The sequence below is a fragment of the Sturnira hondurensis genome, unplaced genomic scaffold (genome assembly GCF_014824575.4).
Source record: "Sturnira hondurensis isolate 20B ecotype Veracruz unplaced genomic scaffold, ASM1482457v3 Scaffold0015596, whole genome shotgun sequence".
Classification (NCBI taxonomy): domain Eukaryota; kingdom Metazoa; phylum Chordata; class Mammalia; order Chiroptera; family Phyllostomidae; genus Sturnira; species Sturnira hondurensis.
Genome location: NW_028088227.1, coordinates 6,176,770 through 6,248,858, shown reverse-complemented (window position 1 = coordinate 6,248,858; position 72,089 = coordinate 6,176,770). Strand labels below are relative to the sequence as shown.

General features: G+C 34.1%; 1 long non-coding RNA gene across 1 annotated transcript; it reads right to left on the bottom strand.

Moving 5' to 3' along the window:
- Window positions 1–30,808: 30,808 nt before the first annotated feature.
- On the bottom strand, window positions 30,809–53,950 carry LOC119000290 (uncharacterized). Its single transcript, XR_005069280.1, has 4 exons — window positions 53,852–53,950; window positions 51,017–51,019; window positions 41,948–41,958; window positions 30,809–30,819 (listed from the first exon to the last, which is right to left on the bottom strand). It is a non-coding gene; the product is annotated as an uncharacterized LOC119000290 (long non-coding RNA).
- Between the last annotated feature and the right edge of the window lie 18,139 nt (window positions 53,951–72,089).

Here is a 72,089-nt window from a genome sequence, read left to right as displayed (position 1 = left end):
GTATTGTGGCTGAAGTCTAGATGATCTACAGCTGAATGAATTACACTAATTCTGTTGCTTGCATATTCATGCTATGGAAATAGTTCTTGTAACAGATTTCTTCATTGTCTGCAGGTGCCACAGTGTGGTGAGAAGTAGAGTTAATTGCACTCTAGGACATGTGGGAATTCACACGTTTGTAGAGTTGGCTTGTTTTCTGGAAGAGTATTCGTGATTTGTGTAAGGAAACCAAAATACCCATAATTAAATTATCACAACTGCAAACACTTAACTTTTGAAAAGACATTCAAAATAGAGGGATTTCTAACTCTTATGGTAATCTCAAGACTATCTCCATCTATGTTCCAATTAACATGTACACTTGCATCCCAAGTTTAATGTTCCTCAATAAAATGAAATTGTTGGTTATATCACTACATGCATAGCTGCTATACCTCCTAGCTAAATGACAGTACCTAGTTCGGTAGCTTAATTAGAAGAGATGTTTTCCCTTATGAGGCATATTAAAAGCAAAGTGTTTTATTTACTTTAGCAGAAGGTACATTAGGGAATCTGTGAAAGAAGAAGAAATTAATCATTAAAAATACACACAGTCTTCTTATTTTCTTATTGTGACCCAGTACACACAGCTGCGTTGCATGATTCAGCAAGAAAAATGTCTGTTCTCTGGATATTTGCATTTGTTAATAATTAGGAAATTACCAATGTTTCTGGTTTTTTTTAAATTTAAATTTTATTAGGAATAATTCTATATCCTAATAGCTCTATTTTCACCCAAGCCCCTTTTATTTCTTTGTACAGTTCTTTCTTGGCTTACAGAGCTAATTCTTTGGAAGATTCTGACTTTTACTCTTTTCTTCAATAACAGGAAATACTTTGATGACTCTATTGGTATATCAACATGTTAGATATCAGAAAACAAATGAATGAGATTTATTATGTTATTATAGAGTAAATGTAATAAAATGCATAAACATGTGTATAGGCATTTACAGAGAGAAAAGCATGATATCTGGGGAATTAAATCATATTTTCAGGAAAAGGTGACGTGAGACTGAATTTTGAAGGAAAAGAGGGCATTAATTATATAAATGAAGGCAATGTTATGTTTATTAGAGTGGTAGAATTTTAAAAATAAGGTTGTAAATTATGGAAATCTATAGGTTGTCGATATGGTGTGGTGAAGGTTGTAGCTAGGGTTAAAGCAGGAAATAATATGGGAGAAAGACCTGAATGACTATTAGGCCATAAATCTCATGCTAATGCATTTGAAAAAGATGCAAACAGGGACTTTGTAGAAATTTTAAAAGAGGAATTTCCAAATCTCTCAGATCTACAAATCTCTCTGACAACTGTGGAAAGGATGAATAAGGTAAAAAAGAGGTAGCTACATCAGTGTTAAAATTAGGTATATGTATGAAAAGAAACACAAGATTGAACATATTAAATATTTGGATTTACTTTAAGTATTAAAGTAAAAATTGGTAGAGTTACTGTTTTAATTTTTGATGACAATGCATTTCATAGATTGTGGTGCAATAATGAATTAATATAATTGATATAGTTATTGGTGTAACATATTAATATAAATAATCAATATCACTAATAACAGTTCTGTTTTTCCCTAAGTATTTTCAAGTGTGAAATAGATATCATAACTAAATTGTCATTAAACCACCTGAGTTATAAAAAGAGTTTTACTTTGTTTTCAAAGGCATATAATGTGTCATTGTATGAATAAAGAAATATCATTTGTAACATTTTACTATGAAGTGGAACTTCCTAGTACAATCAGAAGTCGGTTTTCCTACCACAGCCATAAATAGCTCTTTTCAGTTTGAAATTTCAATTTTAAATAATTTTTAGGTGAAGGAATTAATACATATGCATTGCAGAACATGAAAAAGGAATGTAATTTGATAGTAATTAAAATCACCTTAACTGGTGTCTTTTGTTCTAAGGTTCCGTATTTTGTTAAGACTGTGGGTTCTGGAAGGAGACACTTTCAGATACCTGCTGTTTACTGAGAAATGTTGCATGCTTAAAGAGCAGGTGATACAGGGGCACAACATAATCATGAAAAATGTAAATTACACAAATATATTAAAATATCAACATGTAATATAAATAAATGTATAGTGCATAATAATATATGTATTTATATTAATATATGTTAAATATATTTAAATGCAATACATTTTCAAACTGAAAATAAACCTGAAATGACCAAATTTTGTGTAACATAGAACTCATAATAACAAAGAATTTTTAAATTTTATTTTGAATATAAATTGCAAACATTTCTTTTGGGAAGTAATGTTAACCTCTGAGTGTAACTGGAGAAAACTCCTATAAACTAATGATATAGAGAGATTCTATCTACATGGTTCTTACCGAGCAAACAGTTTAAACTGTAGGAAATGCACAAGACACAGGTATTTTTTTAATACAGTTTTCTCCCATATTTTGACTGGAAGAAGCAATATCATGTAATACTAACTTTTTTCAACATAAAATCAAAGCAAAACATATGCAATATATTTACAGTGATATATTACTGAAACATAGATATCTTTCACTAATTTAGATAACAGAATGTTTGTTTTCAGTGGGGAACAGGAATGGGGGAGGATGAAGACAATAAAGAGTGTCAAAAATAGGGTGACAGAAGAAGACACACAGTAGAATATATAGATTTCATGTTATAAAGATACATATCGACACTTATACAGTGTTATTATTAACCAATGTCTCCCCAATACATTTAATTAAAAATACTTTGAAAACACTATCAAGGAATATATACTAAAACATTATCAGTGGCTCTGCTTGGGTAATGAGAGTAAAAGTGATTTTTGTTTTTCTCTGTTATTTTTGCATTTTGTAGATTTTTGACAAATCCTTTTACTAAAAATATTAAAAGTAAATAAATAAAGATTTAATTCATTTTCCCCTAAAATGTCATTTTTCCATTCACAACAGTACATTTGACTGCTGAATCTTCATTAAGTTATAAGCCTTCAAGAAACTGAGGCAATAAATAGAATATGTATTTTTTGGAACAATGTTATTTTAAATATCTTTATTTAGCACCAGTTAACTGACAGTTCTAAACAGGAATACCAACAAATGTAAAACATACTTGGATAAATCATTAAGCATTATTACAGAATTTAGAAGTGTATTTCATTTCAGATTTATTGTTCAAAATATTTATTTATTTTTCATTCTATGCTTTTTTATTAAGTACCACTACTATGTGCCAGGAATTGTTCTAGACATTTGGTATATGCATCAGTGAAAAAAATAACCAACAGACAAAAAACAGAAATGTCTGCTCTTTTTGAGAGTTGGATCTCAAATTGTATAGATCTCTTATTTTGAAGAAGAGATTTTGTGTCTGTCTACTGTCAGTAGTTTAAAGAGCATCTTAGAATTTTGTTATTCTTTTGGCTTTTTTAAGACTCTTTCTTTACAGCATTGTGATTCTAAAAAGGTCATAATGCCATTAAAATATCAATTTTATTTCATTAACTAAGAAGCCATGTATCTCCTTCGGACATTTTCTAATTTAATACAGGCATTTTAATTTTATTGCACTATTTTTGTAATTAACTTTTATTGAGTTTCCTTTCACCATATTACTTAAGATTGTTTAATTAAAATATTTGTATGACTCATTAAATTAGAGATAAGCAAGTAAAATGTTCATTTTATTCGCAACAAATGTACCATAATTAGTGACTTAGTTATGGGTTGATCAATCTGTTATTAGAGCCAGTACTACAGAGTGTGATATATTATTTATGTATTAGTCCCAAGTAAATATAAAAAACTCGTATTTACTGTTTAAACCTTTTTTATTTGAAAATATGTTTCTTATCTCCAAGATGAAGTTTATTTGGATTTACTATTTTATGCTCAATAATTCTACCTTTCTTCCAAAATCATTCTTTATATTTTTGTTGGCTTTATGTTTGATTAATAGTGGCTAAACATTTACATCAAATGGTACATTTAAAATATTAACAATTAACTAGTTTCAATAATTTTATAAATTTTAATTGCACCCAAAATACTTCTCCATTTTCTAATTTGTTTCAAATGTTAATTCATTCTATCACAGTTTTAAATGGGGTATGCAAATACATGAATGCAAGAGTGTGACATAGGTTTAATCTTAGTTTCTTAATGAAGAATTTTTCTATGGAATGGTAAAAGTATTGTGAATTTAGAAGATTCCTAATATACTCTTTCCCTTTGTCAACTTGAATGGTTACATATATGTCCCATATTCCTTGAAATATTCAATACCTTTTTCTTTAAAATATTCATCTTGCTTGGCTTCTGGAACACCACATTTTCCTGATTTTTTTAAAGTGGTCAATAATGGCATGCCCTGACAGGAAATCCAATAGTTTGCTGCAAAAAAGATCACAGAATTATAGAAATGTGTAACCGTGCAGCTCTTCTTGTTATGAGTTACATCCTTAGGCACCAAACATGAATGTTTCTTGTCTAATGTACAAGATCCAGAGTTCCTGGTTCCTTGGCTCCCCCAACCTGGGAAGTTCCTCATTCCCTGAAGACTGTGCCCTGTCAGTTTAAGAAGAGTGATACATGCACCATCACAAGACACTGAAGCTTCACTAGTGAGATTTTGCATCTACTGACTTACATTCTTGTTTTGTATTTTCTCTGTGCTCGGTGTGTGTTGGTGTAAGTGTAAACCAAAGTGAAAGCAATAAAAAAATCAACTCTTAGGCACCATTGTTCCCATACTCTATTCTGAAATGGCTCCTTTTGCTCTGGTCTGGTCTACAATACCGTCTTGGGTTATTTTTTAGAGAACTTTTGCATGTTCTCCTCCTCTCAATATCAGAGTTGTAGCAAAGCTTCTAAATAATTCCTGAATGATATCATCCAACCCATTGACTTCAAAGTCTAACCCCAACCTTGCTCTTAAATCTAGCATCCAATATCTTCTTGGTATCTCCAGTCGGATACTTATTAGATGATTCTAGCTTAGTATTTGTAAAGCTTTAGTTTGATTTCTTTCTTACTTTCACACTGCTCCTTCCTCAATGTTCCTGTAAGCCACAGTACTATTTACCTCCTGTTTCAGGGCAGGTTCTTTAGACTTTTCTCACATTTATGTTCTATTATCATACCCTAAACTCTAAATATCCACAAAATTGTTCTACCCAAATAACATACACATCTTAAATATAAACATTGTCACCAATATCACAACCACTCTTGAACAAGCTATTATCATGTGAAGTCTGGTCTACTCTAAAGTTTTCCTAAATGATTGCACTGTTTCCACCTTTAGACCCCTACCGTAAATGTTCCATACAGCAGCCAAGATAATTCTTGAAAAGTGTATAGTCATTACATTCCCTTGTATGAAACACTTCAAACATCCAAACACTTTCATTACACTTAAAATATAATCCAATCACTCTGATACATGCAAGCTGCACAAAAACTAATGCCTAGTGAATTTTTTCCTGACTTGCTCTCTTCTAATCACACTGAACTCTTTGCTGATCTTATAACTCATACCAAACACTGTTTTACCCAAGGATTTTTCACTTACTATCTCATCATGCTGGAGAAAGCTTCTTTTGTATATCTAGATATCTAACATATTCAATATTTCTTTATTCCAAAGACAATTCTTTAGTTACACATTTCCTAATTTTTGTGTCTAAAATGACACATTCCTGTGACTATCTATCCCTGTATTCTGCTTTATTTTTCTCCACGGTGCAATTCACTAAAATTACATATTAATCTTATCAACCTATTACTGCTGACACAAACTAAGACTGAACATAGTAGATATTGTCAAACAAAGGCAGTCGCTGTCAATTCAATGCCAAGAGGTATCCCCATTTTGGGATACGGTGTAAGGGAGGAATTTATTCAATTAAAACAACTCAATTATAAGGAAGAGATAAGGATAAGGAAGAGCTCAATGGTGAAATAGAAGGACTGTGAGCTCAGGTGAGTCATCTGGGTAAGGATGCCCAGATGAGGTGGCTGTGGGGTCACAGCTCAGTGTCACTGTTCAGCTCTAGTGACACAGCTCCATTTGGCAAGACAGCTCCCCTCCACTCTGGGGTCACTTCTCCAGATTTGGTGTTATGGCTCCGGCAGGGAAAATTCAACATTCAATGAAAACTAAAAGTGCACTCCACAAAAACAGGGGGGAGGTTCACTTGTACATAGAGAAGTTGCTGACCATGGTCCCCGATTTCTCTGCAAATGAAGACTACGCATGCTCCTAGTTTGGGGCAAATAGCATGATCCTGATTGGTTGGCATAAAGCCACTTTGATTAGTTGGTGAAGATGCAAATGAGAATATCATTTGCACAGTTCCTATTGTAATGCAGACTTTTCAGTCCTACACATCAAATTTCAAACCTAGGAGCTCTGTCGTACAGATAGATTCAAGCCTGCAAGAACACATGCAGGAGGCTTGGCAGCCCTGTCTGTGGCTTTTTCCTGAAATGCAGTGTACGTAGGAGGCCTTTGTAAACAATCACTGCTAGACCCTGGTTATGAATTTGGCCTTAATTAAGCACAAGAAATTCTTCTTGGCAGATATACTCTCAGAGTCAAAAATATCCAATAAAAATTATTTAATGCATATGGATACTATTTTTGTAATTATAGTGTGAATTATGGGATTCTTTATGGTTGCTCTAGAATTTGCAATAATCTGCTGGCCTTTCTAATATGTCACAACAAATCAAATTTATTACATGGTAACATCAAAGTTAATAAAAATGAAACTATATCATTAATAAGTCTATTTCTAGAAAACATTTTTGCAACTAGATTAAAAATGAGCAAAAGTCCTGAACAGACACCACACCAAATATATAGATGGGGAATAAACATCTGAGAAGATGTTCAACATCATGTGTCATTAGAAAAATGAAAATCAAGATGCCACTACACTTCTATGAGAAAAATAAAAATCCACAACACTGACAATACCAAATTCTGATGAGGTTGAAGCAACAGGAAATCCCTTTAATTGCTGGTGTAAGTGCACAATGGTATTGCTACTCTGGAAAATAGTTTGGCAGTGTCTTACAAAACTAAATGTACTCGTACCATATGATCCATTAATCACACTCCTTAATGTTTACTCAAATGAGTTGACATTTATGTGTATATAAAGATTTACATATGGCTGTTCATAGCAGCTTTACCCATAATTTCCAAAACTTGAAGCAACAAAAATATCCTTCAGTAGGTAAATATATAAATAAACACAATGTAATATTATTCAATGCTAAAAATGAACTATCAAAACATGAGAAGAAATAGAGGAATATTAAATGCATATTAGTAAGTAAAAAAAGCCAATCTGAGAAGGACACATACTGTATGATTCCAACTATATGACATTCTGGAGATGAAAAAACTACAGAGACAATAAAAAGATTAGGATCAGTTGGGGTGAGGGAGGTATAAATAAGCAGAGCACAGAAGGTTTTTAGTAAGAAAAATAATTCTATCTTACTCTATAATGGTGGACACATTGTTAAAAATGCAAAGAATACACACCAAGAATGAATACTAGGTTAACTATGAACTTTGGATAATAGTGATGTGTTTATATAGGCCAAGTGATTTTAAAAATATAACACTATCAAATATGATTTGGAGGAACTGCATATTTGATGGATGGATGTATGTGAGAAGTCTTTATTTTCCACCAATTTTGCTGCACACTGAAAATTTATCTAAAATATAAAGTCTACTAAAATAACTTGAAATTGATAAAGCACGGTAGTAAAATATCTAGTAACTACTTTTGTAAATAGATTAATGCTAAACAAATGATGCATTTTTAAATAAGCAAATTATTTAAGCAAGTGCTATTTACTTATATCTTTCACCTTGTAATAACATTACAGAGGCAAGCTTTCCCACATGTAGTAGGGTCTTGGCTAAATCTCTCCATGCATTCAGAAGGCTAAGCAGAATGCATAGCAGAAATTTTTAGACTTTTTGAAATAACGTAAATTTTGTACAAAAACACATAGAAGCAAGATTGTGAGATAAGTGGAAACTTCTAAAACTCTATGAAATGTGATCCTCATACTGGCCCTTTAATTAGAAAATGAGTACAGAAGAGGTAATTATAAAGAATAACTCTATGTTTTATCCAGAAAAGCTGCTGGATACATATGGCTAGTCAGGTACAATCAGCGGTGCTGTGTGGTCCAGGTGACAACGTATAATCCATAGTTGAGTGATTTTCTTCCAGTTTTGTTTTAGAACACAGCATGGATCAGTTAGTTGAAGTGGGGACTAAATAAAAACATGCAGCATTTGGCACATCAAAAATTTTGCATCTGTGAACTCTCAGACAAATCCCTCTTAGTAGGCAACAGCTCTCTAACAACACAGAGAATCAGTAAACTAGCACTGAAGAGACCATGGAGCTTGAAAAAAAATTGCATGGTCTTTATAGAACTACTTAGCAGGAATATGCCCAGGGAAATATAGTAGAGAGACATGGAAGGAGACTTTCTGTAAATATAGAGAGAGTCTCAGAAATATTGTTCATGGTTGTAAAGGGAAAATGGAAAATCTGAGTATGCATGTGGAAGAAATGAACTAAAGCATGTTGGCTTTATTATTCACAATAGTAATGTGCACATACATACTCATGGACCTGAAGAATTCCAAGTTACTTAAGTATTTACTCATACATTTGTTGTACTGCAAGGAAATAAAAATCGAATCAAGATAATTTCCTAAAGAAAAACTTCCCAGAAGAAAGAAAAGTTTCTTCATTTAAACAGATAATGAGAACAAAGGTATCTATGGCTTTGTCTGTTTGCTTGTTTATTTGTCTAGATTTAGAAACATAACATTTGGATAACTCCTCAGCATGTTACTTATGCAATGCCAATAACTAAGAATGAAAGGAGAAATGTTTCATTACTATTTCAGAAAGAGATTTCTTAAGGTGAATTTGAAGAGGTACTAATTCATTCTACTGTGTGGTTTTCCCCAACAGAAGTCAGCAGACATGTAATGGTTGAACAAAATAAGAAAAGAGGAAATATAAGGAGGAGAAGAGGAGGAGATACAGGAATAAGAGGAGGAAGTGAAAAAGGAGACTCCAAGATTGTGCTCAGCATTTCACTGAATTGTTCTGTCTAATCCTTACAAATGTATTAAGTTGATGTTTTTATTATTTCCATTTTTATTACAGATAAAAAAGCATAGGAAGATCAAATAAATTAACAAAGTTTTCAGTTAATAAGTGCCCAAGTCTGACTTGAACCCTGGACTGTTTAATGTGATGTTACCACAGTCAGGGAGCATTGGGGAGTCTCCCCCATTGGCCAAGATGGCGCAGGTGGAGGTTTTTATACTAAGTGTGAACTTGTCAAAAGCTAAAGAGAGGAATAGATGGGGCCCAAGCAGCTAAAGCTAGCAAGATAATTGGATAGAGAAAAAAAAAGCCCTCCCCTCCCTAACCTAATAAGTAGCCCTGGGATTGAATGGAAGCAGGGATGATCTTTGAGACAGGCATTCATCATTCTCCCAGGTGACATGCATCTGAATTTCCTTTTCCACCAGCACTTGTCTCATGAATTTGGCTTTCATTATTGCAGGCAGCAAAACCTGCGTTTCAGTTGCATTAAGAGCCAGAATTATAACCAATAAGTATTATTGCATTCTATAAAATCAATAATGTGAATTGTGCATTTGGAGAAAAAGTGTTCTTGGCCTTATAGTAGTTAGTTTGAGTGATTTATAATACAGTTGAAACTATAGACAAGAAAGAAGTTTGTATAGGTTACATAAAGTCAAGCTAAGGGGTTCTGTGTTTTAACTTAAACTCCATTCAGAATTGCTGGAGACTTCAGGGTTAAAATAAGGTAACAGGAGTAAACAGAAACTTCAGAACATTTAGTCAGAAAAAGAAAAGAAAGTAGAGAAGCAAATAATTAGAGTTCTGTGTTACTGTAGGAATTTGTCCATAATGACTGCCTCAAAAAAAATCAATGAATGTTAAGCACAAGATGGTATTCAAATGGCCAAAAGGGACAATTTTTTTGCCTAACTTGAAAACTAAAATTTTATGCATATCAATTTACCTGACAAATTAATCATCTTCTCCATTTTCCCTCATGTTGATCTACACACACCCCAATTTTCCAGACTCAAGATGGGTAGACTTAAGAATACAAAGGTAAATGCAATTGATTAAAGAAAACATAAATATATTATTAATATACATTTTAAGCAAATCTATCATTTATGTAACTTATTTAAGTGCCAAAAGAATATTGGTTTAAACATATTTTTCCTGATTATATTATTCAGGTAAAATTATGTGTATTGTTAAATCTACATGTGTATGTGTGTATACATATATGCACACTTTAGAATATTTGTCATAACTCCTAATATTTATTTACATATGTGTGTAGACATATATGCATGCTTTGGAATGTTTGTGATAATGCATAATATTCATCATGGATTAGTTTTAAAAATAATAGAATTTATTTTGAAAGTAAAAACATTGCATCAATCTGAGACATCTGTATCTCAAACATCATATATGAAAACGAAGATCTTCTCTATATTTGGGCTTTGCATTACTGAGTTTCATGAATTTGCCAGCAGCATTGACTTTCTGAGAAGTATTCCCCACCTCCATTGACACCCATCTGAATGGTCCAGAGTGAACTACGCTATTTTGTGTCATCTTGCACCTTGTCCCATTTGTTTGGTTCAGAAGTGTGCATTTGATCTAGCCAGGGCTAATCAAATCCCAGGAGTGTTGAGAGTTCTTGACAACAACAACATGAGAACTCCGAGGGAAATAAATCTGCTGTACACAGAGATGTTCTAACTAGGGACAAAGAGATCCTGGTGACATCCAATTTTCATCCTAGTCCTTTCTGGGCCCCACTACACATCTGCCCCTCATCTAGTTTAACTGGGGTCTCTTCTGAGGATTTTGCCAGTGAATGGAAGGTGCATTTTTCTATTACTAGTCAGATTTCTTTACCTGAAAAAAATCAATACCTACTTAGTAGATATTATAAATACCTACTTATTAATACCTGCTTAGTAGGTATTATAAATACCTACTCACTGTTGCACAGTGTACGAGTTAATCAAAGATTGTGTAATGGCAGTTTGGGGTGACATACTTTTAAAGAAATAAAGAATAAAATACATTTACCCTTTAAAATACATTCTGAGTAGGATGATTAAAAATTTGACTTTCATTCTACTTTAAAACACCTCAGGTTATAAAATACTAATGTTACAAAGTAAGTGGAGCTCATCCCTAATGAGCAGATATCAATAGATTAGCATTTTAAGTATGGGATGACAGCATGATTGCAACAAACATCTGTAAAATTATTGCTTTTCATCTACATTAATTTGCTAAATGACTGCCATGCAAATAGCCCCAAACCATAAATAAAAAAGGCATTCAAGAATCATTAGTAAATTAGACCTTGGTTACCTGATTTAAAAATCAAAAACAAAATTAAATGCATTGATGCATTCCCTACAATACTAGAATGTAATGAGGAGGTGTATGGTAGTGGAAACCAAGGCACTTTTGTGTCCAGAGAGAATTTCAGGCAACGACCACATGCTGCTTTTAGTGGTTATTGCTGACTGTTTATAATGAGATTGATGTGTATCACTGTGTTGTAAAAGAATGTTTCACATGCTGTGACACAGTCGTTACCTTCAACTTTTGCTTATGAATATGAATCTGTGTATTGAGATTGTTGCATTGCGCTAAGTTTCTATAGGCCCCTTAACTATTGCAACCATGTTGCTGAGAAGTTGATACCAAAACAAGAAAAAAAGAATAAAAATGTATAAGACTATGTAAATAAATTCTTATATGGCTCTATTTCTAGGCAACGCACATGCATGCCAATATTTATAAAAATAAAACATATTCAGGTTAAAAAGTCTGTGAACCTTGCTTCATGTCAAACCAGTAATTTTGTTCAAATGTAGCTGTATTCATATACTCTATTTAAAGTGAAATTCAGGTAAATTCTTTATTATTTGAAATAGCATTTAGTTTTTAATAGTTTACTAAATTTAAAATTCTTAAAATAAGTTTGAATATGTGAACAAAGTCAAAATATTAGGTAGAAAATTTTAGCTCCCCTTATTATCTCAAACTGAGTCCTTAGATGAACAAAATACATAGTGTATGAAAATATTAATAGTAATGACAACCACTAGTCAGAGTATAAACACTGTGCTAATCTCATTGAAACGATTATCTCATCTAAGCCTCCAAAAGTCATGTGAAGAAATCATTATGATGCTCCCATTTTGCAGAAAAGAAAACTACTTTTTGAGGATTTATGTAATTTTCTTTACATTACAAAGAAAGTGTGTTGCTTGGTACTAGCCTTTGAACTAATTCTAATGACCATACTCTCAATCACTCTACAGTCTTACCTAAAGCCAGACACCTATGTAACCAGGTTTCTGCTCCTTCCCAGCATCAGGTGCCCCGAGATCAACACACCTGTCTTTTGAATTCCCTGATTCTGCTGTATATCTCACATATGCATATTTTAATTAGTGCTCTTCCTCTTTTCTGAAATACACTTGCATTTATGATCTTAAGGATTAGTTTCATTCATCTTAAGAGGCTCAGCAGGCAATATTTTCACCTACATTTCCAAAAACAAACCAAAATCAATTAAACTAAATCTCTCTTGAGTAAGATGGTGATTTTCCCCATTACTGTCCTTTACAGGTCATATTGCTTTACATTGACTTATTTTTGAATCAGACTTCTTGTAAATAGTAAGGCCAGGAATGTAAAGAGATAAGAGCTTCCCATCCAGTATCCCAGTATTTGCATGGGATAATGGTTTGGTAAATGAATTCTCAATAATGGTTTGGTAAATGAATGAATGGATTATGTGCTTGATTTATCTACTGTAATTGATGATCATCAGAAAATATCGTCATCACATTGCTGAAAATTATTCCATGGTACTTAATCTTTTCTTGTATTGTAGTGCAAGTTCATATCAATGTACTATTAGCTGTGTATCACACACATATGGCCATGTAAGTCATGCAATCTACTTCACTTGAGTCCTCAGGCAGTTTTCTAATACTTGTATTTTATTTTATAGCTGTCAAGATTATATCTCTCATAACACTATAAAATTTACTTTCACATAATCACATGCTAAATTGAGTAATATTTTTGATGTCTATTTTTTCCAAAATTCTATGTATTTGTTGATTTGGTAAAATTTTGCCCCTAGAAACTACCATAAATTATGACTAAGATGTAGAAATCAGCATAAATGAATAAATAAGTTATTTTCCACATTTTGAGTGTGGAGAAGTCAATACAAAGAATCATTTGATACAAAGTCTGGAAAAATGCTGTGCATAGCGTGGATCCTCTTAATGTCAAACTGAGATTAATAATTATGTTCTAAAAGTGCTCCTTAACTATTGAGCTTCACTGGACCCAGATAAAATAGACTTATTTATAAGTAATATAAATAAAAAAGATAAAAATTTTGTCATTTCCATGATAAAAATTTTGTATTGAAATTACAGTATAATTAATAAATCATACAATTTAATTTTAAGGAATAGGCTTTCAACATACCAAATTTTTCATAGTTCTGGACATCTGAAAGAAGTTTCCTAAGGTTGAAATGATGGTAGAAAGACAAATATTGAGTTTGGGAGTATTACAATGTTAAATACCATATAAGTATTGAAAAGAATACAATGTACCAAAAGAGTGCTAGAACATGTTGATGAAAAGGATATTATTGGTCAGCATAAGGTAATTTAAAGGGACTGAACTGAATAGTGCTTTTCTTACTAGTTTAAAAACTAATAAAGAAGACCTAGTACCACAGTTACAATTACAGCTTCCCCAAAACAAATAAAAATATACTTCTTCTAAAAGAAGTTAATTGAATTATAAAACTAGAGGTGTGATTATGCTCTAGAATAGCTTCATGGTATGAGTTCTTTAGTTCCAGTTACTACTTAACAAAGAATATTTTTCTATTCATAGCAATCTAAGTTGATGAAATAAATAGAAAACAACATGACAATTTAAATTTATGAAAATTCTATTATCGGTATATATATACACATATGCATTTATATTCATATATATGTATTTAAACAGTCTGTTCAGAAAGTAGACAGCCATGTACTATGAACAATAAAGACACTGACTGAAGAAGATACAAGATACAAGAAACACTGTACATAGGACAACAACATCTCTGTCCCCTTCAAAGTAGGTACCTTGGAAATTCACACACTTCTCCCAATTGCTATCAGTTGCCCCATCATATTTACCTAAATATTTTCAACAGTCTGAAATCTCTTCCCTTTCAAAAGTGATTTTAGTTTCGGGAAAAGCCAAGAGTCACAGGGCACGAAATATGGGCTTTAGCGGGGCTGAATCACCTTGGTGATTTGATGTTTCACCAAAACACTCTGCACAAGACATGTTGTATGAATCAGTACATTGACAGATGAAGCTACTGATCATCAGTTGTCCATAGCTGTAGCCTTCTGAGTCATCTAAATAGTTTCCATGGTGGAATATTTAAGCTTAACACAAAATTTGATGCAGATCCTGTTGCTCTACTCACTCAGTCATTTTGAATGTGATAATCCCACGGTATGTGTGCTCACCCAGTGGAACCTACCACCCCTGACTAGTGCAGTGAAGATACCATTGTTCATGAATGTGCATTCCAGTCCACTCTCCTTGGCTGCCAGGTTACATCAATGTCATGCAAACCATTCTCATTTTATTAACAAAGGCTGGACATTTTCCAGACAGACCTTTATATATATACATATGGCCATGCAAGGCCATGGGCTTCATATATATATATATATATAATGAAGATATGTTCGAAGATATGAAGATATATATATGTGTGTATATATATATATATGAAGATATGTTTTTACAGAAAGAGGGGAGGAGAAAGGGGATAGATAAACGTCAGTGTGAGAGAGAAACAACGATATTAGAGAAAAACATCACTTGTTGCTTCCCATACTTGCCCCAACTGAGGATCAAACTGCAATCTAAGTATGTGCCCTGACTAGAAATCTAACCTGCAACCTGTTTGTGTATAGGATTACACTCCAACCAAGTCACCTGAAGAGGTAATATATATTTTTATGAAAAAGATTCAAAGCACCAGTAAAAAATATTCATAGATAGGTAGTAAACTTTTCCTTTGAAATTATAAAATTACTAATTAAATCTATATCCTCATGTAAAATAGTATGTAGAAACATTTATATATAATTATATACACAGAAATGAACATGAGGTGTTAAGAATGTCTTTACCTAGGCAAAACCAACATGATAAAAACTGAAAAGATCATACACACACACACACACACACACACATATATATATGCATATATATATAAATTTGGCAGATGAAGCTGGAGACTATAGGTGAAGCTGCTAACAGGTGTATATTTTTCTTTGTTTATGGGATAATTTTATATTATTATCCAGATCTTTCACCTGAAAGAAACCTTTTATTACAGAATATTATTTGATCTGGAGTTATTTATAGTGATTCAATTTGCTGTAGAATCCCTCTGAGAATAATGCTAAAAAGTCTCTCTTAAGAAAATAATAGAATAAAACTCTCAAAGTCTGAGCTGAGGAAGTGTCAAAGGAGATAGAGTGTTAAGAGCTTTTCCGCTGGGCATTTCCCTTTTCTGTCTCTCAGTCCCCCTATTCAGATTCCAAGCCCTGTAGGCTGGTCCAGGGCAGCAGGCTAGAGTTGGTTGGCCTGGGAGACCCATGGCAGCACTGCCACAGGAGGCCACTGCTCAGTGCCTTCTTAGGGGAAGCAAAAGTCCTGGAGTCTTCACATTCTATGTATGTATGTATGTATGTATTTGTGTATTTATTATAAAGTAAGCTCAGTTTACCGCTAAACTAAAAAGGCAAGAGATATACACATACATACATAGGTACATAATAGGAATATATAAGAAGATATGTATATATGCATATATATTTATGAAAAAGCAAAGTATGATAAACATTTATTCTCAGAAAATAACTAAATATGTTTGGAATTTTTAAATTAATTAATTAATTAATTTTTTAAAGTATATTTTATTGATTATACCATTACAGTTGTTCTATTCCCCTCTTCATTCCCCTCCACCCGCACACTCCCTCCCCCACCATTCTCCCCCCCTTAGTTTATAACCACGTCTCTCAAGTTCTTTGGATTCTATATTTCCCCCACTATTCTCACCCTCCCCCCTATCTATTTTCTACCTACCATCTATGCTATTTTCTGTGCCTTCTCCCCCTCCCACCCCCCTGTTTCTAACCCTCCATGTGTTCTTCATTTCTATGGTTCCACTCCTGATCTAGCTGTCCTCTTGGTTTGCTTTTGTTTTAGGTGTGGTTGTTAATAACTGTGTGTTTGCTGTCCTTTCACTGTTAACCTTTTTCATCTTCTTTTTCTTGTATAAGTCCCTTTAGCATTTCATATAATAAGGGCTTGGTGATGATGAACTCCTTGAACTTGACCTTATCTGAGAAGCACTTTATCTGTCCTTCCATTCTAAATGAAAGTTTTGCTGGATAAAGCAATCTTGGCTGTAGGTCTTTGGATTTCATGACTTGGAATACTTCTTTCCAGCCCCTTCTTGCCTGTAAGGTCTCTTTTGAGAAATCCGCTGACAGTCTGATGGGTACTCCTTTGTAGGTGACTGTCCCCTTATCCCTTGCTGCTTCTAGGATTCTCTCCTTCATTTTGGTCTTGGCTAATGTAATTATGATGTGCCTTGGTGTGTTCCTTCTTGGGTCCAACTTCTTTGGCACTCTCTGAGCTTCCTGGATTTCCTGGAAGTCTATTTCCTTTGCCAGACTGGGGAAGTTCTCCTTTATTATTTGTTCAAATATGTTTTCCACTCATGGCTGTTTCTTTCCCCCTTCTGGTACCCCTATAATCCGGATGTTGGAACGTTTAAAGATGTCCTGGAGGTTCCTAAGCCTCTCCTCATTTTTTTGAATTCTCATTTCTTCATTCCTTTCTGGTCGGATGTTTTGTTCTCCCTTCTGGTCCATTCCATTGATTTGAGTCCCAGTTTCCTTTCCATCGCTATTGGTTTCCTGGACATCTCCCTTCATTTCAATTAGTTTAGCCTTCATATGTTCCTCTAATTTGTGACTATAATCTACCAGTTCTGTGAGCATCCTGATAAATAGTGTCTTGAATTGTGCTTCTGAGAGGCTGGCAATTTCTCGGTCGCTTGGATTTATTGGCTCTGGGACTTTGAGTTCTTCTTGCGCCACCTTTTAGGCTGTTTGTGCCTGTTCCAAAGCAGGATCAGAGCCCTAAAGTGTTCACTAGAGCAGGGCAACTAAGTCGCTGGGTTGTGAGTTGTATGTGGGGGCGGGGTCAAAGAGGGAAATGGCTTCCCTGCCACCTCGGCCCCCACCAGCACTGCAGCCACCACCGTCACCAGGCCCACGTGCTTTGTTCCACTGCACATGAGTGTGCCACCGCCATCAGGTGCCCTCCACCACTGGGTTCGCCCCCTGGGGCCTGTGTGGTCCGTCTCATTGTGCGAGAACGTGCAACCACGGTGAGTCTGCCCCACACCCTGACTGGTTCTGGGCTGCCTGCGGGCCTAGGTCCGAGGATCAGTCCTGCCCAACCCAGCTCCGCTGCTGGCTCCGCCTCTCTTACCGTAGTTGTCCGACTTCCGTATAATTCCGTTTTCTGGTCTTCGGGTGTGTCCTAGTTCTCCAAACCTTTGTTGTATTCAAACTTGGTTGTGGGAGAAGGCACAGTGTTTCCACCTATGCCTCCATCTTGGCGGAAGTCAAGTTTGGAAATTTTTTGCAGCATATTACATCTAGTTGTTCATATATAGTCAAAACCATATAGCTGATCTATAACTATTGGAATTCTATATATTTAACATTATTATTAGTATAATAAAATGTTATGAGTAAATGACTTTACAATATCTACAAGAATATTTATTACATCTAATTAGGTGATTAATATCAAAGACTCTTATGGCGATGAATTACATTTTATATTGGAACAAACAAATAATTTTAAGATCAAATTAACATCAAAATAAAATTAAGATTAAAAAATGATATTCATGAATCATTATTTTTATGTGGGTCATCTTTTCCAGTCCTGTGTCACACAAGCATGTGATCATAGCTACCATCACTTCATCTGAAGAACATTTCAATCTTTTCACAATATTTGGTTTCCAATACTGTTATTTCATAAATAAAAGAATCCTTGATAAGCTCTCAACACTAAGTCCTTCTGGGCATAGACAAATCCAAACGAATTGCAATGTTCATCAGTGCCAGAGAACAAAGCATTTTACAATGTGCAGGTGGTACTTAAATAAAAATCAAACCATTTTAAATTAATACTTAGACTTCTTTAGCCACACGGGGAAAAATGTGAACACTCTAATGAGAAAAATAATTATAACTAATTATAATAAATTAAGTGTGGTCAAATTATGTGTCCTTAATCTTAATGGAAAAAGAAGTTATTGGCAAGTGTGAAAACATGTACAAAAAGATATCTGGAATATGGAAAGGAATGAATTTTACAGATGGTTGGTATTTATATTAAATTTTCACCTGATTTTTAACATAAGAGCATTCTATAAATACTTCTCTTAAGTATGGGTTGGATTATACTACACAGATTTGCAGTGCACATGGCTGGTGGTCGGGAATGGATAAAATATCGCGGGGAGCTGTAATCGTGACAGGACAGTAAAAAGCTAGGAAAACCAATGGACAGGTGGAATGGGAAACTGAGACAAGAAAATTAAACAAAGCAAAACAGTTTGAGCAACTTAACAACCAACTAGTACATCGCAAGACCTTATCTCCCCTAACCAAGGACACCTGGAGCAAATAGTTCACACATCTCCTCCATAACCAGAGAATAAGTAGCCTATAGGGGCATCCAACCCAAGGCCCACAGCCACATGTGGCCCAGGATGGCTATGGATGTGGCCCAACGCAAAATCGTAAAGCTCCTTAAAACATTATGAGACATTTTTGTTTTTCTTAGTGTTTTTGTATTTAAAATGTGGTCCCAAACAACTCTTCTTCTTCCAGGGCATCCCAGAGACAGCAAAAGTTTGGACACCCTTCACTCTGGTCTGGGAAATAGAAAACAGGAGACCTAGTTAATGCCATTTATGCCAGCTAAACCCAAGGACAGTAGTCAAGGGAACAAATAACAAAAGCCATATTAAAAGCTAGAAAGACCCTAGATTAAACTAAAACAGTATAGCAGACCAAAGAATAATCCCAACCCCACCCCATATGCTCATTTTGATGTATCAGCGTATTAAAAATACACCCAAAAATCTGATGCATTTTTAGCTGAAACCCTCCTCTAAGATCTTTGCCCACAGGATAAAAGATAAAAAGCCCTCAGGACAAAGACTCAGGGATAGCTCAGCTCACTCTAGAGCGTGCCCATACCTCTTCCCTCTTTCCCTCTTTCTCTCTTTCCAGGCACGAACTTTTTACTTCCTCCAAGCAGTGGAAGCTTGACCCTGGCTTACCCTCTGATCCTGTCTCTGAAGCCCCCTTTTGCTCTGACTTCCAAGGAAGATAAAAGCTGCTCCATCTTGGCTCACTTCTGTCTCTGTGACCTTCACTTCTCAATGAGCTAACAGCAAGCAGTTCCTCCGTGGCTCACTCCTCTCCTATCACGTTTCTAGGGAGCCAAGGCAGAGAACCACCTAGGCCCTCTCCTATTACTTCTTTTGCCCTAGGTCCTTCCATTGTTTCATTCTCCCCAGCTTTAATAAATGTACTCTCAAAATTACCTGGACCCCTACTGTGAAATCTTTCCTACAAGAAGTCAAAAACCCACATACTACAGGCCAGCATGAGTCATATCTGCTCCAGGCCTCTCCCTAATAGTCTGAAAATATCAGGAATAAAAATTACTAGTGATTACAGTATACATCATGTAGAAAACCGCTCTAACAGTACATCATAAAAAAATGGGTTGACTAAATGCCCAAAGAGAAATGCTGAAAGTATAGGCTCAATGTATCTAATTATAAAAGAAAAAAGTCTAAATTGTATTGCTTACTATAAAGGATAACTCAAAAAGAACATCAAAGTCTCCATTAACATTTCCAGATGAGGTAAAAAATGTAATAACAGTTGTACTGAAGACAATGTTACAACGAAGAAGTGATATTTGAATAACCCAATGTGTGGGTATTCGGAAAATAATTTTTATGGAAAAGAAATTGGTTTAAAAAATCATGTTTCCACTTTCAGCCAAATGTGGCTAACTATACCAACAATTATTCTGATGAAAATAATTCAAAATAGTTTTAAAATAACTAAATATGTGTCCATATATATATTATCTGTCTATCTTCTATCTATCTATCTATCTATCTATCTATCTATCTATCATCTTTCTATCTCCCAATACACTTCATATCTTATCAAAATAAGAGATGAATAGAATGGTAGAATATGTAGATGCCAAAATTTGCTTGTAATATCATACGTGACAGATAGGGCAGAAGTCAGAGCAGATGGAAGTGGCAATAAGGATAAAAGGAGGTCAATCAGAGAGCAAAACCCAAACCAGCAGTCTTCATAGAAAGGCCAAAACAACAATAACAACAAAACTGAAAATGCTTTAAAAGAGGTATATATATACCATGAGTTACAAATATTATATCTCATATTTGCCACAAAAGGAACTTAAGTAGGCTGTTGGAGTGAAATTACCTAACAGACATGGAGCGGGGCTCACAGAGATGTTCACAGATTTCAGGAAGCAGTCTGTCTCTGTAGCAGTTAGAAATAGACTATTTGAACTTGAAAACCCATCTTTACTGGTAACACATTGTGCTCTCTATAGAGGAAACTTAAAAAAATCCTTCAGTTGTTTTCCTGATCAGAGCCTTCTTAGATTATGTATTGTTCATTTTTTTTATACTCCTGTAATGTTGTCTTTGGTCTATATCTCTCCATTCTCCATTTATTATTGAACATCCAAATAATTTATCACTTTCTCTTCTCAGTCTTCCATGACTATTCAAAACCTCACTGACTTCTCTCAGTATTATCTGTTATACAATATCATTGAATTTTGCCCTAAATCACATGTTTTCTTAAGGTACTAATTGTCTAGTTCTGACACTGCAACAGAATGTAGACCACCCAACACTAATGCATGAACTCTGTTTTTACTTGGAGAAACATAAACGCTCTAATATTATGGAGAACGGTATTTGTTATAGGAAGTGGCCTTACACAAATGTTGGAAAAGCCCCAGAAGGGACAACCTGGAAGGGTTAGAGGACAGTTAAGGAATCAAACAAGTCATCAACCAGTCTCTATGAAGAACTGGCAGGAGTGAAAAGGTAGGGCCATGCTGGAAGCCAAAAACATACAGTCAAAATCAGACTACAAATGGGGAGCTTGTGCAGTGGTTTATGGGAATCTGTTGCTCTGTGTATTCCACTGGTTGGGAGTGTGGATGAGGTACCGTGGAGACAATCAGGCAGAAAGAAGAGCTGGATATGGAGCAAAAAAGCCAGCAAAAGTTTGCGTCAGAACCCAGCTTTCTATCTCTCATCAGCATCTGGCCACAACAGAGACTTATGGGCACTGTATTATTTTACCTTCTGAATCAAATGAAAATTATTGTTTGGCCATCTTTACTCCAGTACCAAATAGAAAAAGGGATTTTTTGATTTACTAAATTGACAATAGAATTTATCGCAAGTGAGTAAAAATTTACATCTGAGTCTCAACTACGCTTAAAACAATACACATAGCTGGTTATTTCTTTGCGTTTATTACTTACTGATTGCCAACATATTTATTTGTACTATCAAATGGAAATAATCAATATATAGAAAAACATGTTGTGCAACCTGTAATGTATGTACACTGAAAAAACAAATCAGTCATTATACATACAATCAGCCTCACACATATACAGTTTTGNAAATTGACAATAGAATTTATCGCAAGTGAGTAAAAATTTACATCTGAGTCTCAACTACGCTTAAAACAATACACACAGCTGGTTATTTCTTTGCGTTTATTACTTACTGATTGCCAACATATTTATTTGTACTATCAAATGGAAATAATCAATATATAGAAAAACATGTTGTGCAACCCGTAATGTATGTACACTGAAAAAACAAATCAGTCATTGTACATACAATCAGCCTCACACATATACAGTTTTGCACTGCATATTTTATGTCAAATATTTATAGAAAATTAATTATCTATCAATAGTCTGCATTTATTAGGAGCAATGTTTTATTTATTGTTCTTTTTTTAAAATTAGGCTTGGAGAATAATATAGTCATTTATACCTGTGACGGAAATATAGATGTGTCTCTCAGTAACCAATTTGTCCCAAACAAACTGTTTATACAGCGAATAATTCTATTGTATTGAATCATCTCTCAATATTATGTTGTTGTCAAAAAGTGATGAGAAGTATAAGCAATCAAACATGGTAAATTTGTTTTCATTAGAAAGATTTTCAGTTGTAATTTTGTTTTGCTTCCTAATCTTCTTATATGTAATCTCTAGGACCTGCTGGAAGATGAGAGATTGCCTGTCTGCTTCTTACCTCCTCCCCGGAGACTTTTCCACTGCTTCCAGCAAGCTTAAAATAATCTTTACATAAACAAATATACTCTTTTGTCTTTCTTAGCCTTATCTGTCAAGTCCATTTCAAGAGTCTGAATATAAACGAAATAATAATATGGACTGAGAGATTCGCTAAGACTTATACCAGACTTGAATATTAATGTGGTAAGTGCTTTGCTTTTATACAGGCAAATCATAGGAGAGGATCATATTGACATTTCTTACAGTGATACTAGGTCTCATACTGGTGTCAGTAAAATAAATAAGTAAATGAGACAAAATAGGCCTTTACATAAAGGCTTTTACATAAAGTGTAATAGATTTACTAGTGTTACAAAGTGCCTGAAAGCATTTTTCTATGCTATCTATGATGTTAGAAAGTTTAGCAATATAGATTTCACACCCAGACTTGTACTGGGACAAAAGTAAGCAAGACAGGCAGAAATAATTTAACAATATACTCGCCATATCATCAGATTATATAAGGCCTTGAGACCTGAGTTGGGCAATTTCCAGAGTATAGATTAACTGAATAATCTTGCAGGTATAATTAGCATTCTTTTAAGTTTATATATATATATTAACTTATATGTATTATACATAAATATATACACACACACATACACATACACACAAGCTTAAAGGAATATATATATATATATATATATATATGTATAAATAAAATATCACACTTATGGGCGTATACAACATATCTACTCCCACACATGTATCATTAAAATAGAGGGAAAATTGTGACAAAAATTAATATACTGTATATATAGATGTTTACAAGATAAATTCCTAAAGATGGCATACCTATATTTTTATTATAACTTAGGTGATATTTACATTCAGAGACAAATGTTTATATATTTAATACATACAGATCCATACATTCCTATTTTGCCTTTTTTCCTTTAGATTTTATACTTTGCTATAGTACTTTAAGAACAAATTCTAAACAAGACTCCAAATATGTTATAATAGTAATGTAGATATATTTATAATTATTAATATAAACAAGTAGTAAATTTTTAGTAAAATTTTATTAGTAACAAATAATCCAAGTTGTTACTTGAATTTCTTTAAAACCAAAGAATAATATATAGAGAAATTTTGAGTTCATGAATGAATTAACAAACAAGAGTTGAACATAAGAGTTCTATGTAAGAAACATAATCCCAAGTTCCATGTTAAAAGAAGAAAACAAAAATTAAAAAATGCAAAAAATCTTATGTTCACTCTTTTTAAATATTTATTTTTATCAACAAAATTAGCAGATATTTATTTCTGATTATGTTTCTTTCAATAGTATAGAGCAAAAGAATTTATGTAAAAAACACCATTTGGTTGAGATAAATAAGTATTCTATTAATACTATATGAATAACACACACATGACTTCTTTTGCTTAGTGTTTTAGTACCCTGAGTCTTTGTGATCACCTTCTCTTTCCCTCTTTAAATAAAGAATAGACATACTGGTAGGTATATGTCATTTTTCAAAAACCCATATCACGCTACCTTGCTTTTTTGAAAGACCTATGTTAGTACCTGTCTTCCCAATCATAAGAAAATCCAAAGAGGATTTTTGCTTTTACAAAAAAAAAAAAGCGTGTAAACAGCATTCCGAGTTTGTTCTGCAGTGAGCCATTACTGAGGGAGGCAGTATGCACCCCATGCAGTGAGACAGCACTGCCAAGCTCCTTCCCTGGAAACTACACTCAGCATCTTAGCATCAAGCTGCCATAGCCTTGAACTGCATTTGTGAGAAGCTGTGCTTTTGTTTCATCTCCATTTATTTGGTGCATCCATTAGCAACACGTGTCCAGAGATATCAGAAAAGCCTAAGGGACACTTCGCATAAAACTGGATAAACTTGAGCATCTTAGAATATATTTGCTTGGTTATTTTTTTGTGTCTAGAAATGCTCAAAAATTTTCAACATAAATTAATGGTAATTGCTTCTTTGTTTATGTCATTTTGATTTATGAAAGTTCTCAGAAGAATACTCTGCTTTTAGAGAACAGGAAAAACCTATATAAAGGGTGGGACAAAAGTAGGTATATAGTTGTTCAGATGGCAAACAATACATCTGAGGGCAGGGATTCACGGGGAGTTATTCTTCAAAGGATAGAGCTTCGGTTTTGGAAGGTGAAAATAATTCTGGAAATGAAGAGTAGTTGATGGCTGCACAATATATGAATACACTTACTACTACTGAACTGTACACTAAAAATGGTTAAGGACATCAATCCTGTTGTGTATATTTTACCACAATAAAAAAATATTTGATGTCCTCCTGCCAGCTAAGGAATGTTTCCAAACAACAGAGTACCTATGGTCTTTTTTTTTTTAAGATTTTATTTATTTATCTTTATAGGGGAAAGGAGAGAGGGAGAGAAACATCAATGTATGGATGCCTTTGGTGTGTCCCCGGCTGGGAGTTGGCCTGCAGGGAACTGGCCTGCAACCCAGGCATGTGCCCTGACTGGGAACAGAACCGCGATCCTCTGGTTCGCAGGCCTGTGCTCAATCCACTGAGCTACACCAGCCAGGGCCCTATAGTCTTAAAAATATAGCCCTGGCTGGTGTAGCTCAGTGGATTGAGCCTGGGCCTGCGAACCACATGATCGCAGTTTGATTCCCAGTCAGGGCACATGCCTGGGTTGCAGGCCAGGCCCCAACAGGGGACTCATGAGAGGCAACCATACATTGATATTTCTCTCCTTCTCTCCTTCCCTTCCTCTCTAAAGATAAATAAATAAGATCTTAAAAATATATTTATATCTTCATGTTTGTCTTATTAATATTATGCATTTTAACTACTTTGGCCTCCAGGAGGCCAATGAAAAAGATTGAAAGAATTACTGAATTTTTATATAAGCATATATGTTTTGTATTATTTATTAAGTTTTTGTTTAATACAAAGAAATGAAAATTATAAATCTCTAATAAAAATACAAAATACAAATGTCAAATGCAAATAAAATCATAAATTTCAAAAAAAGTTTTATGTTCACAATTCAGTTTTTCCAAAATAAGCTTAATGGACTATTTACATATTAAAATGATTTTTCTTTATTAAGTATATTTTTAATTAAATTTATTGGGGTGACATTGGTTAATAAGATCATAAGATTCCAAGTGTACAGTTCTATGATATATGATCTATATATTGCATTGTGTGCCTACCATCAAAAGTCAAATCTTTCTCTTAATACTTCATTTTTATTGCATTTTTCATTACCATTTATCATACCTATACCCCTTCCACCTCCACCCACCCTCTCTCCCCACCCACAATCACCACACTGTAGTCCATGCTCATGAGTTCTTTTTTTTTTACTATCCCTTCACCTCCCACCCCTTTAGAGTTGTCAGCCTGCTTTCTATCTGCTTTGATATTTTAGTTCAAAATATTGTAATACATGCATTATATAACTTAGTTGTCTTATAGAGGGAGACAATCACATTTCTTATTTCTTTCTCAATTTAATTTCAGGAGACTATTGTGGTTAAGAAAGTAAGAAATTGTCTTGACCTTCTAAGTATAGGCAGACTTTTAAAGTAGAGATACTATTTATCTTTAGTATCTTTATAATTTGTTGTATTTACTAACTTTAGCAGGACAGAAACATTGATTTATTGCTCCCTTATTTATGCATTCACTGGTTGATCTCCACAACCTTGGTGTCTTGAGATGACAGTATGACCAGCTGAGCCACCCAGCCAGGGTCCTACCAATAGTATCTTTACACATGTGTCCGTGTTCTGCAAATACCGTTACTAGATTTAGAAAACAAAAATATAGTATAGCCAGACAAATTTGAATGTCAGATACAGAAAATATTAGTATAGGTATGTTGTAAAAATATGCATAAGGCATATTTATTTTAAAAATCACTGTTTAACTAAAATGTGCATTTAACTGGGCATCCTGCATTTGATCTGGGCAACAGTGGCCTCAATCCTAATGTAAAACCTCCTTTTAATACCTATGACATTCATGATCAGACAGTTAGAGGTGGTTCTCTGATGTGGAAGACAATGGAAGGCATCAAATAAGGCTACTTTTTTTCCCATTTAAAATATGCCAAGCAAAATACCTTTATAGTGGTTATGTATTGTAAGAGCTTACAACCTTCAAATATAATGCTTGCTATATTAACATGTCTTTTTATTGCACTTTTTGGCAGGTTTATTGACTATCAAATATGATTATACACACCTGTTAAAAAATTCATCCACTAATAATAGTTAAAATATAACATAGGAAGTAATCCGGCCCTTTGTGTTTGGACCAGAAAGAAGAAATTGGACCCACACCTCCTTTCCCCCCTCAGTGCTTTTGTCTCCCAAGATATAAAGTTGAGAATAAATAAGATATGTCCTATGTATTGTGAGTACTTAGGAATTCAAAAGATAAAATATGATGATAAATGTAGAAGCAAATTTGAAGTTTAAGCAGTTATTCAAATAAGAAAAATATCCAAATATGTCATGTTTTGCTTATTGAAATGGAACAATTTGAATATTAATTGTTTGGTAAAATATATCTTACGCCTCAATTGATATGTCAGAAATCTTTTCTCAAATGTTGCTTAACATTTTTTTCTTGAGGGATTTAAATACACCTATGGGTATCATAAAGAGTCACTGAGTTTGTGCTTCACATTAAATGTTTAATGAGTGTTAAGAATTATCACATTGATTTAGTTTATATATTTATGTAACTAGCTACATTTAAAAATATATATACATATGACACTATATAATCATTTTTGGAGAAATTTAAAATCTCATTTCGGTTTAGTAAAATAATCACATTCTCAATCATTCATTATTAATGCTTTTATCATTAATTTAGTTTTGCATGTAGAGAAACTGGATTTACTTTTACTTATCAAAATGTTTTCAAATTATTTAGAAAATCATTTAATATGTACATAGACTTTTCATAAATATGTACCTTTTTATTTTAATGTATTTCATGGCAATCTGTCTTTCTACAGAGTTGTGAAAGTGGCTAATAATTTTGTATCTATCAGGAAACTACCTTGGAGAAAACGTTTTTTAGTCCTGCAAAAAGTTAAACTATTTATGTATTAACACATCAGTGACTGAGAAAAAAATAAATTATTCCATTAAGTTTTCTCCTCAAACCTTTTTACTGTTCTTCTATGATATTTCAATTATCTTGCAGCATAATATATTAGGTTTAATGTATCTATTTCTTTGGTGCCATTTCATCAAAATAAATAAAATGCAGACACATTAACCACCGAATTCAATGTATTAAATTATTTAACTTAGTTCATGTAATGTTCATTCTTCTCAATGTGTATTTTCTTTCTTTCATAACTCATAAAAATTAATTGAGCTTCATTGGAAATATTCAGTTTCTTTTTTTGGCTATAGATTTAAAGAGCATTATCCATACCACCCAAAGCAATCTACAGATTTGATACAATCTCTATCAAAATTCCAGTGACATTTTTCACAGAAAAAAATAATAAAGTTTTTAAATTTGTGTGAAAGCATAAAGACTCTAAAAGGACAAAGCAATCCTGATAAAGAAGAACAAAGCTGGAATTACCCTTCCTGATGTCAAACTATATTACAGAGCTGTAGTAATTAAAAACTATAGCATTGGCATAAAAAATAAACACATAGAAAATGGAACACAATAGAGACCCCAGAAATAAACACATGCATATATAATGAACTAATTTACAACAAAGGAGCCAAGAATATATAGGGAGAAAGAACCATCTCTTCAATAAATAGTGCTTGGAAAACTAGACAGCAACATTCAACAGAATGAAACTTAACCAATATTTTAACCTTATACAGAATAATTTTTAATAACAATTTATCCTTGAACATAAGATCTAAAACCAAAAATTATCCACAGGAAAACAGGTGGTAAGCTCCTTGACATCAAACTTGGCAATGAGATTTTATATTTGATAGCAAATGAAATGGCAACAAAAGCAAAAAATAGAAAGAAAAAATGGGGCTACATCAAACTAATAAGTTTCTACACAACAACGAAAACCGTTAACAGAATGAAAAGGTAACTTACTGAATGAGAGAAATTTTGAAAATCATTAAATCATATATTTGATAAGGGATTCATATGTAAAATGTATTAAAATTTATAGTGCACAATAGCAAAAAAATGTAATAAAAATGAGACATTATTCCAAGGAAGGCATACAGCTAGCCAACAGACAAATGACTGATGCTCATATAACTAGTCAGGTAAACTGTTATCAACACCACAATGAGATGCTACATCAAAACTGTTGGAACGGCTAGTATCAAAAGACAAAAAATAACATGCTGATGAGGATGTGGGAAAAAGGGAATCCTAGTGCACTGCGGTGGGAATGGAAATTGGTATTACTACTATGAAAAATAGTATGAAGTTTCTCAAAAATGTATAACTACCATAGAATCAAGTGAATTGTATTCAATTCAATTGTATTCCATTAGGTTTTATCCAAAGAAAATAAAAACACCAAGTCCAAAAGATAAGTGTACTCACCTGCTCGTTGCAGCATGGTTCCCAAAAGCCAAGGTATGGATGGAAACAATCAAAGTGTCCATTCATGGAGAACAGAATAAGAGATCGGTGGCTACTAAAGGATGTTGGGAGTAACAAAATGGGTAATAAAGTAAAAAAGTACACACTTCCAGTTATAAAAAATTAAGTCATGCGGATGTGATGTACAATATGATGACTGTAATTAATATTGCATTGCATATTTGAAAGTTTCTAAGAGAGTAGATATTAAAAGTTCTATCATAAGAAAAAAATTTCTTGTGTGATGACAGATGCTAATTAGACATTTGTTGTGGTCATTTTGCAATATACACAAATATCATTATATTGTTCATCTGAAACTGATATAATGTGCATCAAACATCCCATCTCCTTTTGCCCTTCTATTGAAAAAGTCCAACTGTGTCTTCAGAAAGACCAAAATAAAAGCCAGTGCCCAGAGTCTCTGCTTCATATTAAAGCTTAGTCTTTTGGATCCCATACCATCTGCCGTAGGCCCTGGTAGCTGCTAGATCCACATGGCTGTGTGTCCTGGAAAGATACCACACACAAGTACATGGTGCCAGTGCAGGTTCCTGAGGGAGGAGAGGGGAAGAGAGAGAGAAGGGTAGAGCAGAGGAAGAGCCTTTTCATTCTCCCAGAGATTGTATTATTTGGGTTTGGGAAGGACCAGGGACATTTTCAAAATATCCAATCAACTTCCCAAGTTTTCTCAGGCATTCGATAGGTCCACACCCCTAGTTAGATGGACAGGCCTCTATGGTTCAACACCTCACCCTCTGGCCCTCAACAATCCAGTACTGAAGAGAAGACAGTGCTCCTGGGGAGATTTTCTGTAGTTTTAGGATTAAGTGTCCTTTGCAGCAGTCCCCTGGAGTGCGTGAATGAGTCTGTAAATGCTATAGCTTTTGGGCCAGGAAAATAGGCTTATGCTTCCTAGTTTATTAAAAAGCTCAATGTCTTTGCTATCTTTTTTATTAAAAACTAGTAACTACTTACTGTAACAAAATCATATTTTATTTGTCTTTCTCTTTCTGATTTATTTTACTCAGCAAAATACCTGCGAGGTCCATCTGTGCTATCCCAAATGATAAGATTTCATTCTTTTTTATGGCCAGGTAAGATTATATAAATGCACCACCACTTTTTTATCCACTCATTTATTGATACATAGCTGATATCAGCTAGAAATGGATGTGACAGGGTGGGTCTGGCCTAAGATCCCTAGAATGCAGGGTATTTCCCAAATCTAGCACAGAGACTGCTAGTGAGGAAAGGCAGGAGGTGGGGAAAGCTGCCTAGGCTGCAGATCAAAAGCACCCTGCCTTCTGCAAGGCAGGGAGGAGAAAAATGGAGCTGAAGATAGAGTACTTAAAAGCACATTGCATAACAAAAGGCAGCTATCAACTTTAAAGGAGCAAGCATGTGTAACCTTGACAACCAGGCAGCCTGTACCTTCCCAGCAGAGTGGGCTGCACTGGAAAACTCATTAGGCAAATATGGCCAACACTGGCCCTCATGGGTTGGAAAGCTGGACTCTCCCACTGGTTTCAGTAGTGCATTGGATTCCAGGAAAGGGGACTTTTTAAACAGGAAGTGGGAAGAAGCTTGCTCTCTTGCTATGGTGCTTGCTACAGGCTCTTAACTCTTGGCACTTTGCCTTGGGACTTTTGGTCATAGATGAACTTGGATGTTCTGGGTCTCTGGCCCTTGCTCCCCACATGGGCAGGAGCCTGCCCATGGGTTTTGACAGAAGTCAGTCCCACCAAGGGCTTAGGCCCGCATGGTTGGAAGCCTGCTTCTGCAGGCAGGCTCCGGGACACTATGATCCACTGCATCATGGCATATGGGTCCTGGACTGCTACATGGAGACTGAGAGCCGTGCACCCCAGATCCAGAAAGAGAGAGCTGTTAGGAGAAGAGGGCAACTCTGAAATCCAAGAATGTACACTCCAAAGAGGATGGAGATCTGTTGGCTTGGCTGGCCTAAGCTCCAAAAGAACAGAAAAGGAAATGGGAAAGTTCTGGGCATGGATTTGGTTTGTGCCTTTTTAGAGAGCAGGAGAAGTTCTGGGTCTCCTGGCAGAGAAGGGCTCAGAGAAAGAGGGCTTTCAATGACTCCCCACATGGCAACCCTGTTAGGAAATATCTGTTTCTTGCAGTACAAATTTTTGAGTCATGTGTCAAGGCAATAAGCAGCTGAACCCCATGCTGCACAATAACATGCATTCAATAACCTGAGAATATATATGTACAAAATATATGTCTCATTTATAATTGCTAAATAATTGAACCAAGTCAAACGCTCATCAAAATTAGAATATAATGTAAAATATTCACTCAAGAAAATACTATATTTCAGTGAAATAAAATGAACTCTTACTATATGCAAATAGAATTGTGAGTTTCACAAAAAATGTTTTGAATGAAAGGCATACAACTTTATGATTTCATTAATGTGAGCTTAAAAAAATAGAAAAAAACCCTAATATACAAAATGTTTCTGACTAGAAAGGAACTGAGAGAGGTTTTTGAGGTACTGGTATTCTTTCTAATCTCGACCTTAATTTTGAAAATTAATTTGGTTGTGCACTTAAATGTCTGCATTTTATTTTACCCATATATTTTAAATATATAAATAACACATTTCCAAATATATTTTAATATCAACTAGTTTAAATGTGTGGCATTATCAGAGGGGCAACATAAAAGTTCCTATCATAAATGGAACTCATAATTGGGAAAGCATATTAGATTTTAAAAAATACACAAAAAACAAACTATGAGTTCCATAAGTACTTTCACTCTAATAAAAATAATATTTTATGAAAATACAAAGGAAAGATCAGTTAATCCCAAAGTGGGTTCAATAAAAGATCCATAGAGGATAGTTTAGACTTGTAAATGAAAAGATGTTTAGAAGTTCAAAAAGAAGGCATTGGTGGGACTTAAGATAAAATTAAACTTAAAAAATTCTGTTAAACTATAAAACTGCAGGCTGCTTAAGCCAGACAAAGTGTGCTTAATCGTGTAACAAATACTGTGGTCATATAATCAGTGACTCTTTGGCAACTCTGACATTTCTAAATGTGGAAATTTTACTTTTCCAACCAAAATATAACCACTTCTTGGATAACCTTTACAATCCACAGCAGAACTCAGAGTAACAGAAAAATCATCAGAGACATGCAACAGAGAATGTAGAGAAAGAAATCACCTCCAGAAAATTAGAACCTGGCAGTTTTGAAATCATTAAAAAGATAGTGACTTTTCCTATAGACTGCATAGGGTTTTAGCGTCTATTGGCCAAAATAGTTTTTAAGTATAAAAATACCTTGAAAGTGAAGATAGTGGAAGTATGAATACTGAGTAGTATTTGTAGTCACAGGAGCTGAGAAGCCTCTGCAGTCATTACAGAGTCTCTGATACAGGCATGGAAAGTGACAAACCTGTCATGGAGTACAATGTGATACAGACAGCAGGAAGCACAGAGATTGGCGGTAATGCAGGATGATGACTGAAAAGATAGAATCATTTTTCCTAAGCACATCTGCAATATGTCAATGAGAATGGAATGTATTCAAATTAGATTCTCTTGAATGATTTAATAAATTGCAGTTTATTCCATTGTGTAACAAAAAGTCTCAACAAACTTTTCATGCAGTAAAAATGTTTGATCCTGAGAAAAGGAGAAAGATCTATATGTGGATGATAGAACTGCAAGGAGAAGGCAGTCAATATAAGACCTGAAACTTGGTCCCATTCACATGAAAACCCTATCCTGAATGTTTACAAGCAAGGAGGAGCAGTTCAGCCAATAGTACACCAGGTGCCTAAGCCTCAGGATTTAGGATGAAAATGGTTGAGGACTGCAGTGTCCAAAGGCAGATTGATTCTATCTGTGGATCTTAGGTCATTTAGATAACACTCACTAGAATTTAGTTATCATAGGATTGGACTACACAGAGCTGATAAATCATTAGCCATCATGGAAGGGTAAAAGGACCCCACTCTTGAGGTACTGTGCAGAAAACAAGAGAATGTAAAAACTTTGATAACTGCTTATTCTTTAATAACTGCTTATTCTGCTTATTCTTATTTCTCTTTGGGAGAGAAACTCCTATGGGGAGATATTCTAGGTTATTGAATCACTGATAATAAAGGGATTAAGGTAAATTCATTTTTGTAATAATGAATTGTAGCATGTTTACACTGAGAGACCTAAGAATCAACTATTGACAGTTGAGGTTTGGGCAAAGCTATTGCATTTGAGGAATAGAAGTAGACCTGAGGAAGTCAGTAACAAGATAGAATATATATGTACAAAAGAGACCCAAACCTTCATTAACTGTGCTCCACCCAGACTCCATAACAATAGATTATAAGTGATAGATTTTGGATAGCAGTATTTTTTCTTCTGACATCAAATTCCTAAATGAAATGCTTAATCTGATTTTTCAAAATATGAACTTTTCAGTATTGAGTTCAGGGTTAGAGATAAAACAAACAAAACAAAATGATACCATGACTCATCCATTGCATTACGACAATATGTAAACTATGTAAAAAGATTTTCCAACAATACTGTGACTTGAAAGACTGTTGGAAATAATAAATATTATAAATGACATTTAGCAATTACAAGCAGGTATTTGGGGGAGTCTGGGAATTATGCTGGTGTACCTTACCCTCCCTCCCACTCTTAAAGTAAAAAAGAAAACACATCTTAAAATGTTAAACAGGCTACAAGGTATTAGAATGACATATTGTAATAAGATATACTGCCTCTCATAAAAAAACAAAAATTTCAAAAGGAAATAGAGGCTAATTATGAAGCATTGTTCTGTAGCATTTTCTGTGCTGTCATATTAAAGAAGCTTGACAGATAAAGGTAAATGATGTGGTATGGCAAAGCAAGCAGTTAAATATCCTCTCTCTCAGAGCTGCCCGCCAGTCAAGTTATTGATTGCTAATGAGAATAATGAATATTGCTAGCAAACCTGACAGAAACATCCTGATACATCATTCAACAATAAATACCATGAGCTTGTCAAATCCGGAAAATGTTTTCTTGACACTTTAGTGCAATAGATCTTAATGAATGTAATCTATGGAATGAATTTTCATATAGTGTGGCTTTTGAAAGGATAAAATACACTTGATAATGTTTCTTGAGCTGTGTGGTATGTAAGATGCGCTTTAAATTAGTGTTGTAAAGTTTCCAATCATATAATTATTCTTATTATCAGGATATATGTAGGAATATACTGTCATATAAATACATTATTCAAACGAGTTATATATTTTGGGTTGTGTCCATCTTTTTTTTTGGGTGTTTCTCAACATGTAATAATTCTTGGTGATTTCTCTTTAGACTTATTAACTAGGCATTAAATGTTGACAGAAAGCTTAGATGTATGAACTGATTTGTCCACTGATAGGCCTTTAAATCCACTGTGCACAGTGATACCAGGTTGCATTATGTGGAACATAGATTCCCATCTCCATTTTTACCTAAATCTGTGGAGATTCCCATCTCCGTTTTACCTAAAATCTTTGGGCTTTTTATCTTGGATTGGTCAGTTTCCTAAAGAGGACTCTAAGTTTGGCCTGGTGAGATGAATGGGTTTAAGGTATAGAAAGGGAGTTTTATGAAGTAAGGCACCTCTTCCCACCTTCAGCAGGAACCCAAAATAGTTTCTCTTATTCGCCTTTCCTAGGAAGTAGATTTCCTTTTCCAACAGGAGTAAAGGAGGACAATTCCTTAGCTAGCAACAGGATACCAGTTCTCTTCACACACTTTCAGACAGTACTGTTCTCAGCATCTCTCCTTTGCACACATACTTTCAGAGAGGCGCAGTGGCCCCAAACCACTGAGAATTTTTAGGGAATTCTGTGTAAGAAATCTACAGGATCCTTGGACTACCCTTCACCTAATCCTGACCACTAGTTTAGCATTCATCAAATGAGGAGATTTAGGTAATCCTACCTCATTTATTATTTGTACATTGTCTTCTTGCAAACTTTGTTGGTATTTCTTATTTTAAAGATCTTATTTTTATTTATTTCTAGAGAGAGGAGAAGGGAGGTAGAAAGAGATGGAGATAAACATTGATGTACAAGAGAAACATTGATTGCTTGACTATGGTATGTTCCCAGCGGAGGACCTGCAACCTAGTTATGTGCTCTGGATGGGAATTGAACCAGTGACCTTTTAGTTTTCAGGCCAGTGCTCAATACACTGAGCCACACCAGCCAGGGCTGTTGGTATTTCTTATTTGTGGGTATTTTTGCTTCCTATATCTATCCTTGTGCTTATTATTTTTTACACGCACTCACTTTTGTTTTATTGGAATTGTAGAAAGAATAGAGATAAATCTATGTATCTGATCTATAAGTTTATTTGAAAAAATCTCAATTTCATATTTATTTTATTGAAAATATCTGTAAATTCTTTGTTTCCTGTATAATTTAACATATTAACAATGTATCATTTTTACAAATAGTATACAAAAATTCACCCATTACTTCTATTTTTACTTTTCCCCTGAAATTTTAAAATATTTTTGGTGTGATGTTTTTAACTTGAGTATTTATAACTATCATGTGTTTACTAATATTTATCTTAAATCACCACATTGTCTAATGATGTCAAACTAATATTCACTTGAATTTATTTATTTCATTTTCTTCACCAACTATGTCTATTTTACCATTTAATTCTATTGTAAATCTGTTATTTTATCTAACTACTCTGGTTTTATGTATTATTTATTTAAAAACTGGAGGTATTTTACTTTAAATTTATAAGTTTAAATCTTTTATATTAATTTTTGTAACAGATATACTTATTTCTAATTTTAATGTCCTATTTTTCTTGGTTTCCTTGATATTTCTCATTACTATTATCTCCTCTGTTTTGTTGGCTCCCATGTTCTTCAGAATAATCTGGCAGGCAGATACCCTGCTTTTCAAATCCTAGGTAAAATGCATTTATCAAGGACACATATATCAATATATTATAGTGATTAAATAATTATATTTACAGTATGATCAATGTTCCCATGTGGATATGTTATTATCCCTGCAACCTCAATTAAGTCACTTATCTTTTCTGATCCTCATTTTCCTCTTCTGTAAAATGAATATAATAATAGGTGATTCAGGATTGTCAAAGCATAATGAGACCACCACTGACTATCTGAAATAAGAAGGCTCAGCTAATTTTACTCTTTGTTATTTCAAGCAAGTACTATGCCAGTTAGGTATATTATCCTCGAATCCTTCTCTTAAATAATTCCTTTTTTAGAAAATATAACACTTTGGGATTCATGAACTTTCAAAGGCATCAGTGGGATGATATCATGGTTATCATCAGTGGGACGATGCAAGATTACTCAGGTCAGATTTTTGCTAATTGGTTGGCACTAAGAGGTCTATCTAGTAAAGAGAGTTGTGATTGGCTAACTTTAATAAAGAGGAGCCGTAATTTATTAGTTGGTGTGCAAAAAGTATGTTCAGTGAAAAAGTATTTTGCTTACTTTATAAATAGGCTTAAAACTGCTTTGGGGCCCTGCTGGCGTAGCTCAGTGGATTGAGCACAGGCCTGAGAACCACACGAACACGGTTCGATTCCCAATCAGGCCACGTGCCTGGGTTGCAGGCCAGTTCCCAGCAGGGGACTCACGAGAGGCAACCATACATTGATATTTCTCTCCTTCTCTCCTTCCCTTACCCTCTAAGGATAAATAAATAAAATCTTCAAGAAAAAACTGCTTTGGATTGCTATCTACTTGTATCATGGTTATAAGGCAATCAATCTTTTTCTAGAAATATAGGAATATTTTTTCAGAAATATGTAAACAAACTAAGTCATCTCCTACTCCAAAGTGTATATCTGTGTTATTCTCTACTAATATAAAATATAAAATATTAATATTCTATGCTTTCTAACTATAGTGAGTATTATTTATCATTTATTTTCTTTTTTTTTTAAAGATTTTATTTGTTTATCTTTATAGGGGAAGGGAAGGAAAGAGGGAGAGAAATATCAATGTAGGTTGCCTCTGGTGGGTCCCCTGCCGGGAACTGGCCTGCAACCCAGGCATGTGCCCTGACTGGGAATCGAACCGCGATCGTGTGGTTCGCAGGCCCGCGCTTAATCCACTGAGCTACACCAGCCAGGGCTATCATTTATTTTCACAATGGACTTTCATTGTCTGACAACAATGAAACTATGTGTCTTACATATCAGCACACAATGAAATACACACACACACAGGTAAGGAGGAAGAGGAAGAGAGAATGTAGAGTCCAGAAAAGAAATTATATTTTCAGTGAAAATAACTGCACAAACAATTCTTTAATATTGTGATGAGTGCTAAAATGAAATGCATGATATCATGAGTTTGGGGGAACAGGGTCATTGAGCAATGCCATTTCAACTTAGACATAAGGTATAAGTTAGAGTTAAATAAGAAAGGAAAGGGTGGTTGGCAGAGAATCAATTACTCCAGTACGGGGAAGGGAGCAAAAATTCAGATATGTAAGGATCACATCCCAATAACTGAAATTCAGCCAGTGTGAGTATAAAGTGAGAGGAGAAAAATAATAGAAATCAATGCTGGGATCATTGAAAGATGCTTGGAACTTACCCTGGGAGCAGTGGTATGACACAAAAATGCATTGTGTGAAAAGTGAGTGAATGAAACTTAGACATTTTGAACTGAGCAGGCTGTTAAGTGAGGAACAAATAATAAACAAGTAAAAGAGGATGCGTGGTCATTGAGGCAGCTGTTTTTGTAGATACTTCTGCTGGTTTGATATGGAGACGGTGTGGTACATCGCCTTCAGCCTATGCTTTGAAACCAGAGTTTATAGGATTTGATGAGCTCAGATTCGAAAGATTTACCTGATTTACCCAGTAATTACAGCTGCAAACAAGGTGTGGTAGTAATACCCATTAAGAGGTTTTCCTATCTGAGAATAATCAAGATATTTACTGGAAAACGTTCACCACTTTTCCTCCCACGTTTTAATTATACATTGATGAGTGGTTTTAGCTGTTTCCTTAAAAATGCCTTTTTGAAGAATCTGCTCTGCTGCTGAGAAGCTAATAACTTCACTTGAAATATATTAATCTCTCTTTCTCTGCATTCAGAAAATATTTTGCCCCTGCATTGAATAGAATCTTACAAAATATAAATAAACTTTCAGCCAGTCTTTGCCTCATCTCAAACTTTATTAATGAAAAAAAAAGAGGTAGGAATTGAACAGTGTGCAGAACAACAAACTTAACTGTATGTAACACAAGCTATTAATGATTTTGTTTTTATGGTAGGACATCTATTGGGCATCTACATATAGCTCTAGCTTTCACTTTTTTTCAATAAATCATCTAAAATTAGCCTTTATGGGACCTATAGTAATCAGTTTGTTTGTTATGAGTATCAAAGAAATTCTGTAGTAGTGTAAGTAAGCATCCATTCCTGGGAATGGGACTGCTAAGAGAGTCAGTTTGATTCAGTATTTTCATCCCAATTTTTAGTTCTAGAAATCATTTTTCTGGGTTGTTTTTTGTTTTTGTTTTTGCAAATTGCTTCAAGTTGCAGTATATGGCTGCCCATACTTTATTGAAGCAACCATTCTTAACAAAGGAGAGACATGGTTCTCCAGTTGCAGTATTGTTTATAGGGCCCTAACTGATACGAAATGACTCCATAATTTACTAATTTCATGCTGGTATGTTTGTGTATTTCCTCAAGCAAGTCCTTGAAGGCAACTTGAGTCTTGGGAAACTTGCATTTTAGCATTCAGCATCGGGTTTCCATTTTGTCATCTTTATGCACAATTTTTTTCTGCCAGTGTGGTTAAAAATTCTGCACCAAGACGGAAAATAAATAAACAAGTGAGAAGCCACAAAGGAATAAGCAACATATGTTGCAGAATGTAGTCAAATCAGAACAGTGCAGCAGAATATGATCCTTGACCTCCCTTTTGTTCACAATGTGGTTTACTAGTGCTCCCTGATCAACAGTGTAGAGTACATCTGCTGTGTGTAGCTTTCCTGCGCACAGACCTCTCAGTGACCTTACGAGAACTGGAAACAGACTTATCACCTTGGCAGTTTACTGTTTTTCAGTATATTGCTACCGCTTTGTTTGTTTTTAATGCAAAATGTCTTAAANCCAGTGTGGTTAAAAATTCTGCACCAAGACGGAAAATAAATAAACAAGTGAGAAGCCACAAAGGAATAAGCAACATATGTTGCAGAATGTAGTCAAATCAGAACAGTGCAGCAGAATATGATCCTTGACCTCCCTTTTGTTCACAATGTGGTTTACTAGTGCTCCCTGATCAACAGTGTAGGGTACATCCGCTGTGTGTAGCTTTCCTGCGCACAGACCTCTCAGTGACCTTACGAGAACTGGAAACAGACTTATCACCTTGGCAGTTTACTGTTTTTCAGTATATTGCTACTGCTTTGTTTGTTTTTAATGCAAAATGTCTTAAAAACAAATTGAGTTATAATGGGCCAAAATAGTGGGAGTAAACAATACTAAGTAGGACAGATTATAAATGGATTGAAAGGTAAAGTACACAGATTTCTAAAAAATGACAAAACAGTAATAAATTTTATGATTTTATTTTGCCCCACTAATGAATAGGAAAATAGAAATTTCAGGATGCAGATAAAAACAAGTTGAAATGAAAGATTCATGTGTGGTGAGTGATATCTAATTGTAAATTGTCATTGGTGTAATCAGCTTTTTTTTCTAAATTATTGTTATATGATATAGGCTTAAATGTCTCAGATGCTGAATTTCTTGAGAGGTACAATATATCCATGTCATAAAATATATTTCACATGGGCTCATTGTGAGCCAAATATATTAGCAAAACTAAGAATTTAATTACGATGACCTCCCTATTTTACGTGAGCACAGACTGTTCTCCCAGCTTAATGTTTGGCCTCATAGAGACATAATTAGAAGTTAAATAGGTAGATAAATAGTTAGACAGAAGGTGTTTATATGAGGACAGATCATACAAGGGAAACCAAATGATAATAATGCAATGGTTATACAATTCAATTTTTGGTCTTCTTTTTTTGTGTTGAGGCATATGTGTATTTGTTAATTTGTATCCACCATAGCTAGGGGCTATAGAAAGAGCATAGAATTTGGATAGACTACTATTTATTCCCTCTCTTTTGTTCCTAACTTTTAAAATATCATTACTATATATTGTAAGGAGTCTCTCTTTGAGAAACTGATAGCCGCATGATTTTGCTCTTGAAGGTTTTTTCATTCATCTATTCATTTAGAAACCCATAATAAATGAGGCACAAAGAATATGAAGAATATCTGTTTATGTAAGACTCTAACATAAACCAATCCCTTAAGTAGTGCTCATCATTAGCCAAAAATCAAGTCCTATTAATACACGGTGAAATATTGAAAATCTCTACATATATTCCATGTAAATTATAAACTGACTTATATATTGGAGAAAATTTAGATTTGTATTAAAGCAGAAAAATGAGAAAGATCATACAATGCATTCTAAAACCATGTCTAAGTGCAATTAAGTGAAGAATCAATAAGAAAAATTCTTGGTTTATTACTAATGCATTAGTTTACTACTAAAGAATTTCTTCTATAATGAATTTTTCTTATGGAATTACAAAGAAGTTGGTTTTCCCATGTTGATTTTTCAAATTAAAAGTTCATCAAGTGATAAATTTTAAAAAATCACCTATCTGTACCATATAGCTCAACAAGATAACCAGTAAAAAAAAATAGAAAATATATTTGGGAAAGTCAAGTGTATAAATTTAAAAGACTTAGCCTGTACTGTAGAAATGCACTGTGCTGCTATAATGTTTGAGACATTATTATTTATCATTTGTGTAGCCACAGAAAAGGCATAAAGAAGACAAGCCCATACCCTAGGGGCCTACAATCTTAAGAAGGTAAATTTAGCAAGTAAAGTAGTTGAAAAAGGAATTGCTGCACAGGAAACTTTTATTCCCTTTCTCCCTTTATCTTAACCATCTGTTACAACAGCAATGTGAAATGTAGCCCTGCTTTACTGGAGTGGTCAGTTAGCTAGGAACCTTCACCCTATAGCTACTGGAAGTTTGTATTTAGAATGAAAGGCACCCTTGGGCTACAAAAAAAGCATTAGTAAGTCATTCTTTCAGAAGGCAAGACTTCTCGGTATTAAATTATTTTCTGTACCTTTGAATGACTCTGAAATACACAATTGATCACTGTGGCTATAACATTTTAGTTTCAATGGAGACATTGTTCCACAATGAAAATTGAATACAACTGCATGGATTGCACCTGGAGAAAAGAATACTGAAAATTGCTAGTGAGACCAGGAATCAGTAAGAAATAAGAAAAAGGAAAAAAAATCATAGAAAAAGTGACATTTGAAGAAGAACTGGGACAGAAATTACCATAGTGTGTTTAAAGGGAACACGAACAGACTGATCTGGGTATGATGCAAAGGTAATTTTGGAGAGAAATGGGAAATACATTTGGAAGACAAAACAGAACAGTAATATGGAGTATTCCAGAATCTGGGCAATGAAATTAGGGGAAACTCCTCTTACCCCTCACATTCTCAAGTAAATGGATAAGTAATATTTCAAGGTAACAACAAGTTAGTCTCATATTAAAATAAATAGATATTCCTTGAGTGTCAGATTTTTTAGATTAATATCATCAAAAATTATTTTAGGTGAATTTCAGTTGAGTTAGATGAATTGTATTTTAGCACAATTTTAATAGATAGGACAGCAAACTATTCTGTGGTTAAAATAGAATGATAGAGGTTGTGCTCAAACAAAAATACCAAGTTGATTCTGAGCCACCCAGAAACACACAAAAGCAGGCATGAACAGAAAGACATACATATATGAGATATTTTGACAGTACTAACCAATTGGCAAATGGCACATAAAAATAGTTTCATATGATTTTCTGTTAATTATTTGAAATTGATGTAATCAGAATAAGCAACTGAATTGAATCAATATGCAATATTATGATTTATATATCTATACATACAATAGAAACCATATAATTAAAATAGATTAGTATTGCACAGACTGCTCCTATAATGAGTCTGTGTACTATATTAATATGATTTTTTGAGACAGGAAGCCCTGGTTGCAAAGCTCAGTCATGTATGACATTTGATTTTTATTTTCTTAATTTTTATATGGGGGTTTTAGTAGATAATATTTAGTAAAACTCAATTTGTTAGCAATGCATTCACATATATAAATCTACTTGACTATGTATCATCTTATATTATTTCTTAGTTGTTTTATATTTGAATCTTGCCTTCCTGCTTAACATTTAGGTTTTTGTTATTCACAAACAATATTTTCTGATCTCTTTCCTTGCCCAGAATATAGATGTCCACGTGCTCCACACTTCTCTCCCCTACCATCAATTACAGACTTCATTATCCTCTTATTGATTAATTCAAAAGTACCACCTTGATCTCTGTGAAGTACCTGACACTGTAATAGGTTCTGGAGCTCTAGAAAGAAAAAAAAAAAAAAAACCTTGTGAAAGATATTTTCTAGTAGGAGATAAACAAAAACAAAGAGATATGTAAAAAGGCTTTTACCTAAGCCTCATCTAGAAATAATGTATAATTAAGCAAACTATGATACATGGTTTATAGGAAATAATACAAAGGTTTGTTAAAAATTCATGGTGATGGTTTTCAAGGAGAGTCTACCTAGATAAGATGGCCAGAGAAGGCCTCTCTGAGGCTATGACAACGGGTGAGGAGGAGTCAGCCATGCTCAGAAATAGAGAGGGAAGACTGGTGCTAAGGAACTGAAAAGATTCAGCTGAGACAGCCAGGGAGATTTGTAGATGGTGAGTTTAGAAAAATGATGATGAAAGTGACTTGATGAGCTCTATAGCTTTCACTTCTGCATTTTTTCTTCAAAGATATGTTGCTTTTCTATTTGCCTATTTACCTCTCCCCTTTCTCAGTCATGAAGTTTGGAAGGGTTTACCCCACCTTCATTTCCAGGGTTAGGATATGAATATCTTACAGCAAACATTATATTCTTCACCGTGACTATTTCAGGAAGAGTATGCCCTGTTCTGGTCCATGAGAGAGGAGAATTGCACAGTATTAGAGAAGACAGGGAAAAGTATCTCCCTTTTCCTTGTGTTTGCTGTTTGTGGCAAATAATCACATCATAGCAAAAAGGGACTGGGTGGGAGAAGACTGACTTTGAAGAGCCATACTAGCTTTGAGGAAAAAAAGAATCTGTAAATTATAGCTTGTATACCTTAAAACTATACTTTAACACTAATTATCTTTAAAGCTTCTAACTTAATATGACCATCAGAATTACCAAATAGCTATGCTACATTTACACAATGGAATTCTATGCTGCAGAAAGGAAGAAGGAGCTCCTACCCTTTGCAACATCATGGATGGAACTGGAAAGCATTATGCTGAGTGAAATAAGCCAGGCGGTGAAAGACAAATACCATATGATATCACCGTTAACAGGGATCTAAACAAAACAAACAAGCAAGCAAAATATGACCAAAGACACTGCAATATGGAACAGGCTGACAGGGTCCAAAGGGGAGAGGGGAGAGAATCATAGGGGAAAAGGGGATGGACTCACATGAACAAGTATAAAGGACACATGGACAATAACTAAGGTGGGGGGCAGAAATGGGAGGGAGGGAGGGAGCACTGGGGGGACAGGGCTGGAAATATAACACAGAACACTGTACTTGAACAAGAATTAAATAAAAATAAAAATTAAAAAAAAGAATTGCCAAATAGCATAACAGAATACTGATTTTGATCATTTTTCACGTATTTAATCAGTTGCTAAGCCTATCTGTCTTTAATACTTAGTTTGGTATTTTCCTGATGATGTAATTTTTAACCTAGAATAAACATCCTTGAAATTTTCATAAAATTTTTCTTTCCAGCATTCTCTTCTTTTAAATTTTCTTATTTTTAATTAAACTATGTGTAATGTTGTTTCCAATACATCAAAAGCACAGAGAATAATATGACATAATACCACCATTTCCCATATTTAACAAGAAAGACTGTTGTGGCCTTGTTTGTATGTGTTTTTAAATCATTTTGGTACAGTTTATTTTTTCCAGTTTTGTTGAGGTACAACTGACAAGATAAATACCATGATTCCTTGATATATGTATACATTGTCAACTAATTACCACAATCAAGCCAGTTAGCGCATCCACCACCTAACAGGCAGCTTTGGCATATGTATGTTGAGAACACTTAAGACACTACTCTCATAGCAAGTTCAAGTATTTGATATAGTATTATTAACTACAGTCATCATACTCTACTGCCATCACCAGAACTTTTTATCATATAATTGAAATTCTTTTCCCTGGAATCAACATCTTTCCATTTTCCCTTTCCCACCTTTTTATATTCCGCTCTGAAGAGTTTGACTCTTTGGGATTCCACAAAAAAGTGAGATCCTACAATACTTGTCTTACTTTGTCTAGCTTGTTTCACTCAGTATAATGTCTTCCAGGTTCATCCATGTTGTTACAAACAACAGGAATTCCTTCTTTTATTTGGCTGAATATTATCCCATTGTGTGTGTGTGTGTGTGTGCACATTGTGTGAATATTATCTTGTCTTGTGAATAATTATGTTTGTATATTAATTTACATGTTTCTTAAATTTTTATATTTTGTTACATTTTTCTAACTTCTTTAACTGATGTCTTTGGTAAGTTATTTTTGCATATTTCTCAATAAACATATTTGAGTCTATAAATTTCCACAGAAGCTTGGCAGTATAGTTTGATTTAAGTCTAGTCATTTCAAAGTTTATTTTGATTTCATTTTTGTATTTGATATTTGGCCTTTACCTATTTTTACATTAAGTATCTGACTGGGAAGATTTTTTTGTTGTTTGATTATGCCTTTGTTGTTAATGTTAATTCCAGTGAATTCTGATTGGTAAATTGTTGCTTTTCCTGTTTGGAGATTAATGGTTTATCTTCATGAGCAAGTACATGCCTTTTCTCAGGATAGCATATGCATTGTTAAGTCCAAGCTTTGTGTTTTTTTTCCCTACATCTTTATTTATTTTGGGTCCAGCTGAACTTTTCCTGAGGATAGTAGTAAAGTTACCTCACATAGTGATAGTATGTTTTTCAGATTTGTCTTCATCTCACTATGTCTCATCAAAACTCTATCACTTAGTAAGCAAAATTCATTTATCTCAAGTCATTACCTGCCTCACTCCCAGGCAGGGAGTGAGGCAGGAAAAGTTGGGAAAGTTTATGGAAGACCCTTTGTGAACAAGGACTCAAACGGTACCTATTTGGAATACATGCTTGCCTCCTTAAAAAAATATATCATTTGACTTCATTTTAAAGAAGAAAAAGATCACTGGTAGATTTTAAGGCTTTTAATCAATAAAAAGGCTTGCCTCCTAATTGATGAAAGATTATCACAGTCGTTCTGGTTTGGAAAGGAATCTCAGTGAGGAATGGTAGATGCACTCCAGGCCTGCTCTGCTCTGTGACTCTTTCCGGGTCTCAGTCATAGCCAATTATAAAATGCTCAGCTACATAGTTCAGTGAACTATTTCATGATTTAAAAGACTTATCTGAAGGTTTCCCTTGTTCATGTGCAAATTTATGCAGTATAAGAAGTAGTTACGTGTGCTTTATATGCTCAGGAAACTTTCATCATAACATTGCCCCTCTATTCTCAAGCACACACAAAAGTCCTGCATTTTGTGAATCTCATTGACTTCTCACTTAGCTTGGAAATAAAAAAATTTGACAGCCAATATCAAATTTTTAGGGCAACAAACAAGTCGATAAAGTATTTCACCATATTTGTGACATTACCTATGGAACTATCAGAAAAATGATTTCAAATTACCCCATTCTTATACATAATTGGCATACAATGAATTCTTGTTGAAAAAATGAGTGGATTAAAAATGTAGTTTTGTATGTTCTCAAATACAGCCATACCTTGGTACTTGTTGGCTTCTGAACCCTTCAAATCCTGTACTCATGCATTTTGACAAGAAAAAAATGTCTCAGCACTCAGTTCTTGCTCTGGACTCGTGGTACCTGCTAGAACTTGTATGAATCAGGAGCCCACCCTGCAAAAGAAAATGCTTCATCATTCTATATTAGTGGGTTTCGGCATTCATCACGAGTTCCGGACAAATTAACAATGAGTACCAAGGTACCCCTGTATCTTATGGAGGATGTGAGTAAAAAGAAAGGATTTATATGAATAAGTGGCAGGAAAAAGAACACGTCCGTCCATTTGGTAGGAAATGAAAATATCTGGAGCTTAACACAAACTATCCTCTTATGTTGCTTGATATACTGTTTCTTGATATATATGCTCTCCCTCACAGTGCCAGGCCACCGTTATCTGAAGTTCCTTTCCAACCCCTAGCCCTGGAACAGGAAAAGCAGACAACAGAGGTCCAAGGAACCTCACCCCCAAAAGGCCAGCAACAAAGACAAGGGTGTCGGGTGGAGTACACAAGGAGCTCAGTTCCTGTTCCTACGGTGATGAAGCCACACTGGTTCTTTACCAGATGGTCTACAGAATGTTCTCAAAGTGCCGGATGTTCTTCTCTAGGATGAACAGCCTCAGACCCAGCAGCAAGAACTTACAGCAGGTTGGCATGAAGCTGGTGCAGCAGCTATAGTAATAACTCAGCAGCCCAGCAACTTGCTGGACTTCCTGAGAGAAGAGCCTGGTATATAACATCCATATGTGGTCCTGCAGATGCTGGGCAGACTGCTTCAGCGCCAAGCAATGTTTGAGAGTGCGAGGGCCAGGGCAAGATACCACCTCTGTGTGCACCCTCAGGGAAGGAAAAAAGTTCAGGCTTCTTCTCAGCAGACTTCTCATTGTCTGCTTTAGTGGGTGAATCAGTCGCTTTTTGTGAAGGACAAGTGGTGGATGGGTGTCAAGACTCCAGAAACACTGCTCTGCCCAGAAATTTGATGGCGGACTCCATGTAAACATCCTGGAAAGATTGTCCGATCTAGGAGCACAGATGTTATGCAGGGAAGTGGTTTTCCATGGCAAGATTGTTTTCATAGCCACCCCCTGCCCCCGCCCCAACTCCAGGATGAGGAGCCTGCCCTGAGGCCTCTAGAACTTTTTTCACACAGTCTCTACTGGGGAAATGATGGGGCCCTGGGCTGTGCTCAAGACCACAGGTAAAGGTGCCATCATGGAAACAGGAGAGGGCAGCATTGTCATGGATGGAGACCCTGAGGTGATGTATGCAGACAGGTTGACCAGGGCATTGTGCTCCTGGGTCAAGTGTCAGGGAGCTGACGGGCATTCTTTGTACAATCAGTGAAGTGCAGAATGTCATTTCTACTGAAGAAATTCTAGTATCCTGGTAGGTACCTTAACTGTCTTTACTACTTCACTTTCTTCCCAATAGAGTCACTCCATAGAGTTTATTGGGCTCCACACGCTCAGGTAAGCAGAGGCCACAGTGTGCCTAGGATGTCTCTCTGTTGCCTTCACCTGAGCTTTTTTACTCTTTTCAACTTTTAAACAATACTCATTCAAGTGTCAGCACAATTCCAGGCCTCTTGCCTATTTGCCCCCCTTTGCCATTTCACTGCAGGCAGCCCACACTGAAATTGAGTGAGATTAGATTACATTTTATTCACTAAATTTTAATGCATTAACCATGTATCATTGCAGTGTTTAATCCCAGTGGTTAATCCTGGCTTTATTATAAGAATTATTTTTACAGCTCTTGTAAAAAGAGTGAAAACACTTTGCCTGATTTGTAGTTAATAAAAACTTCCCATTTTAGGAGTTCTGTACATCTTATATATTATTTGGGGCATACAGATTTAATCTATTTCTAAGCATAATAAAATAACACACACAAGTGATTTCTGTTAATTTTAAAAGGTATTCTTAGATATCAATATTTATTATGATAGATTTGAAATTTGTACTTTTCTAATTTTTTACTATTTTCTAAGAAATATTACGTAGGATAGCTTACAAAACACTCCTCCAAAACCACTGATGAATTCATGTATTTGGCACCAAAACTGAAGCTCCAAATATCTCAATTCATTTGCAGAGTATTATTTTATGCATGCTTATTTTAACAAGATAATAAGCATAGTTTCCTCTTCCACTGAAGTCCCTCAATAACCAAGTCTAGAAAACTCAGGAAAGATAAGGTACTATTTAAACAAAATTATTCAGGTATTAAAAATGATGTTAACATGTTTCAGTTCATATTTAAGCTGTCTATTCCAACATTAATAAAATAAACTTAGCTAATGAAAAAATTAAAATATAACATACTCAATGGTTATTTTTCTCATCTTTTATGTAACTTTGATAAGTTTTAATGAAAATTATAGTATTTAAATTATAGTAAATGATTTAAGCAGCACGTATCTATATGACATAGGATAGTCTTTGAATAATTATGTCCAAGAGTAGCACATTATTGCACATCACACATATTTGTGAGTCTTTTCAAATCCTTCTCATTCCAAATCATTTTTGTGGTTTTACTGACACCATCCCCAAGAATTTGTTATAAAACTTATGTTTATGAGTAATTTTTAGTCTTATTTACTTTGCTGTGATTTTGTAATATCAATGACATTTTCCATCATGTTGTATATGCTTATTTATATTTATGCAATATTACTTTAACTATTTTTAAAGATGTTACAGAAATACATAATTTCAAAACATTTCTTCAAGTCTATATTTTTGATTTGGTAACTTCACTATAATTACAATAGCAAAAGTATACTTTGATATTTACATTTATTTGATAATATTTTAATGAAGGAAATAACATTCTGCTTTATGAATTATGTTAATAAAGATGCAAAATGTCTCTGAACAGATGCTAAAAATACAATTTTTAAAGTTGTCATGTCTATGAATAAAATATAAATTCAGAATATTTTTAATCACAATGTTATATTTTACTTTCAAAATTATAATATGGCACATCATTCAGCAAAGCTACATTAATCTTTCAGTGATATAGAGTATAACATAAGGATACTTTTCAGAATAACATTACATACACTAAATGGAAATCAGAGATGCTAGACAATATAGAAGTACTCATGCCATTACATTTTTACCTTTAAACTTTACCCCATTTGATTACTAATCATTTAAAACTGGTTTTCATTAATTTCTTTATGCCCTTTGCATTTTTACCTACTGAAAGGACAAATAAATAACAAAGTTCAAAGATAATGTATGGCTTTGGAAACATTTTCCAAAGAATCTTATTCTAGAATGAGACCACTAAATGTTCAGCATGTCCAATCACAGTGCAAATGGCCAAACAATGCATTTTTCCCCTCTTAAATCTTCTGTATATTAAAAGGTATATGTATGGAGGAAGGATCAAAAATGCTGAAAAGTCAAAATTTGATACACATCCAGAGAATTCAAATTCCTATTGTTAGTTATTATTTTTAAATGCATCTTTAATATAAGCTTTGGGCCAGATGTAGGGCTGTTAAGGTCTGTCTTGCATGCTTAAGATTGGTTTAACAATAACTTGCGATTAAAATGATTCTGCATAGAAGCCCAAAGTCAGGGTGAATCATTTTCATATTGTATAGGATAGAGCTGATTTACAGCTGCTCTTGAAAATATCTATCCTTATTTCTGGGGATACTGAATGTTGGCTTTGACTCTGGGTCAAGTTATAGCCTATGGGATTTATTTATTTATTTATTTGTTTGTTTGTTTGTTTTAAAATTATTGTTCAAGTACAGTTTTCTGTTAATTTATAACATGCATTTTGAAATCTATAACTCCCCTACACATGCTCAGTGTTGAGTTTAAAGGTGGTTTTTACCTGGTGAAGCCTGTTAGACGCCATGGCTTAACTCCATGGCCAGAAGTACATAATCCGCATTTCCTAACTTCTGCTCTGAGCTCTAATGAGGCCAAGATTCCTTGCACAGACCTTGGTAGTTCAATTGATGTGAAAATCTAGCCCGTAGGACATTAAGGATCCTGGGGAGATTGCAGCTGGGTATCTTTCAGCCCTTACTCTCTATTGCTGTATGTTATTTTCACATTTAAACAAAAAGCATTATGTGAGTATGCTTTGGGAAATCTGGTGATATATCCAAACTTGGGAAATCTTTGCAGTATTTAATTCAATTTTTCAAGGTCAAAGCTGAGATGAGGCAAGCCAAGAGCCTATGGCACAAAACTTTAAGGAGGCACTAACTTTTAAGAATGTGAGAATTCTCCTCTAATTCCATGCTGTAAGTAGCTTATTTTCTGCCTCTTAGTCTAAAAGTTGTTATGGTCAGAATTTCAGGTATGTTTCTAATGAAATACATGGAGCAACTCAGACTCAGACCTCTATCACCAACTTGTCTTGTCTTTCCCACCTCTGTGTTTTCCGACAAGGTGCTCTATGGATTTTTAATCATATCTTCATTGAAATCTGCCGTATCTATTACTACTCTCAGCACTCATTGCATTAAAACAATTTTAAATACTCTGGAAATAAATTATGGTAAAATTTTAGTGAGAAAAAATGGATTGGGACCTGCTTCATTTTTTTTTAATTTTTAGAAGTCTTACAGAATTAGGACATCCTGTTTTGTTCTTCCGCCAAAGTTGGATGATAATGGTAGCAATGTTTTGTAAATTCAAAGGATTAGGAGTACTTTGTTGAGTAGTGTACAATTCCATACATTACAGAGGAGTTAAAGCCTTGAAGTACAAAAAATTCTCTTCACTGTAAGAGCCTTAACATTTGTTTTTTGTGCTTTTTAAAAACATGGACATAATATTTAGTTAATGCATATTATAATGTGATAAAGTGTCAGAGTTCAAAAAATGCCACATATTTATTTGCATTACTTCAGACAATTTAAAGTTTGAAATATTTTTGTAACCTCTGTTCATATCCTCCTTGAATTAATCTCCACAAGGATTCATAAACTTAAAAGATTCATTTTAACTGTGATGATATTTTCCCCCCACGAGATAGCCCATTAAAACTACATTGAGTAAGACTGCAGGTAAAGTGCTCAGCTGTTGGTTAATTCTCAAGCCAAGATGAAATCATTTAACTCCAAATATCCTGCTATGATTCAAAGTAACTATCTAAAACACTAGTCAGGGAAATGTGAAGCTGTTCAGTATTTTCTTCAGGACTTGGCTTGATATCTAGCACACTAATACATTTCACTCTGGAAGAAAATTGAGAGGAAAATTCTAGGAAAACATTATTTCCTTTTTTGTTTATGGTAATAAATCTATTCAGCAATAAAAAATTTAATATTACAGATTACTTCAATCTTTATTTTTACTTGTAAAAAGACATGATAACGTAGTTTATACTGATCTCATAAATTATATTCGAGACCAATATTCATACTTCACAGGATGATGTTCTAATATCTACAGTAGATCCTTTCTCACTCATGAAGAACTATATATCCCAAAATGATCCATGACATTGACATAGAGTCTTGCTGTTAATTAATTGTATATTGATCAGTCTTATAAACATGTCATACAGTTAATCTGTATTTTATTTTTTTACAATGCACAATTACGTAAAGTATATAGTAAATAAGAAACAAAAGTATTATTTTACGGAGTTGTTTTTTACTTCAATCCATATTTTCTTGGTAAACGTAAATTTTTTTTCCTTGAACATCTACTTCTTCATCTACAGAGAACAGTCCTACTATATAGGAATACTTTTAGATTAGGTTTTCCATGTTGCAAACTGTAAGATGTAACAATAATGTCACTGAAGCTCATGAAATAAATTTCATAAAAAGTATACAAAAGGAAAATATTGACCTAATACAATAGGCACCATTCATTGAATCTGGTTATACATGGTTGATGGGCTAACATCAATGTTTCAATCTTGTTATATAAGCTCGTTAAAATGTACATAGACTTCCATCTTCTACCATAGTTTTAGAGATCTGGAAAAAGTGTTGCCAGTACTCTTTCAATAAATATAGATTAGAACAAACATTAAATCCATTGACAGATGAAGGGATTTAAAAATATTATATATAAGCCCTGGCTGGTGTAGCTCAGTGGATTGAGCACAGGCCTGCGAACCAGAGGATCGCAGTTCGATTCCCAGTCAGGGCACATGCCTGGGTTGCAGGCTGGTTCCCTGCAGGCCAACTCCCAGCAGGGGACGCACAAAAGGCAACCATACATCGATGTGTCTCTCCCTCTCTCCTTCCCCTCTAAAGATACATAAATAAATAAAATCTTTAAAAAATAAAATAAAAATATTATATATATTTTGTGTATATATATATATATATATACACACACACACACACACATTATCTTTCTATCTTCCTGTCACTTATCTATTGATCAATACTATCCAGCCACAAAATAGAAATCCTGTCATTGTCAGCCACATGTATAGACCTTGAGGGTACTGAGTGAAGTAACTCAGAAAAAGAAAGACAAATACTGTGTGGTCTCACTTTTATGTAGAATCTGAAAGAACCAAACCCATAGCAACAGAGACCAGAATGGGGCTTCCCAGAAAGTGAGGAGTAAGGGGATGGAGTGAAAGCAGTCAAAAGGTACAATATCATTATAAGATCAGTAAATTCTAGGGGTTTAATGTATAGCATAATGACTATAGACATCAATACTCTACTATATACTTAAAAACTGCTTTCTTGAAAGTTCTCATAAAAAGAATTAAACATTTGTAACTGTGAAGTGATGGATGTTAACTAAACTTATTACGGTAGTCATTTTGAAATATAAAATCAATTAAGTTTATTGCATACCTTAAATGTATATAGTGTTACAAGTCAATTACAGCTCAATAAAACTTGAGGAGAAAATTCCAATTATTGATAAAAGAAATCAAAGAACATCTAGTTAAATGGAGGAAAGGTTCTGGCAGGGGAGCTCAGTTGGTTATAGTATCATCTTCATATGCCAATCCCTGTGGTCCAATCCCTGGCCAGCAGACATACAGTATTCAACCAATGAATGCATGAGTAAATGGAACAGCAAATCAATGTTTCTCTCTCTCCCCCAACCCTCCTGCTTCTCTGAAATCAATTTAAAAAAGGAGAAAAAAGTCATGTTGTTGGATTTAAAGATTCAATATTACTAATATGTTAATCTCCATCATTTGACCTCTAGCTCCAGTGGAATTTCAATTATATTCTACGATATTTTTGGCCTCCTAACCTAAGCAATATGTATCTCTAGCCAAGGACATTTTCTATGCATGATAGATGTTATAATGTAAATACAGTTCAATTGATTAGTTTCTTTCATCCTATCATAGTTTGTGAATTTGGCATTTCTTGTGCAAAATCATGAGAACTTTTCTCTATATTTCATTCTAAAAAGTTGTTTTAATTTATACATTTACATGGATGATTCATTTTTGTAACAGTGGGGGTTGTGACTCACCATTCTTTTGACATTGTTCCTATAAATGCTGGCTCTGACTAATATGTAACTTAGAGATAAACAGCATGTTTGTATAAGAATCCTAGAAACTAACTTCAAAAAATACTCTGACCTTCAGGATTTCCAGCTATGGGAGATTTGTCGACTTTCAAATATAATACCATGATGACATAAAACCAGGATAACACACACTGGACCCACACTTGACAAGTTTTAGGGTCCTTATTGCAATAGACTGTGGTAGTCTGCATGTAGAGAACTTTTCAACACCCTCCCCTGATCTCTTTGTTTTGCTTTCCTTCTCCCTCATTGTAAAAATTTCTGCCTGCACTGAGATGTTAAGACGGACTTTGAGACAAGAGTCCCACATCTTCCCAGAATGTGGGCATCTCACTAAAACTACTTTCCTTTTTCACCAGCACTTGTCCTATTGTTAGAGGAAATTGGGAGCCATTTTAAAACATAGCACAGCACCCAGAGAATGACTTGGCTTTTTTTGCTTCTGCTTCTGCTTGCTTTTGAGCCAGAAGTAATGCTTCACTCCTTACCCTAGAAAAGCAGCTGCTCCCCGCAGCTCAGGGCCCAGAATTTGGAGACTGCCTCCTCTGGGTCCACATGCATAAATAAAGGTACCACCTCGCTTCCTCCTGTGTTCGGCCTGAATTCTTCCTGCAATATTTTGGTTCCCTGACCAGAAATGACTCAAAGGAGCAGGTGATTGCCACCCGTGAGGTGGCCCCGGGCGCTCCGTGGACTCCGCGGTTAGCTGCCGGTGAGGCCCACACTCTACCCCAGCTACAGAGGGAGTGAACTGGTCCTGATCGGGGAGCTGTCAAACCACAGGACTGGGGACCAGGAGACGGAGACCAGACCCAACCTTGTGGTGGAAGGAGAGACTGATCACCTCTCAGGCCCTTGACCATCAGGTAGGGGAAACCCTAACAGGAGGGCAGTCCTACTCAGGTGGGACTGTATTAAACTCTCGGATGTTTGTCTGTGTGTTTGTGCGAGTGACTGAGTTTGTGGCTCCACCAGTGAAAACCTATGGAGTCGGAGTGGGCCCCAACCTGTGGTTCCTCCGTCTGTCATACGGCATAATGGCTGGGAGTTTAACCCAGATTCTACTCCGACGGCCTTAGCTAAGAGACCAAGTCCCTCCAGAGGAGAGCCCAGGCAGGTGAAACTGAAAACCCCATCCCTTTGTTTGTCTGTGCTATTGTGGGAGGGACATCATGGGCACAGGACCCTCAACAGTACTAGACTGCATGTTGCAGAATTTTGATCGGTTTCGGGGCCAGGACTCAAGCATGACTTGAGACCAATCAGAAACTGTACATCAGAGTGCCAACATTTGGGGAAGGCTGGCCCCCTGAGGGAATCCTGAATTTAGGAATAATTCAGGCAGTACACCTAATAGTCACAGGCAAGCCGGGACACCCAGATCAGTACATTTACATAGACAGATGGCGGTAATTGGTGGGCTGTTGAGCCTAAGTCTGGGTAATACCCTGGTGTGCATGAGTAGAAGTCTTCTTCTCTACCATCCAAGTTTTTTTGAACTACTCTGGGATGTGTGGGAATCATTTAGTTGGTGCCAGTTGGAGATAGGCAAGGAAAATGTGATGAGGAAAATTCCAGTTTCCCTGCATGGAATTTAGTTAGAGGATTCTTTCTGGTCTGGTTATATGGTTTTCTGAGTACTAAATGTTTTCTTAATTGCATATTTGTTGTGGGGTATTCTTATTGTTATGTTTTTGACATTTCCTGTGATTGCCTTGAGAACTTTGTGTAGCAAAAATATTATGCCTGGACTGTCTGTTAGCTTTTCCCAAATCTTCCATAGGAGGACGTCCATTTCAGTTTGAGAGCTCTTGTCTCTCTGAAATGAAATGTGGTTGTGTGGTCTGTCTGAAATGAAAGTTTGGTTACAACCGCTCTTTGCTTGCTTTCTTAACTTTTGGGGGCTTGGTTTGATCTTTGCTCTTTGTATATACCTAGAATTCTCTGTCTCTGCCGTTTGGGCTTTGGTGTGATTTGGACCTCATCAAGGTCATTTGCAGGACACATTACTGTGAGATGAGGTCCTAAGGCTAGTGTCTCACTCTCTCCCTTAAAAGATATAGTTGGAGAGTACTCATTTATTTGAATTTTGTCTTTGCTTTAGATTTTTCTTTTGTTTCTGTTTTGAAATGAGTGGCTTGGTCTGGATTCCATGAGAGAGTCTATTCGCTCACATTGTAGACCAGAAGTGTTGTGCCAAAGATCTGGTAAATGAGATAAAATCTCCTATGTGCAAGATTCCATGTTGTTACATCATAAGAATTCTACCCCAAAATGATGAAAATTTATGGTTCAAAGAGGGACTGAAAGCTCTCAGTCCCTCCCAGACTGTAAAANTTGTTTCTGTTTTGAAATGAGTGGCTTGGTCTGGATTCCATGAGAGAGTCTATTCGCTCACATTGTAGACCAGAAGTGTTGTGCCAAAGATCTGGTAAATGAGATAAAACCTCCTATGTGCAAGATTCCATGTTGTTACATCATAAGAATTCTACCCCAAAACGATGAAAATTTATGGTTCAAAGAGGGACTGAAAGCTCTCAGTCCCTCCCAGACTGTAAAATTCAGAGGGGAAAAAAGGAGAAAATAACTCTTTTACACGCTGAATGTTCCTCTAGGAGGTCTGGGCACTGCTGCAGACCTAGAAACAATAGGGAAGCTCAAGCAGCTAAAGCTTGATACCTTCTCTGCCTCTTCTCCAGCCTCCCTGAAAGTTAAGGACACTAGGTAATTACACAGCTCACATTTGAGCACACTAAATGAATGAAGCAATCACGAAGACCCCAATTGGGTAATTTAAATTTAATTAGAGTCTTTTAAAGTTATTAGCATGGAATATGTTTGTTATGTCTAGGTTTACAAAAAAGATGCATGATATCTGTGTTATACCTCTTAAAAATATAAGTGTATTTACCAATGGAAAAGAAAGTTTCAAAAGTCATGAAATGTGTTCATAAAAGTGTCAATCTAAATAATGTTAATTACTTACTTTTAATTGTCACTAAAAATGAGATTTCTAAGAATTCAGAATTTTAATTAAGTCAGAATGAGACTATATAGTTTAAAAGAAAGAAGGGCCAACTCAAAAGTACTTAGGAAGTTGTGAAAGGATTATATACATTGCAGAGTGTCTGTAAATTGAGAAGATTTTGCGTAGTTGCAAAGGGTTTGCACAAGTTGAATAAAGATTGTATAGAGGGAAGAAGCAAAAAGAAAATAGAATTGAATTGAGGAGGTGCAAAAAAGGCGAGAAAGGATAAAGGAAAGTGACATACATGTTACAGGAAAAAATATATTAGAGGAGGAATTCTCAAAAGGGAAAAGCAAATAGGAAGAAAAGAAGAAAGAAAAGGAAATGCACAGATGATAATGTGGAATGGTAATTTTATGAAAAAGCTGGGAAGCTCCCTTTCATTTTTCAAAACTCATCATTACTTCCCCATAGACAACTCAGGTACAATTGACAGTGGGGAATAAATAAATTGATTTTTTAGTTTTATATACTCAAATTGTAATTTTGAATGTCATCTTGAAATGTTGTTATAAAAAGAAATCCTTTTGTCAATTGCATTATAATCTGATTTATAACCATATCATTTTTTTGTCATTTATAGACAGTCATTGAGTCCTTTTTGCAAATGCAACTGTGATGCATTTGCAAAAATGTTACACCTTCAGAAAGATAAATACTGGCAAATAATAAGGATAAACAAGAATTAATTATGGGACTGGATGAACTGAGGATAATTATTATTCTCATGACTTTGTTCAAAACATTACTGATTTTTAAAAACTTATGTTTTCTTTGAACAATTTGGTAAATTTTACCCTAATAAGCAATATTGAAATATTTATATTTTTACCTACTTCTCCCTCCTGAATTTAAAAACAGTTAATAAGTATTATATTCATGGTGATATGTTTATTTGCATTATCAGATTCTTATTCCAGTATGAAACTTACTCCTTCATAACAGGACGTATGAAGCCTGTTTCCAATTGTGGTTTTATTAAACAAAACTTTGACTGGAATATCATGTTTGAGAAAGACATGCCAAGCCTCTGCATGCCAGCAAAAAGCTTTAAGGAATAAAGATTGCGCCCTGGCTGGCATAGCTCAGTGGATTGAGCGCGGGCCTTCGAACCACAGGATCACGGTTTGATTCCCAGTCAGGGCACATGCCTGGGTTGCAGGCCAGTTCCCAGCAGGGGACTCACGAGAGGCAACCACATTGATACTTCTCTCCTTCTCTCCTTCCCTTCCTCTCTAAATATAAATAAATAAAATCTTAAAAAAGATTGCCATTGAAACTGATAAAAGCCCCGTGGAGAAATGGCTTGCTACCTTGCTTATTTATATGGCTCATGCAGTCAATTCCAGTAAAGAATGAAGGTCTCTTTCCTTGGAGATAGCAAGGAAGAACCTCAGAACATTTGGAGGACCTCAAGAACTTGAAGAGTTTACTCATACCTATTGGTATTGCAGGCAAAGCCTGATGGCAACTGTGTGGCTTAGCTTTTTTGGCCTGTGAGTCTAATTAAATTTCAATCAGAAAATTCCTTTTAAGATTCCAGCAAGGCTGATTTAAGATGAATGACCCATGGATAAACAACATTGTGGGAATTGACTGTGGGAGTGGAGGGTGGGATGGTCAGAGAAGAGCAAAGGGGGAAAAATTGGGACAACTGTAATTGAATAACAATACAAAAAGAAAGTCTATATGATCAGTTCCTATTCCTATTGTGTTTATGCAAAGAATCAGGCAAAACCTGAACTGGATTTAATGTATTGAATGAATTGGTCTTGATTTGGCTTTCTGACAAAAGTGAAGGTGAGTTTAGGGGAAAATTTGAGTTGCAATAGAATCTGTAACACTCAGTTATATATATTAGATTAGTACAGTTCATTGTCTATTAAGTTTTATTTTTCATTTATAAACTAGACTGAATCCTGAATTTTTCTTGCTTTCTTAAATGTTTTGGCTACAACCCTCTAACTTCCATAGCAATGGAAGAAATATTGACAGTGGAGAATTAAAACAGTGGGGAATTGTAACCCACCCCACCATTGTTTTGACATTGTTGCTATAAATGCTGACTCTGACTAATATGCAGCTTGTAGACAAACAGCATGTTTGTATAAGAAGCCTAGGAACTAACTTCAAAATGTACAGATTTTTAAAAATATTCTGATTGTTTTTATTGTTGTTCAAGTACTGTTGTCTTCATTTCAAAAGATACAGATCCTGATCTTCAGTCATCTGAGCTCTGGGAGATTTGCTGACCTTCAACCGTAAAACCAGAATGATGCAAACTAGGATGACACACACCAGCCCATTGCTTGACCAGTTACAGAGATCCTTATTGGAATAGACTATCTTGGTCTGCATGTGGAGAGCTTTCAACTTCATCCCTTTGATCTCTTTGTACTATTTCCCTCTCCTTTCTATAAAAACTTCTGTCTCCATGGAGATGCTAAGATGTGCTTTGGGATAAGAGTCCCCCATCTTCTCAGATTGCTGGCATCTGAACAAACCTCTTTCCTTTTCATCAGCACCTGTCTCATGACTTTGGCTTTTGTTGAGGCAAGCAGCCAGACCTGTGTTTGGTTACATTTTTAAATAATTTTTCAATATATTGTGTATATTTATTTTTGAATATGTATATGTAAATATTTTAATACCTTTCTAAAAAGGTTATTCTTTCTTTATTGTAATAATTTTTGCATTGTTGTAGAAAACTATTTGGCTGTATTTGTGTGGGTATATTTTTTCTCCAATTTATTCTATTCATCTATGTATATATCTCCTTCACCAATATCATACTGCCTTAATTCCTGTGGGAAAAAAAGTGTTTAATCACACAGTTATTTTTAATGATTTTATTCTATTCTATCTTATTTGAGTCCATTTAGAGTCCATTTATTTAGAGTCCATTTTCTAAATGTGTACAAAATTCTTGCTGGTTTTATAAATTAAGTTGAAAAGGATTAATATTAGTACTAGGTTGAGGCTTCTTTCAATACTAGGTTAAATCTTTCAACCCATGAATAACTGATATCTCTCCATTGCCTAGATATCCTTTCATTTATTTAATCAATTATTATCATTTTAAATATGTAGTAATTATAGATTGTTTTATGAGAGATAGTAACAGATAGGTTTCTAAAAATTATTATTTTAGTTTCTAACTCTTAACATATAGAAATATTATTTGTGTGTGTTTTAATCTTCTATTTTGTAAGCTTTCTAAAGTTGCTTTTAATTTTAGATTTGTTGATGTTTTTGTTTTTCTGATAAATTCACTAGGTTTTGCTCTACAAAAAAAAATATTTTCTCCAAAAAGAGACAGTTTATCTTTTTTTTTCAGTCTGTACGACTTTTAAATTTTTCTTCCCTAGTGGCACTGGCTTCTAGTATAATGCTGACTCAGAGTGATGAGCAAGTAGAGCTTTGCATTGTTTCTGAACCCAAGAGAATTGAATGGAGTCATGTGTCATTAAGAATGTTAATACTAAGAGTTTTTGTAGATTTCCATTATTATGTTGAGGAGTGCTCTTCTATTCGTGGATTGATAAGAGTGTTTATCATAATTGAGTGTTGAGTTTTGTCAAATGCTTTCCTTGTATTAATTGATATGATAATGTCCTTTTAATTTTTAGACTGTGAATATGGCTATTTTATTGACAGATTTTCCAATATTGAATTGACTTACTCTCCTGTAATAAATCTCACTTGGTCATGGTTTACTGTTCTTTTATGTATTGCTGGATTTGATTTGCTAACATTCTGTTAGGGATCGTTACACATGCGTGTTCATTATAATTTTAGTTTTTGTTGTTATTTCAGTTTTTTGTTGTGTTAATTCTTATGTTTTATTGTTGTACTTTCTTGGTGTGATTTTGGGTATTAGAGTAATGCTGGCCAAACAAAATACTGAATTTTTTTAAATTTTGTTTTTTATTGTTGTTTAAGCTATTGCAGTTGTTCCCCCTTTCCTCCCCTTCCCCTCAATCACTCTTTTTTTCACTTTCTAGAGAAAAGATTATTGTTAAATTGTTACTTTCTTCTTTTTAAATGTTTTGCAGAATTTACCATGGAAAACTTCAATGACCATATGTTTGCTCTTCAAAATATTTTAACTCAATTTAGTTTGCTTAGATATATAAGAATGTTATATTCTTTCATGTAAGTATATACATGAAAGTATATACTTATCTTTCAGTAAGTGTATGTTATTTGCTTCATTTCAGCAATGTCTGCAAGTTTGTGATTTTTAGAATAATTGGTCAATTTAATTTAAGTTGTTGAAATTATGAGCATGGAATTGTCTATGATATGGTCTTATTATGCTTTTATTGCCAATGCAATCTAGTTACATTTTCTTTTTTATTCCTAATATTGGTAATTTCTGTTTTATTAAATCCTTGGATCTCTGTAAATAACTCAAATTTATTGTCTGTTATGTTTTTTCTTCATTTTATGTTTGGCATTATATTACATTTTCTTCATTACTTACTTCTTTGCAGTTAATTTGGCTTAGCCTTTAAAGCCTCGGGTAATAATAAAGAGTAAATTTTTGTTGTAATCTTTTGCTGTGGATGTGTATTTCTTTAGTAGCTTGAGGAATTGGTTGGATTGTTAAAGGCAGAATTTGAACATGCTTGAGTTATCTAGCAAAACGTCACTGTAGCACACCCTCATAAAGAAATTTCCCATACTTCCTTGTATATAACTTTTATACATGCCTAAAGAAATACGCAGTTAAGGGTTGTGTTTCTGACACAGTAGGTCAGTAAGGTCAGTAAGGTCAGTATTTCTGAAATACTGACATGATTACCGTCAGTATTTCTCAACTGTGGCTATACATTCAAATCATCTGAAGAGATCTAAGAAATTTTGAAAATTGATTTTATCAGTGGTGATTACTTTAATCAGGATATTGGTGATACCCTGGAATCATCAGTACTTAAAGCTCAAGAGATGTTTATAGTGGGCAACAGTTCCATGATAACTAATGTATATTCTCTACTACTCAATAAAATATGTATAGATATGCCTTATGAAATAACAAAGTTTTAAACATGATGTGATTCTCTAAAGAATGAAGTAAATGTATTTATATGCCATCCATTTTTGTTTGTGCTCTGGTGATAATTGAGTATTTACGTCTATAAAACACAAGGGTATTGTGGCCTGATATTACTAACCAGTTAGGATGAACTTCTGCTTGGAGAAAATACAGTCTTAAAAGGCTTTATTTCCGTGTATCTGCCTCTGTTCTGAGACTGATATTTGAATAGTAGGGAGAATGAGAAGCAGTAATATCATTAGTAGTAAGCGGTGTTTGTAACTGCATAAAGTATATGATGCAAGTTCGCTAAATGTGAAAAAAATCAGAAAGACAAGAAGAAAAGACTTAAATTTAAATGAAGTAAGAGCAAATAGAATTTTTGAGGAATTATCTTTTTTGATTCATTTTCTTTTATTCTAGAGAAAGGAAAAGAAAAAAGTAATTGCTTGGAGAACTGAGAAAATGACCCAAGTCAAACTAATTTATTCTTAGGTTAATATGTTACTCTATTACAGTAGGGCTTTTTTAAAAAAAACTATAGTCTTTGAACATATTCTTTATCTGAGGTTCAATTCTCATTATATGGAGACTCTCAGTTTCTTCTCCAAAATGTCGATGTGAGTAGGAAAAATGATTCTAATTCTCTGTCCTCCCTTTTCGATGTCCTGGAAAACTTGTCCAGTAAGTGTGATGTATATTCACTAAGTTCCTATAATGACCAAGTCTTTGCTAAATATCGACAGAAATAAAACCCTAAATATTGCCATACTGTTAGGAATTTAACCATGCTACATATACAATCAAGATATATATATATATATATATATATATATATATATATATATATAACCTTAAATGTTAGTATAATTGATTCAGACGATGAGAAAAGTGAATAAGCAAAGTACATTCATGCCTTAAGGATGACATGGATCCCATTTTATTATTAGATACTTCTAGTTGTAAACTTCAATTAAAATGTGTACTCTTGTAATTAAGAATGAGATATTCACCTCTTACTATGCACCATCTTAGCATACTGTACATATAAGAAACATAACAATAGTATTATAATAATTTGTTTGTCTCCATGTCTAAACTAATAAATCATAAAAGGAGTTAGGAATTTAAATTTTGTATCTTTAGTGACTGATGGACAGGAATGAGTTTAATAATTTTTCTCAGTGAAATTTAAAAATGCATTTCTTCAATAAATTGTGTCTAGTTAAATAATCCTTATAATTTTTTTAGAATTCTAATGTATATAGTATTTGAAACAGTATTAGATCAATGATACTTCTCTATTTATAACTATTTAAACTTAATTTATGTTCTCATTGGAAAAGGCTGTACTATCTCCAGGGAAATCAGGAATTGATCTGAAATTACACAATTGAAGAGACAAAAGGAGCTAACTGCACCTGGAGGAGGGACCTTGCGGTTAGTTGATGTATGTAAAGCTACAGACATTAATTAGGAGGCCTGCAAAACAAAAACAATATAGGGTGACACTAGAGAGAAGTGGCAAAGCATGATGGTTGGTTTTATAGGCAGCTAAAAATTGGAAAGAGAAAATGTAACTTTTTGTTTCTTACTTTTGATTGTTGGCCTTCTTTTCTTAGTGTATCTCTAAAGATTGGAATTTGTTTCTGACCTATTTCTTTTCTTTTTAACATACCATCTGCAGGCAATTCCATGTTCCCTTTTTTTCCTACTGCTTATGTGTGTATACATCCAATTAGTATTTCTAGCCCAGACATCATATTGAGGGCTAATCAATTTACCCTAAATAACCAGTGGTCTTCTGTACTTAGATTTCTATCAGGAACTCCAATTCGACACTGAAAGGAGTTCATTATTGAACTTCCAAATCTGGTGTTTTTTCACGCTTGTTTTTTCAGCATATAGCAATAATATTTATTCAGAATGAGGGAGGATTATGTTCATATTCATGAGGAAATTTTTCATTTTTATATGTTTACATGTTTTTGTACACATATCAACTTCTGGTATTATTACAAATCAACCATGAAAATGATCCCTTATATAGAACAAAATAAGGGGCTAAATTTCAAATAGTATTACAGAGAAGATTAAAATAGTTGACAGAAAATGAATAATTTATATAATTGTGTACACATTTAATCACTGATAACACTTTTGACAGAATTAAGATTTCTAAACGTGAAATAATTGATTCAAATTATTGTTTCATTTATTGTTATTACCCAGAATCCCATATCAACTCTAATCTTGGTTCAAATATTCTTGGCTGCCAGTATTTTCACTGATATTAAATATTTGATAAAAATAAAAATATCACAACATTTTAAAGCATTTCTTGCTCATTCCCTTTTCAGTTGTGGTTTAACACATTAGGTGACCGTCTTTGAGGATTCGGCTGCCATAATATGATCTCACTACAGGGCAAAGAAAGAGGGTTTGTTATGTCGACAGTTAATTAGCAGCTTTAGGATTGAAGTGGTGTAGAGATATTTTAGAAATAAGGAAAACAAACGGGGAAATTTGTTTTTAAAGAGAATCAGAAAATTTCTCATTATAATTCAACTGTTCCTACAGGTAATATTTTATATTACATATGAAGTCAAATACTATTCTATTATGTTATCTCATGATGTAATGTTGCACATTATAATTTCCCCAAACTGCAAATTACACTGTCCTGTGATACATAAGACATGATTTATTCTTACCTTGGCGTATGTGAAACTCAGCAGTAGTGTTAGTTTTTTATCAACACATATTTTAAGGTATTTCATAGAAAATGATGACAATAATGTAGGAAAAAAGGGTAGTTCCAAAGATGATAAGATGATTTTAAGTTCATCAATGACCATTTAAAAAAGATATTTTAAAATGTCTATCAAAGTTTGTAATTTTGTTTACAAGATTCTCAACATTTTCAAAGCTTTGAAATATTATTTATGCAAATCAAAGATCATGAGCACAGAAAATCATATCACTAATAGGTGAAAAATAATTGGATTTTATGCATAATTCAATGGAACTACAGTCTTTGTTTTTAATTGATTAGATTTTGCTATTAAATTGTTGCTTTATTGACATTTGGAATAAATATTTATGTTCAGAGATACATATGAAATTATTTAAAAACTATCTCACATTTATAGAAAACTAGCCTACTGTGGGTTGCACCCCTACTAACCAGATTTAATGTATTCATAAAGAACACAAAAGTCAAAGCCGGATACCACAGGTATTCCTATTTGTACCATGGATTCTACTAAAACATGGGCTCTAATCTATCCACAGAGACGTTCTTCTCATCAACCTGGTGCATGGCTGGTGTTATATGGAAGTAGTTATCATATAATGATAATATTTACATTCAGCCTCTCTGCTATTTTTCTTATATTCACAGTCTTTCTCACCATGGGTAAGAAACTCCTTTTTATACTGTGTTCTCCCATGCCAACTCTCTTGCTTGGCACGAATGTCATTTCCACTGGCTTACCTACTTTTCTTTTACTTCCAAAATTCAGATAAGTCATATTAATGATATGCCAGACCTATTTAATACATGTCTATCCTTAAAGACCAGTTCTATAATTCTCCCATCACTCTGGTCACCTCTCTTATTATAGTACATTTGTTACAATCTTTGAACTTGAACTAGGCCCCTCTCTAAAAGATTATTCTATTTCTTCCATTGAGGAGTACCATTATAGACTATTTAACATAGTTCACACTGTCACTCAATCTGGGCATTTAAAACAGGTGGGTAGGGCAGGGAGAGTAATAGGGGGAATGGGGACAACTATAATTGAACAACAGTGAAAAACAAAACATCAGCTGTGTATATTCTAAATACAACATCTGTTTAAGGAATTCCATTCTTATTAATGAGTTTAGCCCACACTATTTGTTGTTATTGGTGTTGTTGGGTTCCATCACACAGCTGCTAGTTTCTCCTTTAGAGAAGTTGGGTTTTCCAAATTATTAGTGAATCTGAGGTGGTCCACTCACTCCCTCCTCATGAGTCCATTTGTTAGCATATTTATGTCCAAGGCTCTAGGCTCTGTGGCTGTTATCATGACATCATAAAAAGCTAATGCAGCAATAGAGCTAGAAATATTTTGCTAAATATCTACACTAAGTATAAATACAATTATTTAATAATTAAATTTAATCTTTAGTAAGATGCCTTTAAAATAGTGCCTCTGATCAACAATATCTTTGTTAATAAACACAAAATATAATGAAAGATTTATTTTTTAGGGAAAGAAAATCATTAGTCAGGCTTTGTACCTAGAATTTGTTTGGTATTTTTATTTTTTCCTCAATTACCATTTATTTAAATGTAAAATTTCCCTTCAGTGTTTTTATAACTTCTATTATATGCTTTCTCATAATTTGTGTATAAAGACTTTTGTTTTTAAAGAATTTTTGCCTACCACTATTTATACATTAAAACAATATTGAAACCGAGGACTAAGAGAAGTATTTCAGCTACTACTAATGAATATTTGCATTTTATTTCTGAGATATTTAAAAATATGCATGGTGTAATTTCACATTTTTATTGAGAAGACAAATATTACTTCCTTTGAAACAGGTGGCCATATATTTTAAATTATTCATCAATAAATCAACAAACAAGTGTTGGAGATAATGTGGAGAAAAGGGAATCCTCATACATTGTTGGTGGGAATGAGGATTGGTGCAATAATTATAAAAAAAGAATAAGTTCTTCAAAAACAGGAAGTTCTTCAAAACAATTAAAAATAAAACTACCTTACAGCTCAGTGATTCCATTTCTAGGTATATATGCAAAGAACCCCATACACTAACTTAAAATATTATATACATCCTATATTCATCATGGCATTATTTGCAACAGACAAGTTATGGAAGTAATTCAAGTGTCCATCAATATATAAGTAGATAAAAATTTGGTACATATGAAGTTCTGTCCAGAAAAAGTCCCGACATTTTTAATACAATGAGAGTGGTTTTGCGTGACATCAATGTATCCTGGTAGCCATGGAGAGTGGACTGGAATGCACATGTATGAACAATGACAACTTCAATGTACTAGTCAATGGAGGTGGTAGAGATTGTTGAGTGAGCATGGGTATATCATGGCTGTTGCATTCAAAATGAGTAAGTAGAGCAATGAATTTGCATCAACTTTTGTGTTAAGCTTGAACATTCCTTCACAAATAAAATTGGATTCAGAAGGGCACAGCTATGGGCGACTGGTGATTAGCAGCTTCATCACAACAATGCACCAGCTCATGCATCATGTCTCCTGCAGATTTTTGGGAAACATCAAATCATCCAGGTGACTCAGCTCCTTCATGATCCAGGTTGTGAATTCTAGCTTTTCCCAAAACTAAACTACATTTGAAAGGAAGAGATTTCAGACTGTCAATGGCATTCAGGAAAATACAATGGGGCAGCTGATGGTGATTCCAACAAAGGATTTTGCAGAGTGGTTTGAATGGTGGAAAAGAAGCTGGGGGAACAGTGTGAGGTCCTAAGGTGCCTACTCTGAAGGGAACTGGAATGTCATTGTCCTATTACAATATATTTTGTATTATCTTCAATAAATGTCTCTATTTCTCATATTACATGGCTGGATACTTTCTGGTATCTATATTCTATTTGATATTGGTATAACAATGACAATTTCATGCAGTTCAATTAAATATTTATTTTCCTTCACAAACCTTTTCCTTCTCCAAGAATTTCTTAACATTAATTTGTCCTTTAAATGAACAAGGTTGCTTAACTCAGAAAAATATGATGGGGCAGCTGATGGCAATTGGGAGAACTGTATGAGGTCCCAAGGTGCCTAGTTTGAAGGGAACTGAGGTATCTTTGTCCTGTGTATAATATTTCTTATAACTTGTATCTTCAATAAATGTCTTTATTTTTCATATTGCATAGCTGGATACCTTCTGGACAGACCTCATATAGGCAATGGAATATCACTCAGCAATAAAAAATAAAATTTTACCACTTGAGACAGCACAGATTGACCAACAGGGTATTATGCTACGTGAAATAAGTCAGATGAAAAAAGACAAATACCATATGATTTTGCTTATATGTGAAATCTAAAGAGCAAAATTTAAAAAAATAAACAAAACAGAAATAGATTCATAGATACAGAGAACACACTGATGGTTGCCAGAAGAAAGAGGGCTTGAGGGGCTGGGTGAAAAAGAGAAGGTTTAAGAACTATATAATGTTAGTCACAAAATATTACAGTGATGTAAAGTACAGCATAGGGAATGTATCAATAACATGGTGCCAGGGGGTACTTAAAATAATGGGAGCCTCACTTTGTAGAGTGTATGATTGTGTAACCAATATGTTGTACCTCTAAAACTAAAAAATTTTGAATGCAAACAGAAAAATAAAATTAAATAAATAAAACTAAACTATTAAGATTAAGCTCATTTTACTTTGAAGTTTTCAGCACAGATAATATTCACATTTTATTGAATTTGGATGGTTCTTTAGATACACACATGCATACATACACACACACATACATATATGAACTAGTCTATAATTACCCAAATCAGTGAGAACCCGTCAGTGGCAGCCAATATATGGGAGAGACTAATTGTCTCCTTCCAAAGCTGTACATCTGTTTGTGCTCAAGAAGCTAAAGCATATTTTTCATGTTGCTGTCTTTTAAAATACACACTACAATGAATTTATTTTACTACTCCTACTTTCTTAATTTCATTAAAATTTATCAGTTACTATTCGTGTAAAAACAGAGATGACTGGTAATGAGTTTTATAAATAATTCTGGAATATTACAATGACTATCCATTGCAGCATTGTTACTTGGTTGTAAATCATTTTCTGTTCTAGGAAGGTTCACACACAAAAACATTTCTCAGGAATGAGAGCAAAGCTTCCCACGACAGATTGGATATTACGTCTTTGGCAGAATCTTTTTGTCTTGATACCTAGCTTTAAAAAAGCCAAATGTGTCTAAAATGTTAAAAGAGAAAACTCTTAGAGGGCATTTTAAAGAAACTTCAAGTCTTTTGAAGGTTTAACACATAAAATATTTATCACAAAAATTAGTCAGAAACCCTATGACTTTTTTATTTTTCTGTACTCATCAATGTTAATAATGTAGTGATTATATATATATACACACATATATAATATATACACATATATACACACATACATATATATACAAACATATATAATAAAACTGAAATTTTGATAAAATTAAATAGACAAATAAGTCCGAACATTACAAGGCTTACTTTTAAAGTGAACGATTCTCAAACACAATAATATTCACAGCTTTTACAAACCAGCTTCAATTTAAAAACAATCCTTAATCTCAATCATAAATTCATAATATTTATGAATTTGTCTTAATCTAGATGTACATTAGGGGAAATTTTCTACAACTTTTGTGGACAATTACTTTAAAATCTCTTATATTCCTTCAGAAAAATTGTATTTCAATTAATGCATTTCTTTATTCTAATCAATGTAGTCCAATTTTCAGTTCAACTTTATGTTTTGAAAATTATTTTTATATTACAACTTCTAGTTTATTTTAACTGCTGTTTAGGATTCCACTTATGTATGATTCTACTATCTATTATTTTCTTCTCATTGGACATGATTTTATTTAAATATTTACTATTGAAAATAATGCTACAGCAAACATTATTTAACTTGAAACCATACAGAAGTATCCAGAGTTTCTGAAAGACATACGTCTCAGAGAAGAATATTGTAAGTTTAGCAAATAATGATAAATTGCTTTCCAAAGAAGTTGTGAAAATTACTTTCTCACAGCAGTGTGTAATTCCCACTTCACTACATCTTTATACACCTTGTTATTGAATTTCTGTCAGTTACCAAAGAACCCCAAAAGATGAAATAAATGCTGAGGTACCTACGTGGTGCTCTGATTACCACAGTGATTCAAATTGTATATTCGGATAGCCACCCGTGAGTAATGCTGAGTTTAAATACGTAGCTGGCAATTTTTAAAATTCATATAGGGAGTACCAGATAGTCTCAGTGTCGAAGGTAAAAAAAATAATTAAATATTCTATATACTTGTTAGCCTGGAATTTTCTAGGGCAATCTATTACGAATTAAAATGTGTGCTTTACTTTTTTTATTATTTGTAATTTATAGGGCCTTGTTCAAACACTTAAACAGCAATAATGAAGCATAAAGTTTCATTCTTAAATTTACAGTGTCTCAGAAACATACCAGTTAAACTCCTGTTCTAATAAACACAGTTTCTTAGGTGTTTATCTAAACTTCATATTTTACTGATTACATTTCAAAGTCAATCAATGTTATTTGGTAAAGAAATCTATTGAATCACTAAGCATGACACAAGATTAATAATACCCTATCAGAGAGCTGAAGTTTCTACTGTAAAATTTGGGGAAATCATTTGTCTGCCATATTTGACTCGAACAATATGAAATTCTCTTCCCAATTATTATCATTATGTTTTGATTTCTCTATACATGAGATTACTTATGTGTAAGGTTCATTGTCACTAAAATAACATTTTTCTTCCTATGTAAAGACTTTCACAGTTTTGAAAAATACAAATATTGTCATATGTTTGCACTTTTTTGCACATGATAAGAATCATTTACCGAGCAATAGACAGTCAGCAAAATGGCTCATAATTTGCAATTTTTTTTCTGAAATTAAAGATTTTTACACGATTCTTGTTACTTTAGTAAAAATATTTTAATTATTCATTATATGGAGATGACTCATTCCACCTAAAGAAATTCACAAAAGCTGTAAGTAGGTGATTGAGAAATGAGGAAGATTTATATGTGTATACCACTGAGCTTTATATATTACTATTGCCTACATCAAACACTTGCAACTTCTCTTATAGGATATTATAACAAAATCCATATCAAAAATGGTAATGTAAAATATATAGTAATATTATTATTGAAGTTGTAGTAGTTTGGAATCAACTGCTGAACATAGTTTCAAATGAACTAAACATCTGTAGGGCTTAGTTGAAAAGAGGTATCATATTACATTGTATCAACATGATCAGCAACGGAAGTGTGTGCGCGTATCACTCCAATAAAGGTCCAGAGAAAGAAACTATAACGATTCTTTTAACAGAAAAAATACATAAAAATTGTTTACTAACTGTAGAAGCATCAAATACAAAAAATACAAAAAACATTAATAAAACAATTCAAATTCAGGAATGTAAGAAATGATTACCAAAGCGAGGGAAAGAGGCTGAAATGACTAAAACAGAGACGTTTGCTGGAGGTCCCTACAGAACTTAAATTTCAGACTCTTGAGAAGGGGGTTGCTGCTATGCTGCTGCTGTTGTTTCTGAAACCAGACATCTGCGTGGAGCTGAGGTCAAGATTTCCAAGAAGTAAGCCATGGCCAACTGGAGTTGAGATCTTTAAGGAACAATGTGAGACTGGTTCTAAGGGTATAAAAACTGGCAAAATGGATTCTCCTGCTGTTAAAGGAACAGTCTGCCACCTCCAGGAAGAAGGTACATTGTCAGAGTGATGCTTTAGAAACAGGAAGCAAAACAGAAGCAGGAAGAAAATAATAAGGCACAAATCCCTTCTCTTTTCTCAAGTTTGCCAATCATCTTCTATTACTAGAAACTCAGAGTAGCGGGTGAAACAGATACTGGTTTGGACAGTCTCATGAAGTCCAAACATCATGAAGTTGTATACTACAGAGTAACTTTAAAGTTGAGAGAGATAGTAGCTTAGGAGTAGGCAAAATAAGAAAAGTTTCAGAATTAAAAAAAAAAAAATTTTCCTGAAGTATATATGTGTGTGTGTGAATGGATGGCTACCAACACACATACTTTACACATATCTACATACTCCACACATGTGGATATATATATATAAATACTGTATATATATGTTAATATATCTTATATCACACATACTTAGGAAAATATATATATATACACTATATAGAGATATAAAAATATATGTATATGACACATCAATTTAATGTCAAGTTGAGAAAATATATACTTCTTATTTATATGCTCTGTTTATAAGCATCTCTTGAGATATTATGGTGGCAG